This window comes from Phodopus roborovskii, unplaced genomic scaffold (assembly GCF_943737965.1).
Source record: "Phodopus roborovskii unplaced genomic scaffold, PHOROB, whole genome shotgun sequence".
Classification (NCBI taxonomy): Eukaryota; Metazoa; Chordata; class Mammalia; order Rodentia; family Cricetidae; genus Phodopus; species Phodopus roborovskii.
In genome coordinates, this window is record NW_026125052.1 from 10,227,398 (window position 1) to 10,288,446 (window position 61,049).

At 47.9% G+C, this 61,049-nt stretch overlaps 2 protein-coding genes across 2 annotated transcripts in view; one reads left to right on the plus strand and one right to left on the minus strand.

Moving 5' to 3' along the window:
* Positions 1–1,883, plus strand: part of Ankrd40 (ankyrin repeat domain 40) — a 12,126-nt gene extending 10,243 nt beyond the window's left edge. The window contains exons 4-5 of the mRNA XM_051199998.1: positions 1–74; positions 1,512–1,883. The exon at positions 1–74 is cut by the window's left edge and continues 108 nt beyond it. Coding sequence (XP_051055955.1) covers positions 1–74; positions 1,512–1,658 — 221 coding nt within the window. The 3' untranslated portion in view covers positions 1,659–1,883. The remainder of the gene's footprint in view (positions 75–1,511) is intronic.
* Positions 1,884–5,198: 3,315 nt separating this feature from the next.
* Positions 5,199–52,777, minus strand: Abcc3 (ATP binding cassette subfamily C member 3). Its single transcript, XM_051200112.1, has 31 exons — positions 52,672–52,777; positions 37,793–37,969; positions 37,205–37,330; positions 36,862–36,999; positions 36,132–36,257; positions 35,877–35,938; positions 35,146–35,277; positions 33,885–34,073; positions 30,461–30,638; positions 30,203–30,364; positions 29,375–29,467; positions 27,420–27,623; positions 27,161–27,307; positions 26,755–26,842; positions 26,444–26,510; positions 26,111–26,237; positions 25,851–26,027; positions 23,249–23,416; positions 22,805–22,982; positions 21,724–21,835; positions 21,442–21,589; positions 21,156–21,363; positions 20,656–20,966; positions 18,924–19,123; positions 18,706–18,832; positions 17,018–17,119; positions 13,474–13,620; positions 13,192–13,350; positions 12,481–12,647; positions 7,903–8,097; positions 5,199–5,747 (listed from the first exon to the last, which is right to left on the minus strand). Exons 1-31 carry the CDS (start codon positions 52,705–52,707, stop codon positions 5,639–5,641), a joined length of 4,560 nt encoding a protein of 1,519 aa, XP_051056069.1. The 5' UTR covers positions 52,708–52,777; the 3' UTR covers positions 5,199–5,638.
* Positions 52,778–61,049: the final 8,272 nt, after the last annotated feature.

Consider the following 61,049-nt stretch of genomic DNA (forward strand, 5'->3'; position numbering starts at 1 on the left):
GTTGCTGTGAGCTGGGTGTTAATCCAGACCAAGTGGAAAAGATCAGGAAGTTACCTAATACTCTGCTGAGAAAGGTAAGAAGTCTGCTTGGCATGAGTGAGTAGCTTCTGTCTGCATTTGGAACACACCAAACTTCTTCCTTGGTTTTTGAGTCTAAGGGAAAGCCAGTAGCAAAGGGAGAGCGGAGGCCATAGCTCAGTGGTCAAGTGTATGCTTGTCATGTGCAAGGCCTTGAGTTCAAGTTCCAACCTAAACACAGTCCAGAAGCTTTCTTTCCCTTCATCTGAGTCCACCGAGACCCTGGCTTACTTGTTCATTTATTTATTTTGACACAGGGTCTTGATGTGTATGTAGCTCTAGCTGCCTTGGAATTTATTGTTTGTTCCAGGCCAGCAGTGGATTTATGGCAGTCCTCCTGCCTCAGCCACTTGAGTGCTGGCATTAAAGGTGTTGTTCTTTTGCTGCGCAGCTAATGCCTAAGAAACACAAACACGAGACTCAGCGCCCACGTGGAGTTTATTGAGAGAAGGGAGAGAAAGAGGGGGTAGCTGGTGGCCAACCGAAAGCAGGAGAGAGAGAGAGAGCAGGGTGGGCAGAGAGAGAGCAAGAGGGGGCAAGAGGGGGAGCAACAGAGAAACCAGAGAGAGAGGCGTGCTTGGCGCACTTGCTTTAAAAGGGGGCCTTGCGCATGTGTAACTGAGTCCTCTGGCAGCCAGGTAAAGCTTGAGCTGCCAGGTAAGGCTGATGTAGTGATGACACGGCCATGAACGTCCTGCCCATGCCCATCGTCGGGGGTGGGGGTCAGCTAGCTGCTAGTTCCTAACAAAAAATGTAAGCTACTACATTGTAATACACTGGCATTTTTGAAGGTTGGAAGATAGCAGAATGTTATAGGGGCCTGTTTCAGTTGTTTCCATAGTGACCTGTGGGGTTTGCCTTGGTGCTCTATTAGGGTTTATTCTGTATATGATGAGATGAGGTCCACTTGGGCATCTGTGTGATCCTCTAGTCATCAATAGGTTAATCTCTAGCATCAACCTTCTGGGTTCCTGAGGAAAACTGATGGCCACCTCCCTGTCCATCCAGGGTATTCAAATCCTCAATCAGATACTATTAGGACCTTCTTCATCGTGTCCAGGTTACACCTGGGGACTGATCATTACTTAGCTGCCCCAGGGATTTCATTTTTCTTTTATATTGAAGATGGACCAAGATACTAGCATCAGTACAACCCACTAAACACAGACACAAGCACAAGCTGCTTCTATTAATCTGTTGCCCTGGGCTGATAACAATGGCTTAGTGGGTAAAGGCATTTGCTGCTAAGCCTGATGATCTGAGTTTTATCCCAGGGCCCCACATGGTAATATGAGAGAGCCAATTCCCACAGGTTGTCCTCTGACCTCTGCATGTGTATCATACATGACACAAATGTGTGCATACAAAATAAAGAAATGTAATAAAAAAGTAAATAGAAAGAGATTTTAACCCATTGCCCTATTTTGTTTTAGGACAAAGATGTTGCCCGACTCCAGGATTTCCAAGAGTTAGAGCTGGTTCTGATGATCAGTGAGAATAATTTTCTATTCAGAAACGCTGCATCCACACTGACTGAGAGGCCTTGCTACAACCGGAGAGCTTCAAAACTGACATACTAATGCAGCAGGGTCTTTATCAATGAGTATTGTGACAGTATGTGTCACCTCTGGGCCAAAGGACAAGCCATTGATCCCAAAGCCTCGGATGCCCACCAGGGCCCCTGGTGTCACTTCGTAGTGTACACTAATATCCTGCCTCAGCAGGAGGCAACCCTGACCCCCAGCAGCGGTGCCACTCTTCCAAGCCTCTTGGTGCACAATAAAACCTATTGCTGAATCTTTGAACAGCTGAAAAGTCATCTTGAGAGGCAGAAGCCGGAGGTACGATAGCCAGTGTTTTGTGTGTAGACTCTAGAGAGTTGAAGCAGAAACTAGAGAGCGGACCTGTTTCCAGCCACTTGTGTTGATGGTGTACCTGAAGGGCCAGGCTCATTTCTCTTGGTGTTGCATGATCATGATGCTCCTGAGATTTTGAACTGATTGATGAGGGAGGAGGACTCAGGAAAGAAAACACAGGTACTGGACAAAGGGATTCTGGTGTAACCTGTGGCTGTGAGGTTTCATATAGCATATTTATAAATGTTACTCAGGTTTAAAGTATTAAAAAATATAGTTACCTAACTATAAATAGGCTGTTAACCAAAAGAGCTTCCCCTCCCCCACTTTTCCTTTGTGATCACTCATGACTGCCGCTGTCTCAGGACAGTCATCTTTGCATCTCCTCCCCTCCACAGTCACTAGAGGGCTCTCTAATGCTTTCTAAAGGAACCACTCTATTTTTACTCCTGAGCAGTTCCTGCCATCCTTGTTGAATTGCACCATTCAAGAAGAGCACAAACACTGCTGGTCCACGTCCACACTCACTTCCCACCAGAAACAAAAAGCAGTTTTCGAGCCTGAGTTTGTTGCTGTTTTAACGGTCATTGTGGGAAACTGAACTAAAGGAGTTAGCATCTTTATTTTTGTATCAAAGATAAAGGTTATTTTGGAAATTATTAGGATTTTTACATAACTCTGAAATCTGTTGCTTTTTTTGTAAACAAATTGTTGGATCTTAGGAATCCCCGTCACCACCTCCAATCCATGGGAAAGTCAGTTGTGAGCACCTGATCAGATTCTGGAGCACGGCGTAAAAATCTTTCCCAAGAGTGCTTTCAGAGAGTCCTCCCCTTCTCAGCATCACTCAAGTGGAAAAGCTGAAACAACTTAACTTTAGAATAGGACCTGGCCCATGCAGACAAACAGGAGAGCAGGGGCTGGAGCAGCTGTTGACGAGGATCCCTGCTGTCTTAAGCTTTCTCCCCATAGTGCCTATAGTTTCCAAAGAAACTTAACTTCCTGACTATTAACTTAATTTTATTAGAGCGCTGCAGTTGAGTGAAAACACGCAGATGTCAGTGGAAGGGAATGTTGTGCCGAGGTAATGGCCTCCCACTGCCTCCTAAATGCTGGAATGAGGTTCAAGGGTTCTTCAAGGCCAGCTTCGTGGGGTCACTGTGTGTAGTGACTTAATCATACCCACACTGGTAGAGCTAGTGACTTCCCCCTTGTAGAGTGTTTGCATAGCGCAGTGGCGGTTGCTTATCACCCCTTCTCCCAAGTGCTTTAATGAAGAAACCTCCCTGGTGTTTCAACTAATCACAAACTACTTTATCCAGATGTACTAACTCCCCCTCCCCCCAATCTGCTTTGGAAAAACTTAGTTTACTGATACAGTTGTGATTCGATCTTGGAAGAAATAAATTCAGTATTAATTCATGTCTAAACGACTGGGGTTCAAACTCCTTTAGCCACCCCAACTGATTAGTGATTCTCAGAGACAGCAGAGACCTGGCTGGGAGGTGGGCTACAGGAGAGTGCTACAGAGCTCAGAAGCAGAGTGACCAAGGCTCTCGGTGTCCCAAATGGGGGGACAGGTCCCACATGACTCTGCCCGGTACCCTGCCCTTTGCTGGTCCTCTGTGGTGGGATGAAGATGCATGGTTGTTCTTAGGTGAGTCTAAAGTCTTAATCTATGCATTCAGAGAAATATTTTTATATGCTTTGTGTAATTTATAACACGGGATTTTCTTTTCAGCTTTGTTAACTGAATGCACTTCTCCTCCATGGCATATTTAAAGCATGTGTTCACACTGTGTAAACATTCACGGGGACTTTTCCTCGTGTGTTGTTGACTGTTCAAACATAACAGGTATTATAAAATTAAACGTTAACTGACCAAGTCCATTTCCTCTCATTTTGCCCTCCTAAACAGCTCTGTATTCTAATCACAGAGGGTTCAAATTGCTGTAAAGCCCCATGGGGCTAGCACTGTGGAGGGAAAAGAGAAGGACCAGCTCCCAGGCTAGCCTCCTCCACCCCACTGCCACTGCCACTCCAGCAGCACTCAGGCCCTGTCGGGAGCATCTGGAGACAGATTCTGTGTGGCGTCTTCCCTCCCAGTTCACGGCAGTTACTTCTTTTCCCTGGAGTCACTGAGCCAGCCAGATAGAGGTCATCCCCTATTAACCACATTTTTTGATTATTCGATTTACTTGACACAACTGAGCCTCCCCTTTGGGCTGTCAGCGCCTGTCATGGCCTCAGTGAGTTCAGAAGCAGACTCCCAAGGCAGGAGAGGAAACAGCCTCACACCTTCAGACCCTTAGCTGAGAAACATGCCGAATGAATCTCCTGTTGGTTTAGGCCAGCTAGCGCCTCACAAAGCAGACGTCATGCCAAATTGGCCTAATAAATCAGAGCATAGCAGAGACCTTAGCACCAAGGAGAGGCAGAGTAATTTGGGCATTCGTGCTTTCATACTTGCACTATCACAAGGATGGAAGCTGCCTTCCACATACTCATAAACATCCTGGCCAGAAACAGCCTGCCAAAAAATGTGATTAACCTTTAACAAATGGTCCTGCAGCATGGGCCAACCCAGGGCATTCAGAAAAAGCAGATCAAAGGAGCCATCTCCTCAATGACTGCCAAGCACTTAGGGAGGGGAAAGGAAAGCGGCCACCACCTGCAGCCAGTCACTTTTCCCCAAGAGTAAGGGTCCCAATGAGGGGGAGAAGGCAGGGAGGTGACAAAAGCCATCCATTTCAAATGCAGCCCTGCTACCAGGTGAACTCTGCAGAAAATGAGCCTTTGTTGGCTCATTCAAAATGGCTTCAGGGGCAGAGGAGGTGAGAACCTGGGACACTTCCGACCTTCCTGTTCACCCAGCTGACCCGCCGAGAAGAAATGACCAGTGGCCTTCCTGGTGAACAGGCTTCTAAAGGAGCCAGGAGCGGAGAGCTCACACATTTTAGCCCCTGGAGAACAGACTTGGAAGACAGCAATGACCCAGAAGGTTCTCAACCGCTAGCTCTTCCAAGAACCTAAAGCCTCAGGTCAGATTTCAGGACCTTTATTTTTTTTACCTTTCCTAACCTCTGCCCAGCAGAGTGGGAGGTACTGTAAATTCACTGTGAAGATTTCGCAGCCAATAATTTCGGATCTGAAGGTTTCCGATAACTGAGCCACACTGAAGTGTAGGAGGGCCTCTGCCTGTTTTGGTTCTTCACAAAAGTTCTAACTCCAGACTTTGTAAGCAGGCAGAAGGCAACACGTGTGTATGCTGTTGAACACACAGCTTTATTTCATCAGTATCCTGTCTGAAGTGGATTCAGACAGCACAATACAGGCACTCGGTTCCTGGGACAGCCTGACCTAGCAGTCCCTGGCCCAGAAGGAGGAAGATTTGTTTAAAAAAAAAAAAAAAAGTGGAAAATATGAAACTGTAGCGAGGGCTGAGGTCTCTTAAAAACTGCAGTATGGAAATAATGGTATAGTAGGACCAGGAGACACAGGCACTGGTCTGAACTTGTCTTTGAACTCGACTTCAACTCACTTCCTCATTCTGGTATTAAGTATGGTTAGTCTGTGAGGCAATTTGCCGAATAATAATAATAAAATAATAATAATCTCACAAATGCCCCCACTCTTTGCCATCAAGTCCATTCTGCAGATACTTGCTGTCAATTCAGACAAGGAAGAAACCCTTGGAATGCATCCTACACGAGTCCTGCATCTTTGGCCATCCCATAGAAGATGCCTCCAGCTGCGATGAGGTTGCTTGGAGAGTCAAATTCAGCTACTACCCCTTTGTCCAAGACCAGGACCCTAGCCAAGAAAGAAAAAGTAGTTAGGTCTTCATCAGCCCTAGAGGCCAGCCCTGCCTTTTGGGTACTGCTCAGGTTTCCCAGTGACATGCCAGTCCACTCACCTCAGTCAACCCACTCAGCCCAACTGATAGGCCACAAGCGCACACTAGCAAGGCTGGTTATTTTTTGCTATTTTGTTAGCTCTCCCAGTGCTCGGTGTGGGATCAAACACAAAGTCCTATTCATCTCTGCTAGTCTGGACTTGGAAAGCTTTCCCTAATGAGCCCTTCGTCTTGCTGGGGTCGCAGGGCTTCAGCAGGCTGTATGCAGGGAGCCACTGGCCTGCTAGGCCCAGTGTTCATCCATCTGCTTTGTGTCAGCTCACACGGCAGGAAACCAGGCTGCAGTGAGGCCAACCTGCAATCTGGGACTTGGGCTGCCACTGCGGCGGCGGCTGTGGCTGCTGCATGGATCAACTGCCCCACCCCAGGCAAGCCTGAGCCTGGAGTTAGAGCCTCCTATCATTCAACCACACACAGGAAGCACCTGGCACAAGACAGCTGCACCAGGGAGTGCAGAGGCCCCAAGCCTGGAGACAGACTCCTTTGTGAGAAGGGCAGGCTGCTTTCTGATCCCCACCTGCTGGGCTTCTCCATCTGTGTGCTGGGAAGGAGTGAACATTACCACCTGGCCACTGTCCAGACCTGGGCCAAGAAGCTGTCTTATCTGGACTCAGTCTCCAGTGGTTTCTCCTGGCCCCTAACATGAACGCCAACTGAATCTGCATGCTCTTCAAGAGCAGCTTTTGGGGCCAGTTCCTCTCCGACCCCGCCCTCCAGCCTCAGTGCTCCCTGACTTGGGGCTGTGCTGCCTCTATTTGTGAGCCATTTAGCCCCTCCCGTCTTCACCCCTCCCCCCACACACACCCTTTCCCCATCCTTTGGGTCCAGCTGGCACTATCCTTAGAAGAGAAGGCCCTGCCACCCTGTGTAGACTGACTTCTCTGTTCACACACAGGGATCCCTGCTTCCTTCCTGTGGGCTCTATTACAGGCTCTGTAACCTGGCTCTTTGGTTAATTTCTGCCTGCCCTTTTAGCAGGAGTGAACTCCCACCCCCATGATGCCCCCCCCCAGCCTCCCACCCTAGAGCTGCTAGGGGATGAATCTGGAAGGATCCTCTGAGCCCTGCCTCTCTCCTCAGAGGCAGAGCCCAGCACTAGCAGTCCACCTGCATGCTCCTCCCAGTGGGGTCTTGAATGGGAGTGGAGGACAGAAAGGGGGTAGTGATGGAACAGACACAGGTTAGCTAGCATCGGACATGCTCACGGTCCCCCACCCACCCAAGGTTCTGCTGGCTGCATGCAGACACTTCCAAGAGAAAGCCTCGGTTGACCCATCCCCCAACCCAAGGAAGCCAGGAGGAGAATCTGAGGGCAACACCAAGGCTAGGGAGAATCAGGATAAGTGGGTTTTAAGGGGACTGGGGAGCAAAATGACATTTCTAGATGTTACCTTCAGTTTAACCTCACCAACTCCTTAAATCAGTTCTGAGCAGCCCCAGAGAAGCTTTGCAAGTTGCCCATAGTCACAGCAACAGGAACCCAGGGCTCTGGCTCAGACACAATACCTTCCCCACAAGTGTCTTTCAGGCACTGTTAGGGTCTAGTCACCAAGGATGGGACCCAGGAATCTGTCATGTACTTCCCAAGCAGCTTTATCACAACCCCCGTGGCCTGTTGGGCTTCCCTGACACAGGTGGTAGTGAGATGCAGAGGAAGTATTGGGCATGCCAACACTCCACCAACAAGCTTGGAAGTGGCTTGAGGGGCCATCCTCCTCCCCTTACCCATTCACAGTCAGGAGCACAGAGGTGGTCCATGCAGTTTCCAATGTCTAAGGAGCCTGGTATACCTTTCCCCACATGTTGGTAATTCCAAAAAGACCCTGTGTCTTTGCAGATGTCATTGTACTCAGGAAACCCTGTCCTATTCTGCTTCTTAAGCATAACTTGGGACCACTGTTCTGTACTCCCATGCCATAGCCAATTCCAAGAGTCTCATGCCCAGCTATTTTCACTTGCCCTGCCTCTTCCTGACTCCCAGGTGACAGCCACAGATCACCTCCATCTCCATGGCTTTCCATTCCCTCACCCCTTTGGGTTTCCATGGCCCACCTGTTGTAATCCATGATTGTGTTGAGCCGGTGGGCAATGGTTAGAACAGTGCACTCTTCAAACTGGGTACGGATGGTGCCCTGGATCAGGTCATCGGTCTCCAAGTCAATGGCAGCAGTGGCCTCGTCTAAAACCAGGACTCGGCTCTTGCGGAGCAGGGCTCGGGCCAGGCACACCAGCTGCCTCTGGCCAACACTGAGAAGGAAGGCAGGTGTTTCCAGCTAGGTGCCCAAGTACCTTCCCAATCTCGTTTCCAATGTGTTTATCTCTACTTCTCAGCAGCCCAGGACTAGCTGTCTATCTGTCCTGGTCCTGCTACACCTCATCAGGAATAGGGACAAAGCTTTGTAGCACAATGAGGGCCTGGAGGACTAGACCCAGAGCCAAACATCCCTGTGAGAGCTCTGCTGTAGGATTTCTCAGGTCTCCTCTTCCTGTGCTTCCTTCTGGACCACATTCTGCAACTAGTGCCCACAGTGTGTCTTTACTGCACATTGCCAGGCGTTCATACTTTATAGTAAGAATATACTGGGATTGCTCTTCCTGGATATTTGCATATAAGCCACTCGTGCCATCCTGCTAAACTATGATAATACCATTCTGGCAGCCATCTCCTACCCACACAGGGAATAGAGAGCATGGCTCTATTTGGGAAACATGAAAGGGAGGGACCTGGGGACTCCCCATCTTTGTTCACTGGAAATCAGGAGGGCGGATCTTCAACCTCTGGCCTTGAAAGCCAGAGCCAGTAAACAAAGCAAGGCTGTATTCCCAACCACAGAGGCCACAGCACCGTCGTTCCCCCCTACACCCCCCCACACCCAAGGACAAATACCTCAACCCTTCCCAGAGGGGTGAGTCACAGCCAAACTAAAGACCGGCCTCCCTCCCTGGCCTCTTCCCGCAACTAATGAACGTTCTGGCAGCAGAATGAACTACCAGATAGAACTCAGGGCTGATTAATGGTGGGTCTGGCACAGGATACAGGTTATACTTAAAGTGACCACAAGCTCACTGAGGGAGGAGGAGGGACTGTTTCTGTCTCTGGTCCTGGTGTGAAGGGCTACAGATGCTCTGGGGAAAATGCTGGGGACAAGCAGACAGCTAGGAGCTCTGGAGACAGAGGCTGGAGAGCCCATACTGCCACACCCCGTATGGTTATGTAAGTAAAGTCAATTTAAGATACACATTTACCTTTACAGGGTTTGGGGGGGGGTGTTCTTGGTGGGGAAGGGTGTTGTACTGGTAATTGAACCCAGACCTCACATTCACTAATCAAGGACTCTTATCTCCATCCAGCCAAGGCTAGTCTTGAACTTTCAATTTTCTTGCCTCAGGTAGTTGGGATTACAGGTATGTGTCACTAGGCCTGCAACACCCGGATTCCATTTGAGGAAGCCTTGTGATGAAGTAGGGAATGCCATAGGAACAAAATCTCACATCTCCCTAAGTCCCTTGCCCTGGCTCTGGCTGGCCAGGAAGTTTTGGGCAAGTAATTCCGTTTCTATTTCCAGCCCACAGGGCAGCAGAAAAGATTAAATGAGAAGGTGGAGGCCAAAGTACTTTGAATACTGCAAAACATTAAGCACTGGGCAGATGTGACCTTTTGTTTGTTTGTTTCAAGTTTTAAAACATGAGTGTGTACATAATACAAGAATGAAAATAAAGGGTTGGGAATGTAGGTCACAGTGGAGTGTTTCTGAAGCATATACAGGGTCTTGGGTTCGACCCCAGCACCAAAAGGAAAAAGTAAGAAAAAAAGAGAGGGCAGAAAGGGGAGAGAACTCGTTGACAGTTCACACACAGGAGTACATGTGGGCTAAGTGCTTCTCAGCAGAGCTGACCCAAGACTGCTCCCTTCAAAGTGTAACTACTGACTGGCCACATCTGGCTCTTTCAAACTTGAGCTGTAGCTGTTCTGGACAGAGCTGTGTTTCAAGTAGAAAATACAGCCAGGTGTGGTATCTTACCTCAGGAAAGAGATCTCTGTGAGTTCTAGTCCAGCCTGGTCTACATAGCAAGTTCTAGGACAGGTGGAGCTACTACATAGAGATACCCTACCTCAAAAAATAAACACCCACTGGTAGCACATGCCTTTAATCCCAGCACTCAGGAGGCAGAGGCAGGTAGTTCTCTGTGAGTTCAAGGCCAGCCTGGTCTACAAAATGAATTTCAGGACAGCCAAGGCTGTTACACAGAGAAATTCTGTCTCAAAAAAACAAAACAAAACAAAAGCCCCAAAAGAATAAAAAAGAAAAGAAAAATCAAACAAAAAGAAAGTGGAAATACATACAGGATTTAAACTTCTGTTAAAAAAAATGCAAAATAGTCATAATAACTTCCCTTATTTTTTAAGACAAGGAATCATTATATAGCCTAGATTGGTCTTAAACTTAAGCTAACCCTCCAGTTTCAAGCCTCCCAAGGTCTGGGATGAAAGGCATATATCACCTAATAGCTTTTATATTGATGACACATTGAATATTAGGTATGTTGGGCTGGATAAAATATGATTTTAGAATTTATTCCAGGGCATTTTCAGTCAGATGGTTTAGTGGCTAGACACTTGCCATCAAACCTGATGGCCCGAACTTGATCCCTGTAACCCACTTCTCAGAAAGAGAAAACTGACTCCTGTAAATTGTCCTGTACATGAGTGCCACTAAACAAAAACATATTTAAAAAATAGTTGTTATACTACTGGGTAGTGTAGTGTACACTTATACTTCTAGTACTCAGGAAGCTGAAACAGGAGGATTACCCTGAGTTCCAGAGTAATCTAAACTACATTGTGAGCCTGCCTCAAAAAATTATTTTTTAAATATTTCATTTATTTATTATATTTACAGTGTCTCCCTGCATACCAGAAGAGGGCACCAGATCTCATTACAAATGGTTGTGAGCCACCAAGTGGTTGCTGAGAATTGAACTCAGGACTCCTAGAAGAGCAGTCAGTACTCTTCTGAGTCATCTCTGCAGCCCAGTAAATTAAATTTTTAAAGATACCTTTTTATTTATGTGTATGCTTGTGTGTCTGTGTAGTTATAAGCTGTGTGTGTGTGTGTGTGTGTGTGTGTGTGTGTGTGTGTTCATGCACGAGTGCATGCCTGTGGGGGCCAGGAGAGGGCATTGGGTCCCTTGGACCTGGATTCACAGGTAGTCATGAACCATCTATTGTGAGTGCTGAGAACCAGATGCTGGTCCTTTGGAAAAGCAGCCAGTGCTCTTAATCACTGAGCTATTCTTGTTTATTTGCCTCTCTTGTTATCATCAATAGTATTATTATGTGTGCCGATGTTTTTGTGTGTCTATGTAGTGTGTGTGTGTGTGTGTGTGTGTTGTGCGTGCGCGCATGTACACGCGCACAAATGTGGAGGTCAGAGAACAATTCTGTAGAGCTGATCCTCTACTTCTACCTTTACATGGGTTCCAAGGATTGAGGTCAGGTCATCAGGTTTGTGTGACAAGCACCCTTCCATACTAAGACATCTCAATGGGCATGCCTCTCTTGAGAAGGGGTAACACTATGCTGCCCATTAATGCATCTACTAGAAAAAATATATATAATTATATATATACAGTTTGCATTATAATGTTCATTTTATTTATTAAGATATATATATATGTATTTTGCCTGCACATGTGTCTGTGTACCACATGTGTGCAGTGCCTACCAAGGCCAGAAGAAGAGGTTAAATTCTCTGGAACTGGAGTTACAGTCAATGGTGAGCTGCCATGTGGGTTCTGGGAATTGAACCTGGGTCCTCTGGAAGAGCATCCAGTGCTCTTAACCACTGAGCCATCTCTCCAGCCCCTCATATTATAGTATTATCAGGGACTGCAATGCAAGCAGATATAGATTATTATTATTCCTATTTATTCAGTGAATGTAAAAGAGACACAGAATGGTCAAACAGCTTGCCCTAATCACACAGCTAGGACTAGGGCGATGGCTTAGCAGTAAAGAGCTTGCCTAGCATTGGTGAATCTAGCACAAGAAATAAACTCCAACAAAATACAAAAGAAAGTCTAGGTATCTTGAGGCTTTTGACTCAATAAGAACAGACTGCTGATATCTGGAACACACAGCCCAGAGGCCTGGGATGAACAGGGAACACAGAGAGTTCCGACTGTATATTCCTGAGCTGACTGCCTCTGTGCTGGCAGACATCTTAACTTTCCAGAACACCATGGGCTACCTCTCACTTGTGGCAAGGGTACATGACCCTAGAATCCAGAAGACTCTAACAAGGGTGGTTCTGCTTCATTTGAATGTCACTGGGGTCGAATTATTTGAGAACCAAAGCTAGTTCAAATCCCAGGCATGTCTCTTCTTTGGCTAATCCCTCCCTGCTCTGAGTTTGTTTCCTAAACTGCAAAGTGAGGCTTTTGTGAAGAGTCCGAGGAAGTGCTTCGTGCCTTCTGAAAATACACTCCACAGGAAATAACATCCCTGTGCAGCTCTGGCTAGGGGCATGCCTGAGTGGTTTAGGGGTTCATCTGGATTCTGTGCCACACCCACAGGGCCCCCAGTTGGGGGCCAGCATTCCTGCCTGGTGTGTCCACTTCCACTCCTACCTGAGATTTTCCCCGCCCTCCGAGCACAGGAAGTCCAGGCCTGCTGGCTGACTGCTCACAAAGGTGTGCAGGTGGGACAGCTCCAGGGCCCTCCAGATGTCCTCCTCTGAATATCGGCCAAAGGGGTCCAGGTTCATGCGCAGGGTCCCCGAGAACAGGACGGGGTCCTGGTGACATAATATCAGACAGAAATAGCTTACACCCTGTAAGGAGTCTCAAGAGGGTGAGGGAGGAAAGTGATCTAGCAGCAGCTCTCTGCTCTGTCCCCAGTCCTCCAGAAGGGGGACATTAGCAGGGAGATAAAAAAGTCTGTGGGGGAGTGAAAAAGCTCAGCTTGGCCAGTTGCTAAGCCCCCTGCTGAGGCAGGAAGCAATTCCACAAATCTACCTCTGAAGTGTCTACTCAGCATAAACACCCTAAGGAGCCAGAAAAGGCTGTGCCATTAGGAGCTGTACAACCAGGAAAGAAAGAGGACACCTCAACATTGCTTTGCTGGTCCTTCCCATTTGCTAGTCCCGGAGCCCAGGGGCAGCCCTGACTGGCCGACGTGTCTGCCCTTCCGGATCTGTGCCTAGGTTTCTCTTGTGTGGATTCTGCTCCCCTCTGTGGAGTTGTCACTCCAACCAGGCCCCAAGGCTCAGTTCTTAAGTTCTTCAAGTTTCAGGGTTTGGGAGTGGGGTCGGGGAAGCAGCAGGGTCAGCAGGGTCCTACCTGAGGGATGATGGTGAGCTGAGAACGCAGGTCATGGAGGCCAATGTGCGCCACATTGAGCCCATCAATGTAGATCTCACCCTCCGCAGCCTCCAGGATTCGGAATAGGCAGAGTGTCATGGAAGACTTGCCTGCCCCAGTGCGGCCCACAATGCCAACCTGTGGGCATGGGAAGAGATGTCAGGGGGTAGCTCTAGGTTTCTATCAGCACCCTAATAGACAGCCAGTTAGAGCACCCATGTTCCCCCACAAGGCCGTGGCAAGATCCCCGGACACAAGTACCTTCTCTCCACCCTGCACATGCAGAGTCAGGTTCTTCAGCACTAACTCAAGGCCTGGGCGGTACCTCACTGAATAGTTCCGGAACTCCACTGCTCCACGAGTGGGCCAGCCTTCCGGAGCACGGGAGCCCTCCACCACCCAGGGGGCCTGGCAGGAGACAGTTGGGTTCTCAGCAGGGAGATACCTGTTCAGCCCCACCTCTTTCCAGACACCTCAATCCTCACCCACCATGGTCCCTGATGAGGAGGCCTGGTACCCTGTGGTTCAGTGAATCCTTAAATCCTTTGACTCTTTTCTTTGATGTAACCCCGGGTTTCACACATGCCGGGGCAAGCATGCTGCCCCCAGCCTTTTCTCTTTGATTTCATCCCCCCAAATGCTACTCCAAAACTTCACTGTCATGCCCCTGTTACATATCTGAGTGTCTCCAATGACACAAAGCTCTCATTCTGGTTGGCTTGCGTTCCAGCACACACAGGACAGGGGCATATGATTTATACATAAGCAAGTCTATAGTAAAACAAGTGATGAATGGTTGGGACCAGAAGAGTTTGGGTGCTGTTTGTTCTATGCACTATTTAAGAAGGCTTCCTGGAGGCGGTGACCGTAGTAACTTGAAGCAGGTGAGGGCGGTAAGAAGGCAAGGGCTATCTAGAGCAGAGGCACAACAGACAAGGGAATGATATTTGTTCTTTGTGTTCTATGTACAGGGGCAGGCGCTCTGAATTACCTCCCAAGTGCTGGGATTAGAGGTACAAGCCACCACATGAGGTTTATTTGGGGTTATCGACAGAACCCAGGGCTCTGTGAATGTTAGTTATGCACATTACCAAAAGAACTATCGCAGTAGACCAGGCTGATCTTGAACTCACAGAGATCCTCCTGCCTTTTGCCTTCTTAGTGCTGGGATTAAAAGGCATGTACCACCATGCTCAGTTTCCGGTGGACTTTTAAAGGGCCTCACTGGCCACTGGAAGGAGGACTGGACTGGCTGGAGGGAAGATGGTGGGAGCTTTGAGAAAGAACCATCTACATCATTTGAGAGTCCCAGTGTAAACAAACAAAAAACGCAGGGCCTACTGTCAAAAAAAAAAAAAAAAAAAAAAAAAAAAATATATATATATATTAAGAATCAAGTGACTGGCTGGGTAGTGGTAGCAAAGTCCCTTATCCCAGCACTTAGGAGACAGAGGCAGTTGTATCTCAATGAGTTTCAGGCTACCCTGGTCTACAAAGTGAGTTCAAGGATAGCCAGGCTGTTACACAGAGAAACCCTGTCTTTAAAAACAAAAACAACTATAAAAAGAATGCCAAGTAACAATAACAGAACTGTGTGACATTTCAGGCTGCACGCCCATGAAGCCAACCTTGCTTCTGGGTAGGGGAACCAGACCGACAGCAATGCGATCAGCAGACAAAGCTGAGCATAGTGGTACAGACCTGGAATGACAACCCTCAGGGGGCAGAAGTAGGACTATGGGTTTGAGGCCAGCTTGCGATAAATAGCAAGACCGTATCTCAGTGGCAGACTGCTTGCCTAGCATATATGGAGTCCTGGGTTCCAGACCCAGCACTGGGAAAAGAAGAAAAGGAGAAAGAGGAGGAGGAAGAGGGAGGGAGAAAGGGGAGAAGGGAGAGAGATGAGAAAAGGAAGGGGGAGGGGAAACAGGGAGGAAAGGGACCAACAACAGCATCTTAAGAAGATAACTCTCTCTAGGAGATGCTAAAGGCAGAAATGGACATCAGGGCTTAGAGCACCATCATTTGGGATAAAGCGACTGTGTGCATCCACAGGACATGTTGGATGTAGAGAGACTTGGAGACACAGATATCTCAGGAATCAGGTGTATGCTGGGGGAAGCATGGAGGCCATGTTGGCTTGGGATGGGGAACAAGTAAGTGGGTGGGGGTTCAGTGAAGGTCCACCAGCAGACCTAGGGCTTTTGTCACAGAAGTCCCAAGCGGAAGAGAGGAAGGATGTTGGCTCTTACACTGGAGCCAGGTAGGCCATGAGTGAGCTATTTTTGTGGGAAGCAGGCTGCAGCTGGCAAGGGCCAGGGTAAGGAGGAGATGGAACCTGTATAGATCACAGCTTAAAACTGATTTCTCGACAAAGGAGAACTGAACCCCGAGGCAGTATGAGGCAGGGCAAAGTGGGGGTGGCAGTTGTTTGTGTCTAGAATGGACCCTGATCATGGTCCCTTCTAGAAGCAGCTAGACAGGAGGCCTAGCCTAGGAAGCCACAGTGTCTAGCAGGCATCTGGTCTTGTAGAAGCAGAGGGGCTGGACTTTGAAAAGATGAAGGGAAACATCAGCTCAAAGAGAAAGGAAGGAGGCAGAGGATGCCCACAGTGGCACTCAAGAGCTGAAGGCGAAGGGAATTCACATCTTTAACCTAGTTCTCATGGAAGGAAGGGTCAGGCGGGGTGGAGGGCTGAGCACAGAGAACAGAGGACAGAGAATGGTCCAAAGGGGTATTTTTGAAAGTGGGAGCACATAGTTCTTAGGTAAGTGAAGCAGGGAGGGTGGTTATGAACATGAAGGAACATTAGCGACACACATCCAGCTGCACATCAGCTGCTCTGTGCAAGTACCATGTGGACAAGTAGGCTCATTTGGGGTGGGGTTTTGTAGGCAAGGGCAGGGACAGGTTGAGAGCATCGAGCATCGCCACATGGAGCACAGATAGAGTCTAAGCAACAAAGGGAAGGTGAAAAAGACAGGAACTGATGGCTGCGGGAACAAAGGCAGGTCATGGCACCGGCGTCCCATAGAGGGCAAAGGGCTGTGACTGTGGAACACAGTCGGAGGTCAAAAATTGGGGGGCTTGATACTAAGAGCTCAGGGATGGTGTAGCCTCTGGGCATGAAGAGGTCTGAAATGTGCCACCCAGGAGACAACACATTCTTTTTCTCTAAAAATGGTCACATTGCCTGGTGGTGTTGGCACATGCCTTTAATCCCAGCACGTGTGTGTGTGTGTGTGTGTGTGTGTGTGTGTGTGTGTGTGTGTGTGTGTAGGGGGAGGACAAGGTCAGATGGCTCTCTGAGTTCAAGACCGCCTGGTCTACAGAGTGAGTTCCAGGACAGCCAGGGCTACACAGAGAAACCTTGACTTGAAAAACAAAAAAAGGAAGGAAGGATGGAAGGAAGGAAAGAAGGAAAGAGGGAGGGAGGGAAGGAGGGAGGGAGGGGAAGGAGGGGAGGAAGAAAGGAAGGAAGGAAGGAAAGAGGGAGGGAGGGAAGAAAGGAAGGAAGGAAGGAAGGAAAAGCACACTGTCTCACTTCTGTTCCTTTGGCTGGAATACTCATCTTTTTCCTACTTCACCTCATCTGTCAAAACTTGCCCATTCATTCTCTGAATCTCACTTACTCCAGGATCACCCCAGCTGAACTACCTCCTCTCTCTGCTCTCTGTGTGGATGGATGGATGGATGGAAGCCACTTAAACAGCTCGCCTTGAAACACAGTGATGACAGGCCACCAAGCATGCTTTCTCAGGTCATCCAGGCATCCTCTGCTGCAGGGCTTGTCCTGGAACTCACCTCAGTCTCAGTCTTGGAGTATTCCTTGACTCTCTCCACGGCTATGATATTAGATTCCAAGTCTGACATCATTCGTATCATCCAGTTCAAACCCAAGGTTATCTGAGCAAAGGAATTGTGTTATGAGAGGGGCCCGGCAGTGGCTTTATTTCTTGATCAGTGGAACCCATTCCTACAGGCGTGGGCTCACTAGGCCTCTAATCATAGCTGTGCCTCAGGCGGAGACAATGCAGAGTTAGTGGGGGACAGCCTCACTCAGTGCTTCTCAATCTTTAATATGTATTAGACTTCTCAGAGCACCCTGTCAAAAACACAGCGTGTGAAGTCAGTAGGTCGAAGACTGTCCACTCCTAACATACTAATATGCTAATATGGCAGTGTGGCCAGTCCAGGGACTGTACTGTGTTACCAAGAAGCCTTGACAGCAATGCAGAATCCGAGCTCTGGCTGAGCACTGAAGCTTGTGAATGAGAATGAACATTTTAACAAGGTTTCCAGATGAGACACACGCACATTAAGGTTCGAGCAGACCGGCCTTCGGCATTGCTCTTTGTTTACCAATACATTCAGATCTGAGCCACCTGAGGCCTCGACAATGTGATCTGCTTTACAAAAATCCCATCTGCAGGTTGTCTCTAACCATACGGGCTTGGTGTCAGGGTGACCCCCAATCCTAGGCTGCAGTCACCTGATCTGTTTACTCCTCCACATCCACAGGGGATTGGTTCTGGGACTTTGGAATATAACTAAATCCACAGATGTTCAAGTCCTTCACATAAGATAAAAAAAAAATTGCCTATTATTCACATGAAACCCACCCACCCCTCCTTTATGCTGTAAATGGTCTCTGCATTACTTAAGGTACCTAGCACAATGCTTATATGTCACTTCATTTACATTCGTTCAGAGACTCAGTGAAGTTGGCTTGTTTGTCTTCTGCTTTTTTTTTTTTTGCTAGAAGTTTCTATAATTTTTTCCAGGTTGTTTTGGGGGGAGGTTTTTATTTGAGGAAGGGTCTCACTATGTAGGTCAGGCTGGTACTGATTCACAGCAATCCTCCTGCCTCAGCTTCCCCCTAAGTGCTAGGATTCCAGGCATGCACTGTCATTTTGAGCCCTTTCGAACGTTTCCTATCTGTAGTTGGTTGGTTCTTCAGTGATAAAGTCAAGCACACACAGGGCTAGCTGTAGCTTTCCTGAAGGCGTGTACCATACCATGTAGTCTGGCACCACATGGCCCATGTTCAGACCACAGTCAGGTTGACCTACATCCCAGACATGGCAGTTCTGTATGGGCCAAGCTCCAAGGTCATTTCTCCAAGATCTCAGAGCAGTGAAACTCCTCCAAGCTCTTAGCACCTCCTTCCCTCTCTTCCTCCCTTCTTCCCTTCTTCCCTTCTTCCCTCCTTCCCTCCTCCTGCACTAGGGTTTGAACTTAGAGCCTTGCACATACTAGGCAAGTGCTCTACCAATGAATTACATCCCCATGTCTCTTGTCACATCTTTTTGCTGCCAGGAAAACCTCTCCAGCCTACATCAGGTTCTCCCTGAGCCTGGCTGACAGATCTTGGGCTTTGGGAGCCCAGCCAGGACTGATGGGCATGTGGAAGAGAGGTGTACACACTCAGCAGATGCTTGTGAGCCCTGTGTGTCCTCTGCCCCTGCCTAGAGTCCCAGGCCCCACCTTACCTGCAGGGCATAGGACACAGAAAGACCCACGATCCCTGGATTCAAGCTGTTTTTCTCGATCACCGCAAACAGTGCAGCAAAGAGCACCACGCAGTTCCCCACGAACTCCACATGGACACCCAGCCATCTGTAGGGATCAATAGGGCAGGAAGTGCTGGAACCCATTGAGAACCACAGAGAGCCTGTGGGCACCTGTAGGGGAAAGGCGGGCTCCTAACCGGTTGGAGGCAATGTACGGGTAGGAGCTCTTCTGGTTGTTGTCCACATTCTTATCACTAAGGACCTTGAAGTCTTCAAGTCGGCCATAGGCCCGGATGACACTGGTGCCTGTTACTGTCTCCGAAAAGTGGGAGAAGATGGGTGAACGGCTGATGGATTCCAGCCGCTTCAGCTGCCGGGATGTGGCCACATAGAAGCGCTGATCGTGGGCAGGAAGAGAACTTTAGTCAGGGAAGTCGAAACACCCACTCAGTCCTGCATTTCCTTCAAAAAATTCCCACTGGCTCTACTCTTCCCACAAGACCTCGATGGCTTTTCCTATGTTCCCGTGGGGAACAGATTCCAGATATATATATTATACACTTCCCCTTTGATCAGCTTTGCTCAGACAGCCCACCTCGTCCATGAAGCTTTCCCTGATTCCCTATGCCCTCCTATCTCATCTTTTATAGACCATGACACTGTTTTGTTTAACCTCCTAAGTGGTGAGAGTTCCTTTTTTTAAAGGTTTATTTATTATGTATACAGTGTTCTGTCTGTATGTGTGTATGCCTGTAGGCCAGAAGAAGGCATCAGATCTCATTATAGATAGTTGTGAGCCACCATGTGGTTGCTGGGAATTGAACTCAGGACCTCTGGAAGAGTAGCCAGTACTCTAAACCTCTGAGCCATCTCTCCAGCCCCAGTGAGGGTTCTTTTACCTCTTAAAGACCTTAGATACGTGCTCACAGTCAAATAATGGCAAAAATAATTTCCTATCTTTTTTTTTCTGAAAAATTTCCTCTTACCCTACCTACCTACCTAGTCATTTAAGGGCTATAACCCCACAAAACCATGGTTCTGGTTTTATTTCCCAGCCTGTATTCTATGGGTCACAGCTAGCGGGCCTGTCCAGGAGGGATACGCAGGAGGCTTCTTATGTAGGGGCTGCCCTTCCAGCCCCCTGTGGGAACTGATCACCACCTTGAAGAGGAAGATCCCCATGATCATGAGCCCTTCCAATGAGCTGCCTCTGAATGCTCAGCAACTCAGGTGACATATATGTCTAAGTATGCACACAAGGAACAGCATTTCCCAAACTGTTTATAATGACTTAAATAATACCAATAGGTGTAGGGGCTGAAGAGAAGTCTCACTCAGTAGAGTGCATGCCTCACAAGCATGAAGACCTGAATTAAGATTTCCCAGCACCCACATCAAAATGCAGGCATGGCAGTGCACGCCTATAACCCTACACCGGGGAGTCAGGGATAGGCAGACCCTTAAAGCTCACTGGGCAGTCAGCCTAGCTGGATAGGTGAACTCTGCATCCAATGAGAGACTCTGCCCCAGAAAATAAGGTGGAGAATGATTGGTGAAAACACTCAGCATTGATCTCTGGCCTCCACAAATGTACACACACAAACATGTATGTGCACAAATACCATACACACACACACACACACACACACACACACACAATACAGCCAATTGGAAAGGGGCCCACGGCTGTCAGCTTATGAACACACACTTCATCTGCACATCATCACTATAAATTAGATTCAAAGAGTCTATTTTACAGGTTAGATAAGTGAGTTGCAAGGAGGTGAAACAGTTGACTAAAGTCCCCGATCCAATCCAGTCACAGCTTAGCTTATAAAAGTGCTTGGCCAGAATCAGAACCTCCTCCTATCTCCCCCCTCCCCAGCCCACTCTAAAGCGCCACTGTGTCCCACCCATTCATGCTGGCACCTGCACAAAGCCATAGAGCACAGCCAGAGGCAAGACAACCACAATGAAGATCGGTGTGCTGGCCACGATGACCACAAGGGTGGAGATGGATGTGAAGAAGGAATTGAACAGCATGAGGATGGTGGGGGCCAGAACCTCATCGATGACGTATATGTCCTTTGAGAAACGGTTGAGGATGCGGCCTGAGGGTGTTGTGTCAAAGAAGGACTGTGGCGAACGAATCTTGTTGTGCAACAGAGCTGAGTGCAGCAGGCGGGCAGCCTGGACACTGCCAACCACCATGGTGAAGGCTGATAGCATCACCAGGATCCCTTGTTGGGAGAGGTAGAAGATGAGTCAATTATCACCAGGACGAGGCCAGAAAAGAAGGGCAGAATGAGACATGGGATGGCTAGGTGGAATTAGGGAGGCTCTCAGACAGGGATATGGTTCTGTGGTTGGGGAATAGGCAAAGGAGAGAAGGATGAGGGAGACTCTTCCAGGCACCCCAATATGTTCACCTTGTAGTATTCCTAGGGTAGCATAGACACCTAGCCTTTGGGAGGTGTTGTTCTGCCGGCCATCTACCACTGTATCATTGGCCCAGGCGCTGAGCCATATATTGGCTCCGATGGAAGCCGCACTTTGGCCAGCATACAGGAGGCAGATAGCTATCGTGGTGTGGAGTCCCACAGACTTGGCATAATCCCAGAACACGCTCATCTTCACCTGTAAAGAGTGGCCACGCAATCTCTACAAGCCCTTGGGACCTGATCATCATCTCCAGCCCATGCCCTCCCTACTCACATTGCTTGTCTCTACTGTCTCGTCTTTGATTAGTGCACCAGCCTCCTTTGCCTTTGTCACCTGCATCTTCTTCTCTGATGGATTCATGTGTCTCTTGGACACAGGCCGGTTCTGGTTTTCCCCTTCTGAAGACATGCTACTCATCTGTCTGTGGAAGCGGCTGGTCAGACCCAGGCAGGAGACCATGGACACACTCCCAGAATGTCCACTTGTATTCTACCTGCTGGGGCTTGGTGGTGCTGATGTAGACTTCTGGGGACTTGAGAACCCTTGGGAGTTTACCTCATGAACTGCTTGCGGACCTCATACATGGACGGCTCATTGTCTGTCAGGTCTGTGTGGGTGCTGAGTGTGTCTTCAAACAACAACACCTCCTCGTCTGCATCTTGAAAGGCTACAGCAGGGAAGGAAAGTCACAGAGGCTGATTGTTTCATCTACAGCCCTCCAGACCCCATCCTCTATGCCAGTGGGAGGGTTGGATGTACTAGCAAGGAGGCAAGGAGCAGGTTTGAAAAGACAGCCAGAAGGAAGCTGTGAAGTGATAGGGTTTGTCTTTAATCCCAGGACTCGGGAGGCAGAGGCAGGTGGATCTCTATGAGTTCAAGGCCAGCCTGGTCTACAGAGTGAGTTCTAGGACAGCCTGGGCTATGCTAAATCCTACTTCCTTGATGGCAGCAGGGTCTTAGGCAGGCATAGCCAAAAGGTAATAATCATGGGTAGCTCATGGCACTACCAGTCACTGTGAGGATTAAGGGAAGGATGTGTGTCCAGGGCTTCTCAAGGGCATAGCACTTAGGGAACACTCATGTAGGTTGGCCGTATACACAGCAGCAGGCAGGTGTGCCCAAGAGAAGGCCAAGAGCCAACTAAGAGTGCTGAGGTAGGGAGCTCTGTGTGAGGGGGAAAAAGTGAGGAGCAGGGCTTTTGTGAGTTCAGATACTGCCCTGGGCTTCATTGAGGACAGGGGCCTTTTGTTAGTCTACTATCTGGAACAGTTCTGGATCACAGTAATCATTTAACAACTCTCGTTGGTAAATAAATGATTTTGCCAAGTACTTGCATGCATACTAAACAATTCAATCATAAAACGGCTTCACTACACACTCTGGATCTGAGCTCATGTGTCCTTTTAACAAATGGGACAACAGACACTGAGACCCACACTGCTGATGCAGGGTCCCACAGTCAGGGGAGAGAAGGTAAGATCTGAGGGCATCACACAGGTAGCTCCAGTTTCCCAGAACTAGATCCTCAGCACCATACTAGGCCAGTCCAGAATTACTTAGAAGCCCCAGACAAAGTGGATGCCGGAAAGGATGGGAGTTGGGAAGGTCAGGGGTGGCGGGTACTAATTTTTGCCACCTTCAAGGTCCTCCTGGTCTTCATCTAGTGCATAGTTTCGGAGGAAGTTGGCAAAGCAGCCATTATGTTGCAGGAGGGCAGAGTAGTGGCCCATCTCAGACACCTGTCCATCAGCAAGCACGATGATAAAGTCCGTCTGGGACAGGAAGCTGATGCCATGGGTTACCAGCACCCGAGTCTGTGGAGAAAACAGCAGGCTCTGAGCTGCAGCATCCTTAGGCATACCTCAAGCATGCCATGTGGTAAACATGAGGAGTCCTCAGGCATATCCACAACTTATCCCATACCAGCCAGAGCCTGCTCAGCATCTCTAGGTTTTCCTAGATGACATCCTCCTTCCTTAGGTTCCTACATCCCCTGGTCTTCCCATCCCCCTCCCACCTCCCATCTGTTCTCTCCCAGGACCAAATCTCATCTTTTGCTCCCACCCTCTTGTGGCCTCACCTTGCCTGCCAGCACACCTTCTGGTCCAATCACTTGGTCAAAAATATGTTTAGCCACATGAGAGTCCACAGCTGACAGCGGGTCATCCAGCAAAAAAATGTTGGCATTGCTATAAACAGCTCGGGCCAAACTCACCCGTTGTCGCTGGCCTCCGGAGAGGTTAATGCCCTAGAGGGAGGAGAAGGTAGATGATGTGTGGTGGTAGATGGAAGGAATCAGACCGGCCCATGGGCGGGCGACAACAGCCTATTCATTGTCACTCAGTAAGACTGACCTCTGAATCTCTATTTCATAGGATACTTGGCTGTCTCCACAAAGTTGTAGGAGGAAGTAGAGTGTTGGCTCTTAGACTCCTCTGGGGCAGCCCTGCCTAGTTGGCTGCCCTGCTCAGTGCCAGTGTCATGAAAGATGAAAGGGAAAACAACAGGCGGGATATCCACAGATTGGAATATTATTTAGCCTTGAGAAGGTAGGAAATGCTGACGTGTGCTATGACATGGATGAACTCTGAGGACATTATGCCAGCTGAAACCAGCTAGACACAAACAAGCAAATATTATGCAAATCTACACTCTGGTGTCTAGCGTAGCTAGATTCTGAAGAACAAGTGGTGATTGCTAGAGGTTTGGGGAGAGAAACTGAAAGCTGTTCGATAGGGTCAGACAACAAGGTTGGAGTGACATTTGGAGTGTCCAGGCTCTAGCAATTATTGCATAACATTGTAAATGCACATAACATAATTGAACGGGGCACAGAAAAGATAGTGAAGGTGGTACATTTAATGTTAGGTGAACTTTATCACATGTAAGAAAAAGAAATACTTTAAAAATAAAAGCAAGGAATGGCAAGATAGCTCTACAGAGAAAGGTGCTTGCTACCAATTCTGAGGATCTGAGTTCAATTCCCTGTACCCAAAGGTGAAAAGATTAAAAATGGCCTCCACACACATAGTAGCAATTGTGTGTTTTCCCATGCACTTCTCACACAAATTCATGTAACAAAATGCAAACCCAACAAAGAAAAACCAAACTTCCACCAGAGAGACATGTTTTATCATTTAAAGGCCCTAATCAAACCGGGCATTGTGGTACACATCTTTACCCCAGCACTTGGGAGAAAGAGAAAGGTGGATCTGTGCAGTGATATATCATTTATGATTTATTAAAGCTTGCCCAAGGATTCAGAAATCAAAGTCAGCCACAAGCCAAAGAAGCCAGGAACATACCTTTAATCACAAGATTTAGGATTAAGAGGTAGATAGATCTCTGTTAGTTCAAGGCCATACTGAGCTACATGAAATTGATCCAGTTCTAAAGAGAAACAGCTCACACAAAGATGATTTCAAGACTTGGAATCACACGTCTTTAATCCCAGGACTCATGAGAGATATTTAAGACAGGAATAGGGTCTCAGAGCTGGCATTCATTCTCCAGCCACATTGAGGATAGGAAGACATTGAAGTCTCTAGCTACACTGAAGAGACCATTGCAGTCTAAGTGAATCTGAGGAGCAGTGAAATCAGGAGCAGTTTGAGGATGGCTCCTTTGATCTGAACTGAGGTAGAGTAAGAGCTAGTGGCTGACTACTTTGTTTTTCTGATTTTCAGCTTAAAGCCTGAACCCCAATATCAGTCTCTGGGTCTTTTATTTATCTTGTTACATATGTGAGAGTTCAAGGCCAGCCTGATCTCCTGATCTACATAATGAGTTCTAAGACAACTAGGGTGGGGGATGGGGGTCGGGAGGCAGCACTCAGGTCAAAGTGTACCAAAAGCCTATCTGTGACCACCCACTGCTGCTAGGCCACACTCCAAGGGCCTCCTGTCACTCTGGGTAAAAAACTACAATTTTCAAATGGCCTGCAGGGTTGTCTAATGACCTCCCTCGCTTCCCTTTCTTCTCCTGACTCTTGGATCACTCTACTTCAACCACATTGCTCTCCTTTTTGGGCTAATGCCCAGTCACACAGCTGCCTGAGGCTTTGAACTATCTGTTCTACCGTAAATGACTCTTGTCTAGGTCTCTAGATAGCCAGGGCTCATGGTCCTCTGCAGGGCTGTTCCTTCTGTTCAGGTCTATACTTCTCAGTGAAAAACCTCTCTAACAAAACAGCCCTGCACGAGTTCTCATATTCCTGAGCTGCTTTATCTCCCCGCTTTAGGTTTATCTAATATATATTTTGCTTATTTTGCTTATTGTCTTTCTTTCCTCTGCTAGAATGTAAGTTTTGTAAAAGCAGAAATTTTTATCATGGTGCATTCAACACCATAGAATATTCCTTGGCCTATAGTAGATGCTTAATAAAACATCTGGCGGCTAAATCAATGAAGGATGATCTTCTCTTTCTCAGTCACTGAGATTCAACTCAAAAGCGATGCTACTTCTCATACAGACCCTTCTACCCCTGCCTCCTGCTCTTTTTCTAGGCCTTTGTCATGACCCTGGGGCATTCTGTGGTCCCTATCTGTCCATGAGTCATCCTCCCTGGAATAGAGTGGGTGTGATGGGACACAAACTTGCGAGTGAGTATAGGAATCTGAGGTTGGGTTCAGGTTGGCAACCTCATGAGCTGGCTTCTCGGGGACAAAAAGGTGGCTCTGTACCTTCTCTCCAATCTCTGTCTGGTCCCCACCAGGAAGTACATCCAGGTCAGTCATCAGGGCACAGGTCTCCAGAGCCTGTTGGTAGCGCTTGGGATTCATGGGTTGACCAAATAGCACATTTTCCTGAAGTGTGCAGTTCTGGATCCACGCCTGCTGGGGTACATAGGCCACGGACCCCTGGCCAATGGAGAGGCTGCCTTAGGGTTTGCCTAAGGCCACCCAGACTTTATGCCTTCCCAGGAGCCCCCTGCACATCTCACCTTCACACACACTGTGCCTTCCAGCTTCTCCATCTCTCCCAGTAAGGCAGACACCAGGGAAGACTTCCCACAGCCCACAGGCCCCACCACAGCCACCAGTGCCCCCTTCGGAATTTGAAAGTTTAGGCTAAGAGCAAAGAGGAGTGGTCAGTGGCAAGACTTGGGTTTGGTTTAAGCCTTCCACCTGCAGACCCAAGCCCTCCTCCCTCCTTGACACCACCCTGTCAAAAGCAGGTTCTTCTTGCATTTCCTGTCAAAGACAGAGACAAGGAATGTGTTTGAGCATATCAATGTGTTGTTGCATATCAAATGAGTGAGAGAAGCTGGTGGTACCTGTGCAGGGTAGGCGGCAGGTCATGGATCCACGTGAAGGTGCCATTGTGCACAGTGATGGCATAGCCTAGGAGGACAAAGATGCATGATGTCATTTCAAGTCTAGGACATTGGAAGACCACGAGGAGGCCTGGGAGGAGTGTAGGCAAGGGAGAAGATCCCTGGAGCAAAGTCAGAGGGAGGGGCTTGAGGAGTCTGGGGAGGGGTAAAGATTAGGAGCAGGGCTGTAGAGTTCAGAAAAGAAAGGGTGTCCCAGGTGGAATCTTAGAAAGCTTGGAGCAAGATTGCACTAGAGTAAGGGTGTTGGGGACCTGGGGAGATAGTCTTTCTTTCCACACACTGGGGGTCAAGTTCATCTTGGTTCAGGAAATCCTGGATCCGTTTCAGAGACACACTGGCCTGCAGGAAGGTATAGATTAGTTTTACTGTTGCTCTACAGGTGCCCAACTTCTGGAGCTAAGTAGGACCTCCTGAGGACCCACTCACTCATGCTGGGGGCCCCTCCTATAACCAAGTCTTACACGGCTCCCACTGCCTGAAGATAAGGTCCAGATTGCTACAAGGAGGCTCCGTGACTCCAAACCACCCACTTAACCTCCATGGCTTTCCTTGGCCCCAGGAACTCTCCTGATTTGATTATCTGTGATCCGAAGTGACCCCTGCCTGGCTTTCCCACATATTCTAAGTACAACAGACACCCTGCTTGCCCTGGGGTACCTGGGTTAGGCCACTGATTAACTGAGGCAGCATATTGAGGGGGATCTTTAAGATGTTGAACAAAGACAAGGACACAAAGGCCTTCTCGGCATCCAGCACATTGTTCTCATCCACGATCACATACACTCCAAGGGTGATCACGGTCACCTGGGTAGCATGGGAATGAGCGTCATGGTGGAATCTGTTAGGCCCCAGGGAACCTCAAGACATGGGCTGGCCTAGCAACAGCCCGGAATCCCATACCAGTGGAGAGCCTCACCAGAAAAGGGGTGCAGACCCAGATGAAGGTGGAAATAGCCTGCAGGTAGGCACCCTTGCGTAGCAGCTGGAGCTCATCCATCCTGATGCTCTCAACCTGCTCCAAGAAGCTGGGCTCCCAAGCATACAGCTTCAGCACTTTGATGCCATTCAGGATCTCATTCATCAGTTTGATGCGAGAGTCCTTGAACTTCATTTGCTGTACCTGTACCGAAAAGATCAATGGTACACCCTTCCCCCTCCCCTGACCTCCTACCCAACCTCCAATACCATCTCATCTACTGTAGCCATTGCATGTCGCTCAGAGTATCTCCCCATACCACCTCAAATACCCAGACCCTTGTCCCCCAAAATCTGTGTCCTCTGACTCAGAAGTACAGCTTCATTTTGGTGTCACCATCACTGACCTCACCAGGTAGCATCCTCTGCCCTTGCCTTTCATTTCCATCCCCACCTCTTTACACAATGTCCCAGATGAATCCAACTTGGAGCCTCCCAGGGGCAGCAATTGTTTATTTTTCTGCTCACCCAGATCCTAATCTAAGGCCTGGCATACCACAGTGAGTTATCCCCTTAGCTCTTGTTTGCTGAGTGTATCAAGCCATTTGCCAAATGAAGGATATCATGATGAGCAATTCAGATGCAGCCCTGGCCATCATACAGCTGACAGTCTGATGGCAGCGGCAGACAATAAAATGTAAATGCTAGATCAGGCAAGGTGGTGCATGCCTTAAATGCCAGCCCTTGGGAGGCAGAGGCAGATGGATTTCTGTGAGTTCAAGGCCAGAGTGATCTACATAGTGAGTTCTAGGACTACATAGAGAGACCCTGTCTTGAAACAAACAAACAAACAGAAAAGTAATTACCAAAAGAGATGCTTAATTATAAATCATTGTGTATGTTCCAAAGGGAAAGAACAGGATGCAATAAGGGGAGAAACAGGTAGCCTCAGGGAAATGATCTTGGGGGAATCAAAGTGGGTCTCTGAAGGAAGTGATGTTTCTGCTGAGAGGTAAAAGAAAGAAAGGTGTTAAAGATACAAGAAGAGCGAAGAATATTCCAGGAAGAGGGAAGGGAGCATGTAATGGCCCAGAGGTGCACAGAGTTTGTTCTTAAAGAAAGGAAAAGCCAGCATGTCTGGAATGTGGTCATCCCATGAGGATTAGAAATAGAGACATGTGAAGTCCAAGGGAACCTAGAGGGTGGTTGTGCTGGTTGGAATGAGAATGGCCCCCATAGGCTCATGTATTTGAATACTTAGTCACCAGGGTGTGCATTATTTGAAGGATTAGGAAGTATGGCATTGTTGGAGAAAGTGTATCCCTTAGGGTGGGCTTTGAGGTTTCAGAAGCCTATGCCAAGTCCAGTCTCTCTCGCTGTGGATGAGAATGTAGCTCTCAACTACTTCTCCAGCACCATGTCTGCCATGCATCCTGGCATGATGCTCTCCACCATGCTGATAACAGACTAAACCTCTGCAACTGTAAGCAAGCCCCAATTAAATGTATCCTTTTATAAGAGTTGACTTGGTCATGGTGTCTCTTCACAGCAATGGAACAGTGACGAAGACAGTGGTCTCAGATGGTTTGTCATTTATTCTATGCTAAGAGCGAGCTTCTGAAGACTTCAGTGTCATTTGCAGATGAATAACTCATTGTCTGGTTATCAACCCTTTAGCACCATGAAGTGGGAACAAGTTTGAGTTCCTGCTCTACCTGTCTCTGAACTGCCACAGCTACTCTGGGCCTTGGTGTTTCTGCTGTGAAATAAGACTGTCATTACAGTGATGAGGATCGAGAAGTTAAGATTTTCACAAGGGACTGTGACCATCCTCATTCAGTACAGTGAGTGGAGAATCCCTGAGCATAGAAGGTGAACACTGGCTCTCAGTGGCACCCCCCACCCCCGACAGGGGCTGGTGTCCCATCTAAAGCAGATGCCTTTAGGAGCACCCACCTGGTAGGTCCGCATCTTCATGGACACAGCTCCATTGAGTGGTATCAGCGAGACTATGACAGCCACTCCAGCCAGGGCTGATGGACCCAGTATCTGAGGAGGCACACAAGTGGAGGATTAGGTAAGACAGAACTTTCAATAACCAAGGTATGCAGAGAGCACTCAACAGAACCTTGCTGACTTGAAGTATGATGGGCAGGAGGCAAAAGACATCATTCAGGAAGGAAACAGTAAGCCACAACTACACTAGCAGAAGCTTCCAGCTATCAGATGGTGAGCACAGATGGCCAGTGGCACACAGAGAGAGGGATGTCCAAACTGGTCGCTCTGGCACAGGTCTGGGATTCTGTTGTTTAGATGGTTTGAGGTTTTCCTGGGCTACCCAGTGATTTCAAGACCAGCCTGAGCAATTAAGCAAAGGCCCCATCTTGAAGTAAAAAATTCAAAATTCAAAGGGTAGAGGTGTTAGCAGCAGAGTGTATGCTAACATGCACAAGGCTCTGGGTTTAATCCCAGTACTGAAAAGAAGATTTAAAAAGGAAGAAAGGAGACGGCATGGTGGAAAAAGGGGCAGCGAAGGAGGAGGCTGTATGCATGCACAGGGAAGATAATACAAACAGATCAACAGTGATAGCTATAGCCACATCCACCTTGCCTCAGAGTACCAATTGCCCCTGGCTTTTGAGGGATGGAACGCAGCCTAGGAAAGGAAGAGTGAATGACCAAGTTCCCTAGGGGTGGTTTCATGGGCATGACACAACTCATCATCTATCAGCACCAATAGATGCAGTCAGAGGAAGGGAACAGAGGACAAGGTTCAAGAGTTACCTGCCAGAGGAAGTAGATAGCCAAGACGACCTGCAAGGGTGCTGACCACAGGAGGTTGATGAAGGGGGAAACATCCATGAAGCGCTGAGCATCCACTGACATGAGGTTGACCATTTCTCCCACAGTGGATTCACGTTTGACTGAGTTGGTGATGACCAGAGCCTGCAGATGAATAGCAAAGGGTGGGACCAAGCCCACAAGCTTCTCCCAAGCAGCCCAGAATGGATCTCTCCCAGTGGGTGTCTCACTCTGGCTGACCTTCCTGTAGATGACACCTATGATCGCAGTCCGCAGTCTCAAGGCCATCAAAAAGTTGCAGTGATAATACTGGTGTAAAATCAGTGTCTGCATCATGGAGCTCACAAACATCAGCCCGGCCAGCAGGAAGCCCCACCAGGTGGGAGCCATGGGGTCAGAAACAAACCTGATGAGTATGCTGCCAGGGGGAGATGGGGCATGAGGCCTGTGTGCTCTTCAGCCTGTCTGCCATGCAACAGCTCTTATCACCAGCCTTGTCTGCTTGTCCTCACCTCCGTGAATGCCATGGCAGGCAGAAGAGGCACATTTTGACAGACTACAGCTGTGGCTCCCAACCTTTGCCAAACTTCTATCTCCAAAAAATATTTACATTACGATTCATAATAGTAGCAAAAGCACAGTTGCAAAGCAGCAATGAAGATGATTTTATGGTTGGAGGTCACCACAACAAGAGGAACTGTATTAGAGAGTCATAGCATTAGGACGGTTGAGAACCACTGGGTTAGACCTTCCTACTCATTCTTCTGGGTTACTGGGGGTTCTAGAACCCACCATAGGCCACAAGGACTTTCATTCCACAAATCCTTCCCAACACTTGGCCCCCAGTGCTACTTGCTGTCCTTATTGGGGTCCTTGTCCACCTGTCCTATATGACTCCATTCATCTTTCTCCTCTTATCTCCTGGTCTGTTGCCACTCCTTGCCGCTCTCAGCAGCCCCCTATCTTTCCAATGAACTGCCAATTGATAATTCCCTGACACCCCACTTCCAAGCTTCCTCAAGCGCATCCTTTGTTTTTGTCCTATAAAAGGAGTGATTCTGGCTTTCCAAGCCCTATCTTGTCTTCCTGAGCCCAGGATCAAATCTTCCTGTCGAATCTTCCACAACAGGAAGATTGGATCCCATTTTTGTATGGTGTTCATTATTGTCACCTCTTCTGGAAGCACTGTGCCTTCACTAATGAACATGATCAACACTCATCGTGTCATAGAACAAACCTCCTCTAGACCTCATCAGCCACCATCAGAGTCAAGCTTGCTGTTCTCCTGGGGACTGAATTGTGTCTTGACCCTGTGGTACCCATGAATGTGACTCCATGTGGACATAGAGTCTCTGTATCAGTTAAGATGAAGTCCTGCTGGAGTAGGGTTGGTCCTAATTCAGGGACTGTTGTCTTTAGAGAAGAATAGGAGATCTGCACACTCAAGTGCGCATGTGCACTCTCTCTCTCTCTCTCTCTCTCTCTCACACACACACACACACACACACACACATGGGGGGGGATGTGATAGATGCAGAGATCTGAGTGATGAATTTTCATGTCAGGAACACCAAGGACTGCTGACAACCACCAAAGCTAAGACAGGCTCAGAGGAAATGCTCATTTAGAGTCTTCAGAAAAAAAAACTGAGATTTTTTTTTTTCTGAGTTCCAGTCCCTAAAAGGCTGAAGCAGGAGAACCATCAGTTAATGCAAGTCTGAGCCCCAAAGCAAGACTCAATCTCAAAAACATACATGAACTGATCCATGTGTAGTGGTGCATATTTTTAATCCCAGCACTCAGGAGGCAGGGCAGGCTGATCTCTATGAATTTAAGGCCAGTTCCATAATGGTCAGTGATACATGCCAAAAAAGAAAAGAAAAAACAAAAAACAAATAAACCAAAACACCCCACCAATCCCAGCCAGTCTAGGTAGCCAATGCCTTTGATCCTAGCACTTGGGAGGCAGAGGCAGGCAGATCTCTGTGAGCTTGAGGCCAGCTTAGTCTACAGAGCTAGTTTCAGGACAGCCAGGGCCTACACAGAGAAACCTCATCTGAAATAACCAAAACAACAGCAACAACAACAACAACAAGAACAACAAAAAACCTCACCAATCCTGTCAACACACCTTGATTTTGGACAGTGGGGCAGGACTAAAGGAATAATTTCTATTGTGTCAAGTTGCCCCGCACAATGATAACTTGTCAGAACATTTTGTCTGACAGGTGTCTTTGCAGCACATTTTGAGACTTTGATTTCATTGTGGACACTCTCCAGTGCTCTGGGGCCTTCCCCTCTGGCCCAGACCCCAGTCATGGTAAAGTTGCTAACCAACTTCATGTAGTCCTCCTGGGATGGAGTTTGTGGGTTATTTTTATGTACTTGGAAGCCTCTCTTTCTCCCAGAAGCTCTCTCTCTGTGTTCATCTTGTGTCTCCAGCTCTGGACCTCTAATCAAGCCAGTCTCTGTCCTTGTCAGGACAGCTGTGGCTCTTCTGACAGACAAGGACAGACCACTGGCTGAATTGGAGGCTCAGGCCCCTCCCTCACACAGACTGAGGACAATTGAGCCCCATGTATGGGGCTCTGGACCCCCACTGAGAGGAATCCTCTTGGAGGACCCACCTGGCCATCACCTAGCCCTGTGCCTCAGCCTCTTTCTCCTCTGAAATCACCAATCAGGGAAAGGTCCATGGCCCCTCAGTGGCACAGGCAAGAACTCAGCTGATTTGACAGTGTAGCTCCTAGATCCTTGCCTCACTCCTGGCTTGTGCTGCCCTCTGACTTACTTGGCCTACCTGCATCTTGCTACTCTGCCTTACCTATCCCACACTGGGGCAGGGACAGCCTTTGGAAATGTAAACAAGATGCCCTTCCCTGGCTTCCTCTTCTCCTCACCCTTGCCCCACCTGTGGGTAGATTTCTCCAGTCATGCTGCCTCAACCTTTGTGACTCAGCTGGCTGCACTTTCTTCTCCTCGTTACTTGCTTATTTCTTCAGTGATAACCTTCTGACCTGACACATGTTCTTTGACCTGGCAGGCTGACTTCCTAGAATCCCCAGGCTCTTCCAGGCCCTGTGACCCATTATACTCTTCCTGAATTACCTTTGGCATCTCCTACAGTGGCCCGAGACTACCGTAATTAATTTGCAAATCTAGGGGACGGCTATGGTAGTGCTTCATGAATGTTTGTTGAATTGATGAATGTGACCAAAGAGCAGAATCCATGCAGGGCTCAACTCCGTATCTCACCCTGTCATCTGGGAGCTCCCTCCAGTCCAAACCTCTCCTGTGACAGATGGCAGAGTCTGGCAGAACTGGAAAGAACTCTATAGGTGGACTTCAGAGCCCTGAACTCACATCTGCCATGTCCTATCATCTGTGTGCTTCACCTGAGTGTCTACCCTCATGCTTGTAAGAAAGGAAATCTGGGTACTTTCCCGGCGGACTCCTGAACAAGGTTAAAGGGAGACACATGATTGACAGGCACATGATATGTGCAGATGTATGTGGACTTGGAATGAGAAAGTGAGATACAGAAGCAATGTCATTGACCAAGGGTCACCCAGAAAGCAGAGAAAGTTCTTCAGTTCCTGGTCTGAGGCAGCCAGCCATCCCACCACCCAGGAGTGGGCTACAGCAAGAGGGAATGTGGTGAGACCTGAGTAGCTGCGGGTTGATGAAGGAGAGCAGGTCCTCGATCAGCTTGAAGCAGGCACCCAGGAGCAAGCTGGAAGTGAAGGTTCTCACCAAAGCCCACAGAAAGGAAGGCTTCTGGGACTTGGGTCTGGCCCTCAGTAGGACTTCATCCTCTCCTGAGGTCTTTTGCTCAAATGCTGCAGCCTGGGGCCTGTTTGGGAAATAAACAACAGTGGGTGGGAATGGGCACCTGGTTCCAGGAGGCTAAGGGCCAGTCTAGGCTGGGCAGGTAAGAGGGAGAAGAAGAGGAGGAAGAGGTGGTAGCTTTTCTCTTGGCTTTCCGAACTGGAAGGAGGACAGACAACACCATTCTCCAGATGGCTGTCTTCAGGTACCAGGCGGTGCTTTCTGAAAGGAGAGCTATGTACCCAGCTCAGAAGGTCTGTGGCCCTCTTCCTGCCTCCCAGAGCTTGCTTCAGCAAGGACCCTGAGACATGAGAGAGCCAAGCAGGTGCAGCAGGGGGCTTAGGCTTAGAGCATCGGAACAGGGAGGGGATAGAGACAGTGATGGGGACACTGGGAAGCCACTATGTAAGCCTTTTCCTTGTCCCACCAACACCTAATGCTCACCAGTGGCTCTGGACTGACCAAGCATTGACTTCTAAATCCTGGGTTGTGAGCAAGAGGGAAAAGGGCTTGGCCGTGGGTCCTAGATAGGAGGCTGCCATCTCAAAGGCTCACGGCCTCAGGCTCTCTCATCCAGGCCCCCAGACAAGAGAGGCAGTATTGAGAGGGCTTTTCCTGCCCTCCCTAGGAAAACCCCTGAATTTCCGATTCAAATCAGACACAGCAGAACAGAGATCCGATTAGGGCCTCTGGGCTAGGGTGTGGATTATTGCTCTGTCAGCAGGGAGAGGCTGTTGGCTGTATCTTTAAACCTCTAAGCTTCAGTGCCCCTGTCAGAGTCAAGGGAACCATAGAATGAACTCTGTTTGGCTGCTGAGAAAGTGAATGAGGTGCTCTGTATGCTAATAGCTGTGCCTAGGATACACTGAATGGTACACAGGCATCAGCATCCCCCTATCCTCAGCCAAACCAGGGAGGACAGGCCCCACCCAGGCCTTGCTCCTACCTGCAGCATTCTGAAACGGCTGAGACATCCCCAGTGCTTGGTGTTTTCCCCACTCCTGCCTGCGCACCCCGGGTGTTCCAGTTGTGCCACGGGTGACTGGGGAGTGGAGGGGCCAGGGCCCTGAGAAGTTAGGATTGGCAATGCATCTCACCCTGATGTTTGCTTCTGCTGCTTTTGCCATTCTTCCAGTAGCCGCTGGACCAACTTGTGAGAGCAGTCCTCCTCACCCAGAGTCCAGAGGTCCTGCTCCTCCAGGGGACGTCGGTAGCCAAGGATGGCCAGCCTGGAGGAAGGAGGAGGAGTCCCCACACAGGGTCAGAATTTAGAAGCCTAGAACAGGACCTGGTATATCTAGTGCCTAAGGTATCTTTGTTGCCTTAATTGCAGCCCTCATAGTCATCATCACGGTGAACATGCTGCAGATAGTTAGCTGCCTCTCTCCTATATGTCCCCAGATGCTCTGTCTAAGGCCCTGTGATGAAATCCATTCTGGTTAAGCCTGAGCACATGTGTGCAAGGCAGGAGGGATTCAGGTCAGCCTCAGGTGTGTATGGTTAATAAGCTGTCACCCAGGTCACAGACACAATTATCCCCCTCAAGTCACTCTGAGGGGCAGTCAAGGAGATGACAAGCTGGAAGCTCATCCCAAACGGAAGAGCTCAGAGCTAATTATGGTCTCCTTGCAGCCTTCTGCGCCTGTCCCTGTGGCCTGCCAGATGCAGGGATGGCCAGCAGCCTGGGAGCTAGACTGGTCCAGGCTCAGCCTCCACACTCAACTCCCCACCCAAATAGCCACTTTTGCCCACCCTGGTCTGCCCATCCAGTTATTGGGGTGGCAGCGTGGAGAAAGGGGTAAGTAAGCTAGGGCAAAAGTCAACTCACTTTGTGAACCACCAGAAAGTCAGGCGGGAGAGAAAGCCAGCACTGGCTTCTGGGCAAGGATTCTGGAAGGAGACAAAGGGATCAGGTGTGTCCCCCAGGATCTCAACACTCAGGAGGGGCAGGGAGACCATTCTTACCATCAGCCTGTTCACAAGCTGTGGAAGTGGCATCCCCCATTTTGGGTGAGATTGAAGGGATGGGGCTGCTGATACAAATGCTGATGTCCCTGTACCCCCCCCTCCACGGCAAACTCACAGGGTCGACATTCTTTGGAGAGAACAAAGGCAGCTTCTCCTTGAAGCAGGACAGGATGAGGGAACAGAGCACCAGTGCGAAGTACATGTAGAAAGTAGTGAAGCGGAAGGGATCTGAGATCTTGCCCTGGGGGAGAGTGGACAGGGACCTCAGAAGCTCGTGGGAAGGCTGGCCTGCAGCTTGGCGCCCTGGCTGTCAGGCTCCTCTGGCACACTCAGAGAATGCTGAGAGGCTGGCAGGGAAGTGTTGTGACGTTGGGGGTGGGTACGTGGCATTGTGATGATACAGAAATCAGCAGCTGGCTCCTTGCCTGTGTCCTCCCGAGAGAGGGAGATGGGGACCACCTGTCTGTCAGTGCTCCACCCCACCCACCACCGAAGAGCAAAGCCTCACTGAAGCGTGTGGGAAGAAAAAACAAACAAATGGGACTTCATGCACACCTGCATAGATGCTCACGACAGACACTGGCATCCCCATTAGATACTGAACTTGGGCATGGTAGTTGCAGAATTGTTCTCCCCTTCCTCCAACCCAGTAGCACTCCCAGGAGCACATAGCCACGGTGGGATCTTTAACCTACTTCCAGGCATTGCTCAGACCTCCTTCAGCATAGAAGGTGCTGAAGAGAGGAAATCCTGGGATTGAGGAGAAACCTAGAACCAGCAGTGACTTTGATCCTTGAAGTCATGCTCCTGAATAGGGCCAGACCTAGGAGGTCTGACCCTCTTACCTGCGCTATGGCAGAGAGGATCTTGGAACGGAAGGGGATGATGGCACAGATCACACACAGCAGCCAGAAGATAATGAGCACCCCTGAAGACTGCACCCCACGAAGCCGCTCATACTGGATCAGCAATGTGGCCAGCAGCTGTGCAGGAAGGGCAGGGAAGGCTTGGCCAAAGCACACACATCTAGGTCTGCTCTCACCCTCTCCAGTGTGGTCAAATGTTTTGGGAGTCACCTTATCCTCTGACAAATGCCATGTGTCCACCTTCTTCCTCGGAGCCCATGATCTTAGCATACTCCACACCCCACTGGGGACCTCCCCACGGTCTCCTGGGCCCCACACTAACCATCGTGATTCCCACCACCAAGGGTGTGACAAAGTAGACAGGAGCAGGGGCTGAGCCGTAGATCAGGCCATGGAAGGAGTAGAAGAGGTCCACCCATGAGACACACCACAGCAGAACACCTAGGGCCTGCGGATAATGCACAGGTTGGAATCTCCACTACTAATGACAGTGCCAGTCCCTGCTGGGGAGAGAGGCCCCTATTCATGCAGCATTATAAAGTTATCAGACCTGCCTGGGCCTACAGAAGCATCTAGGGTAGGTGATGGGAGGTTCTGTTGTTTGAACATTCTACAACTTTCAAAGTGAAAGGGCTGCACACACAGTCAGTAGGCTTCACTGGCCCAGAACTATGGCAGGGGCAGGTTTCTATGGTGGGTTATGGGAAGTTCTGTTGTTTGGTTGTTGAACATTCTACAACTTTCAAAATGGGGAAATGTTACAGACAAAGTCAGTAGGCCTCTATGACCCAGAACTATGGGGTAGGGGCAGGCTGGGAACACTGGGTTAGCTGCCATTGAGGGCAAGGAGTTCATTAGAAGCAGAATCCTTTGGGTCCCCCCACTCAGAGGGCAACCCTGGGTCTCTGACCGTCTTGAGCCTGGACAAGTGGGTGAGGACGATGTAGCCATGCTGTTGGCGCCGAAGGTAGAAAAGGTAGCAGGGCAAGACAGCCCACAGATAGATGCAGGGAGTCCAGGCCAGCAGGGAGTTCTGGAAACAGGGTGTGAGGTCCGGAGTATTGGTATACACAGAGAGGTTCGAGTCCTGGGAACAGAAACAGAACAGTTTAGCCTTGTGATAACCTCCTGCAGGCAGAATTGTCCCTCAGGGAGATAGCTGGACTAGAGAGCTGCTTCATCCGCCCAGGATGGAGGTGGGCATGGGGTGGAGGATAGGTGAGGGCAAGAGACTGAGCATGTTTGGGAATAGGTGAGCAGGGATGGCCCAGTGTGAACTCCTAGAGAGCCTGAGGCTGCCTCATTTCCCCTTCTAACCCAGGGGTAATTTAAGTGCAATATATACCGCACCCATTTAAAGTGTACAATTCAGTGAGTTTGACAGTTGCATAACCTCTCAAAACCATTGCCACAATAAAGACACGATATTTCCATTATCCTTCAAGGTCATTTATGTCTCTTTGCATTCCACCCCTCGCAGGCTAACAATACTCTTAATCGTTCTCCCTATTTTTTCTAAAATGAATACAAGGAAAGAGCTTCCCAGGCCCTTAGGTGCCTTTAAGATGAGGAGGCAAGGGCTAAGTAGATGGCTTTTTTTAGCATAAACACAGGGACCTGAGTTTGGATCTCAGGCATCCAAGCAGCTTCTTTATTTCTTTTTTAAAACCAACCCAGCATGGTGGTCCACATTTGTAAGCCCACATGGCAATGGCAGTGTGGGTGTGGTGGTGAGGTGCAGGGAGACATGGGGATGCCTGAAGCCCACTGGCTAGCCAGCCTAAAGGAACTGATGATGCTCAGCTTCATTGAGAGACTATCTCAAAAGATAAAGGTGGGGGACCAGGAAGATGGCTCAGCAAAGGCACCATCCACCAACCAAGACTTACAAACTGAGTTCCATCCCCAGAACCACAGGGGAAGGAGAGAACCAGCTTCCTGAAAGTTGTTCTCTGACCTCCACACGTACTGTGATATTTGCACATACACCTCAAAATAGATAAATAAATGTAATAAAAATATAATAAGTAAAGATAACAGTCAACCTTGGCTCTGTGAATGAACACGCCCCTGTGTGAATACACACGCTAACAAATATACACACCACAGAGAAAAAGATGGGGTGGCCATCCTCTGCTCCTATCTTCCTTAATGAGTGATGTGAAATTCATAGGTACAAAGGGATGGGCAGAGATCTTTGCAAATTACGAAGTGAAAGGTAAGTCTCTATTCAGTGAAAGTGCCCTGAGTCTAGAAGTCTATGTTTTAAGTACCACAGGCAACTCAGGGTGGTTGGTCACTCTCTTGTCACAGCTCTTCCTTGGAATGTTCTTATACCTCCATACTTTTTGGAATGAGATGAGGTAATAAATTCATTCACAAATACTTTGCATTTAATCATTTCCTCCAAGGTTGCTAATATACTCATCTTTTCCCCTTCTCACATAGCATTAGATGTTCTTTACAAAAAGCCCCAAAATACAAACAAATAGCTAGAAAACCGCCTACCTTCCCATCCACCTAGAGACAAGTGTTGCCTGAGGATACACCGCCTACCTTCAAACTATCATTTACTTTTTATGCAAGTCACAGATGCACATAAGCCCACTTTTCCTGAAGCAGATTTGTTTTCTGTTACTGGAATTGGAAGTCTCTCCCAGACATGTGGGACTCTGAAGGCTTGGGCTGCTTCGGTACTTTCAAATGAGACAAGAAAGCACTAATGGATGCCCTATGGATCCGGGTGGAGCTTTGATGGGTCAGGAAAAAGCTCACTGGTTTTTGTTTTTCTTTTTTGTTGTTGTTTGTTTTTGAGACAGGTTTTCTCTGGGTTGCCCGGGCTGTCCTGGAACGCATTCTGTAAACCAGGCTGGCCTTGAACTCACAGAGATCTGCCTGCCTCTGCCTCCCAAGTGCCGGGATTAAAGGTGTGCCACCACCACCACCACCCAGCTTTGTTTTTCTTTTTAAAACCAAGAATGGGGGCCTGCATTTATGATGCCAAAGCTCAGGGGTGAAGAAAGGCCTACTTGGTTAACTTTAGACCACTAAGGTGAATGGTACTAAAGGCATGGCGATGTAGGAGCAATGCCTGAGGTTGTCCCCAGGCTTTCATGCACATGTGTGTGGACCTGCCCACTCATGAACATGTACATATGAACACACATGCAAAAGAAGAAAAGACAAAGAGGAAGAAGGGGAGAAGGGGGAGGAGGAGGGTCTCTGTAGGGGTGACTGGCATTGGCCTGGCTTTGAAAGGAGATGGAGAAGCAAGTTGGATGTCTCAGTTCTCACAGTCTCTCCTCTAGCCCTGCCCCTCCCCCAGTCTCCTGCAGCCACTCCCTGAGCTTTGCCAGACTCTGCATGGGAAATGGATTCAGCCCTTCTCGTGCTCGCTTTATGCTCACCTCTTGGAAATGGCTCTTTCCTGCTCTCCCTGCTTCCTGGCAAGCATTTCTTACCAGCCCTTTCTTTCTCCCAGTGAACTCTGTCCCTGGGTTGTTGCCTCATTGCTCATAGATTACACTCAGAAGCTCCGAAGATGAGTCAATAGTTTCAGCCTCCTAGGCTTATGTGGCCACTTCCCCTTGCATCTCAGATGATGTTCCCATCTGTCCTCAGCCACCTCAGTGTCAACATCCTGTACACCAAACTTGTTTACTTTCTGAAAGGAACAGCTATCCCCCGGTGCTGCTTGTCTCTGTCAAAACTACCACCACGCTTCTACGCTTCTGTGACCCCCAGATGCACTGGGATGCTGCACTCTTGCAGGGAAGAGTGCTTACAGGCAGGCAGGTAGGTGTCTGACTCTGGCTTTCACCTCTTTTAAGCTGTGCCGTCTCAGGCAAGGAGATTTGCCTCTCACCTCTCTGGGCCTTGGCTTCCTCGGGGTTGGGACTACTTTCACCTGGTCCCTCACCTGCCCTCTGGCCATCACACCACCTCTACCTCTTCCAGAGTGCCTGCCAACGGGTTCTGCTCTCTTCCCTTCTGGTAGCTCAAGGATATGGATGCTGGCCTTCCCCTTCCTCCATGGCCATGGAGTCTCTTCACTGACTCCTTCTCTTGGTGTGAGGGTGTCCAGGGCTCAGTCTTTTCTCTATCTGGCTCACCCTCTGCCCATCTCTTTTTGATCTCACAGTTGCAGGCCATGTAGGTACCAATTACTTTTGGGCTTACCTCTCTAGCCTATTGCACCTCAGTCACCAGTACAAATCCAGCTCTTAACTAGGAACCTCCATTCTACATACCCTGTAGCCTATACAGTATCCCGCCCCTGTGACCTGATTTCTAGTATTGTTTCTCCGGCCTAAAGGTGGCCAGTGGCCCTTTTGCACATGCTAGGCTCATTCTTGCCTCGGGGTCTTTGCACATACCACCCTCTCTTTCCAGAGGGTTCTTCCCTTACATGGTTAAATCTCTCTTTGTCAATGAGGCCCGTCATGCCCCCCTTATATAATATTACCCCCTTCACCAGACTCCAAGCACTCTCCGTCTTCCTCCTCCTTTTCTGCAGCACCTACCGTCCACCATAGTATATAATTTATTCATGCATCACAGTATCCCTTTTTGTTAACATATAATAGCATTGAAGTAAACCATTTTTATTTAACACATAGCAGATGCCTGGAAAAAGTAGTTCAAATAACTTAGATGAGGAGCTTGGAGAGATGACTCAGGTTAAGAGCACTTGTTCTGGTAGAGGACTCGGGTTTGGTTCCCAGGACCCACATGGTGGTTCACAACCTTCTCTAACTCTGCTGCCAGTTCTTCTAACTCCCAGGATAGTGGGCACACACGCACATGGTACCCATACATAGATGCAGTCAAAATACAAATACATGTAAAAGTAAAATTAATAAATCTTGAACATTTTAAGGTAAATTATTTTCAGTGTTTATTGAAGAATTGAAGCTAGACATAGTAATGCATGCCTGTAATTCTATCACTCAGAATGGTCTCTTGTAACCCAGGCTGGCCTTAAATTCTTGATCATTCTGTCTCCACCTCCTAAGTGCTGGGATTACTGGTATACGGCACCATTCCTGCCAACCCTATTTTAAAAGCATTTTTAAAAACTCAAGTGTGACAGGGTTATAGAAAAGCACACGTATCTCTGAAATAGATTTTTTCCACACACAAGTGCATTCAGCTATGTAAATAGCACCCACACCCAGCTATAACACGGGTGGCAGGAAGAGGCCCTGGGGACCCTTCCCACCACAGAGAACCAACCCATCTCAGCCTCTCATGCAATGGATTATTCTGCCCAGCTTGGATCTTCCCATAAATGGAACAGTCTGGTTTTTTTCAGCCAACACAGTGTTGTGGTATATTATTCTGGAGGGTCCACCTTCGATTCTGTGTGTTCCACTGTGCGAACATTTGATTGAGAACATGTCCCACCTGTCTCCAGGGAGCTCCTAACCGAGAAAAGCACATCTCTGAACCACACATTCTAACTAACCCTCTAGGCATCCCAACTGTGACTTTTGTCTTTGTTTCTGGACCTGGGGATTGAGCCAAACATGCTAAGCAAAGTCCCCTGACACCAATCCAGGTTATGAGTTTTAAAAAGGTATCTACTGGGGATTACAGAGATGGCTCAATTGATGAAGCACTTGCTCATGGGTGTGAGGATCAGAGTTCAAATCCCAGAAGCCACATAAGGGGGTGGGCACAGATGTCACATCTGTAACCCTGGTGTTCTTATAGCCAGATGGGAAGTGGAGACAGAATTTTTCAAAGCTTGTGAGCCAACTAGCCTGGCACACATTGCTACAAACAAGAGACCCAGTCTCATATGCTCTGTGATACACATGTGGACACATAAGCACTCACACATACACAGACATCCATGCACACAGACCAATGTTTTGCAGTATTACTTTAATCAGGCAGAGAGGTGTTACGTTTGTTTATGCTGCATTTGTTTAACTATGTAAAGGTGGGCTGCATTTGTTTATGTTGTATTTGTTTAATTATGTAAATATGTGTTGCTGATTCACCTTGCCTGCTTAAGGTACCAGATTGGTGTAATAAAAAGCTGAATGGCTAATAGCAAGGCAGTAGAGAGATAGGTGGGGCTGCCATGCAGAGAGTAAATAGGAGGAGAAATCTAGGTTCTGAGAGAGAAAATGAGAGAACAGAGGAGAAAGTGAGGGAGGGAAGACCCGGGTCCCGGCAGCCAGGCTGCTGCCAGCCAGATAGACATGGAGCAGGATATACAGAATGAAAGTTTAAAATCCCTGAGGCAAAACATAGATGAAGAGAAATAGGTTAAATTAAGTTATAACAGCTAGTGGGACAAGCATAAGATAAGTCCAAGCTAACCATAACTAACTAACAATACATCTATCTCTGTGTCATGATTTGGGAGCTGGTCGGTGGCCCGGAAGAAAGCCTGCTACACGGGCTATCTCTGTGGCTCCAAGCAAGCAAATGCTCTTCCTCTGACAATTGTGTGTAAAATGAAAACAGGCCCTGTCTTCCAGTTCGATATATATGAAGCTTTCAAAGCGACATGTTGAAGGGGTGAAGTGTTAACTCAGCAGGTAAGAGTACTTGCCACCAAGCCTGACAACCTAAGTTTAATTTCTCAAAACACACATGGTGGAAGAAGAGAACCAACTTCTCAGAGTTGTCCTCCAACCCTCACACAGGCGCCAAAGCATGCTTCCCACCCCTCACCAAAAACACAAAACAAACAAACAAACCAAAACCCTGCATGTTGAATAAGTCTTTCCTGTGTTTGTGGCTGGATCTCACCCAAACAAACCAAGCACTCTACACCAGGCTATATCCTCATGTACATTTTACATCTTATCTTGAGGCTTGCTAATTTCTCCAGGTCAGTCTTGAACTTTGGACCATCCTACTCTACTTCTAGGATACCTAAAGTCCAGGCATATATCACCACACCAGTGCTCTGACCAGCACTAAGTCATCTGTTACCTCCAAACCAGCTGAGAGAGGCAACAAAGTTCCTAGCATTTTTAAATTTATTTTTGCTTTTGTTGTTGTTGTTGTTGTTTTGAGACAGGGTTTCTCTGTGGCTTTGGAGCCTGTCCTGGAACTAGCTCTTGTAAATCAGGCTGGTCTTGAACTCACAGAAGTTCGCCTGCCTGCCTCTGCCTCCCAAGTGCTGGGATTAAAGGCGTGCACCACTACCACCTGGCCTTTCCTAGAATTTTATGACTGTTCTCACAGGGTCATTAGCCTGTGGCTAGCTCAAAACAAGTTTTTGAAATATATAACAGGAGTGTTGCTGGGTTCAGTTTACAGAGGAGAAAGTGAACACGACTGGCTTTGGAAACAGCTTCAGGGTCAGTTAACACAGTGGAGCCAGGACAAATATCCTGGCTTTGCAGGGTGCCATGTGACAATTTCTCCCTGGATCTATGTACCAGAAGATGCCTTTTCCCCTGAGCCTTGCGGACATTAAGGGGGTACCTCAAGCCTTCCTCTTGTTCTGTTCCTACGCTGCACCACCCCCATCCAATTTCCAGCTCAGGGCCAGGAGCTGTTAAATAAGTGACAAGGGAGTGTGGGGTTCAGAGCCTATGTATGGGTCCACAGTGCACTTGGCAGGTCACTGGCTTGGCTTTTTAAGGCCACAGAGGACCCAAACCTGGTGCTGTAGATCTAGTACAGCTCCATCAATTTGCTTGTCTGAGGCAATTTCTTGTGTAACTCTTGAACTCACTATGTAGCCCAGGTTGGCTTTGAATTCTTAGTAGTGCTGCCTTCACCTCCCAAATGTCATCATTACAGGTATGGACCGCTATGCTCGGTTCTTCCACTTTTGAGTCATGTACTGGTAGCCACTTCCTGTAACCCTCTGAACTCCAGTTTTCAAGTGCAAGTAATGACAGACCCACAGCCACCTTCCCTGCAGGATTGATGAATGGTAATGTAAATGCCTAGCTGTTACCCAGTCACACTTCAGGACATCAAGCTATTAGGGACATGTTATATGACATAAACTCTGACATGACCAACTACCCTTGGGGAGTAAGGATTGGGTGATTGCTCTAGACTCACAAAAGTTCTATCTGGGTGCCTCCTCCTTGTGGAAGGTGTGTTCTGATTGGGCACAGTCTTGTTGGAGACAGCCGGTACCTGTTTATCCCTGCATCCCAGATGATTCCCCCAGAGCTATTGTTAGGACATCAGATACCACAGGTCTGGAACTGAGACACCCCTTCTGCTGCCTGACAACTGGCAATGCCATCTTTCCTCCCTCCCTCCCGACCTCTTCATCTCCCTTCCTCCCTTCAGGACAGAATCTTCTGGGCAGCCCATCCAGCTTCCTCTCTTTGTCTCACTTCTGACATCCTACCCATCAGCAAATCCTGTCTACTCTGTCCAAAAGATCAGATGGGATTCAGGCATAGTGATACATACCTACTATCCTAACTCCATAACAACCCATCCCTAGCTACTACCCTGTCTCAAACAAAAACAGTCGCTTCACGCACACACAAAGATTAAGCACAACTCTGTGGTCATACAATATTTCATCATCCTTGTCCATTGACAGGAAACCTCATCTTCTTGACCCCAATTGCTCTAGAAGCCGGCTCTTCTCCATTCTCTACTGTCCTGCCTGAATTATTTTCAGAGCCCTCCCTCTGGTTGGCTGCTTCTGGCTCAGCCATTTGTCCTTACATTATCTTTCTGAGTACAACAGGGAAAAACCTACTGGAAGCCTAAGCCTGATCACACGCTTTTTTGTTTGTTTGTTTTTGTTTTTTATAACCAGCATCCAAGGAAAAAATCAGGAAAGTCACACAGCCCTCAGAACCATTACCAGCTTCGTACTTGTCTTACCTTCTTGCCTCAGTCTGACTTAGGACCCTGGCCTGGGACCTGGCCATCTTCAGCTGCTCTGTCTCCACTTGCCTCTGAGCCCTCACTGTCTGCAGGCTTTGCTTAGAGTACACTGTCTCATGAAAGTTCAACTTGGTTTCCTAATTAGAACTGCAATCCACCCAAGCTCCCTCCTTTACCCTGCGCCCATCTGCTATCCATTCTATCGTCTCCGTAGCCCATTATCATTCTCTCTCATTTGACAAAAGTGAATTGTTTTCAGTTATGGCTTTTCTACCATCTTCTACCAGAGAGTATGTGATCCCCGAGGGCAGGTTTGCTATAGGAGGGCTTTTGTTGACCATGATGCTCCTCCCTGCCTAGAGTTATACCTGTAACTCCACCTCCAGGGATCCAACTTCTGGCCTCTTCCAGAAACTGCACTTACAAGTACAGATGTATACACTACACAGACACACCGATACATAACTAAAAATTATAAAAACAAAACCTAAAACAGTAGCAGAAAACAGGCTTTGGAGTGCAAATGACCTACCTTGGAGGCAGGGACGGAAAGTCTGTGACTACCTACCCCCCACCCCCACCCCATGTTATCTCCAGTCAGGACACCAGCTAGGCTGTGTTCTTGTCCAGGGGGCTATGTTGTGTGTGTAGAGTGTGGTTGAGAACAGGGTCTTGAGCCTTGATTGGATTTCTCCTCCATCTCACTTTAACCAAGAGGCTTTGGTCCTTCTCTCAAGGAAAAACACTCAGGCAGGACCTCCAGAGCTCAGAACACTTGCCTGCCTGTCACTTTTGGGCACTCAGCCAGTGTAGACATTGGCTGAACAAAATGTATGAATGAACGAACTAGCATGATCTCCCAAGCCCTGGCTTCAGGAACTAAAGACGACATCATGCAGTTTCTCTATCACCAAGCACCATCTTAACAACCAAAGGGGCTTCGAGCCTAGGATACTAAAGTGTAAGTGACACCGAGGACAGGGACAGTAGAAGCCATTTCCTGGACTCCCTCAGGCAGAATGGAGGGGGGCTCCTTAAGACTCCTCTTCTACTCCTGGTCTGAGGAGCACCAGCTGGGAGGCAGCCCAGCCCCACAGTCCTGCTGTAGTTCAGCCTGCTGTAGTCATCCACTTGGTTTCCACAGCAACAACAGCTTCCTTAATACTGTGATTAGACAGCTGGATGGAGCTGATAAGGCAGAAGTTCCGGCACCCAGAATGGACCACAGGGCAGGTGCCCCTTAATGGGAACCGAGGCTGAGATCCCTGTGGACTCAAACCAGTAGCAAGGGAGGGGAATGAGGGCTCCAGAGTTATGTGCCCCAGTTCTGCCAGCAATCTCTCAGGCCTCAGGCTGCTGACAGGCTCTGTCCAAAGAAGATTCATTACTTCCTCAATCCTGTATGGTGGGGTGGGGGGCCATCTGTGCTAGACAGCTCCTGAGGTCACTGGGAAATGACTGATTGGCAAGATCACATGTCTCATCAGAAACTGGGGGGGGGAGGGGGAGGGCATATTCTAATTCCTTTTTTCCCTGCCTGAGCTGTTTAGACCAAAACAGGATGCCTAGGAGACCCAAGAGGGCTCTGCTGAGCCAGCCTGTAGCTTGAAGGCCTAACATATCTCTTGTTCCTGTCTGGCATCCCAGAGGGCTTTGGTTTTTGAGTCACTGTGCGCCAGGATGCATAGGACCCCATGGTTAACGTGGAACTTGAGCCTAGGCAGTGTAACCCCATGCTCGGGGTCGAGTCTGCCTCCTAGGTGCCCTGTCAGCATTAGTGTGACATCCACCAGCATTAACTCCCTCAAATCACTGGTCATTCTTGACCCACGCTGCCTGCCTTCCCTCCTACAGCTCATCCATGGAGCTGAGGGGTAAGGGCTGTCAATATCTGTCAACGGACCAGCTGAGTTCTGGGAGTAAACTGAACTAGAAACTGGAATGTCCTGTTTGGAAGAGAACTCCAATCCAGATCTTTTTTGGGGGGGTAGGGTGAGGGAGGAAAACCAGTAGATTTCACAAAGCTTCCTCCTCTAGGCTACACTGGATTCTCTTCCTTTCCTAAATTTCTCTCTGGGACCACAAGGCACTGTACCCCCCATCCAGAAACCAAGAACTCAGAGGTCAAAGCTAATAAGCCTGAGGTTCAGGATCTCCAGTTTTAATGAAAAGGGTTTCCCAGGGCCCTAGCCTGGCAGGGGAGATTAGATCCTTGGAAGGACATGGCAAGCTTCAGTGCCCAGCAGGCTAAGAAATGGGCATCTTCCAGCCACCTGTCCATTCAGACTGTCCCTCTACTTCCAGTTTCCTTGCATGTCACTGTCTTCATTTGGGAGCCCAAACACATTAAAACTTGAACCTTGTCCATAACTAGTGTCCTCTTGATGGTTGTCTGCTTGGGTTGGGCAATCATTCAAGAGGAAGCCTTGGATTCCCTAATACCTAGAGCCCTAAGGTTTAGAGCACCTGAATTATGGCACTGGACCACAAGCCTGATGCTCAGTCTCCCAGAATCATCACCAGGTAGCTCCAGAGCTGAAGGGGGCGCCAGAACCACTTAAGCTCAGCTAGCCCCAGAGGGTGAGTGACTTTCCCATAGTGACAGACCTTGTAGCCATGGAGACATAAGAGTCGGTCTTCAAGGTACTAGAGCGCAACCCCTCCTTAGGGTGAATGAGTAGCTGAGGAAGCAGTGGGAATACTTATGTTTTCCAAGTGGCCTGACCCTTGTGGGACCCATGGGACCAGGAGCTGCTGCTAAGTAGACTTACATTCAGAACAATGAGAAATCAGGCAAAGAAGAGTCCAGAAATCGGGGGGGGGGGGGGAACACAGGACAATCTCCATGGGTGGAAATTTCCCTTTTCCTAGTTGCTCACAGGATCAGAAGTTAGGATCACCTCCTTTTCTTGCTTGAGTTCTCTTCCCACAAGGTGGCTAAAAATCAGGTACTTACTCATACACCCGTGGTGACAGGGAACCCACTACTTTCCAGGCAGTCTTGATCATTTTGTATACATGCAAAGTTAGCCTTTGGATTTCTATGCTTCCAGAGGGCATGGGGTCAGGGTTAATTATGCAAACAGATTAACTTTTTGAAAGCAAACAGTCTAGGCCTCTCTATGTACTCCCATCACCCTAGTGTGTGCTGTCTAACCCATTTTAAAACAAACTAACCCCTCTAGGCGCAGGGCAGCAAGTCCCAGACAAAATAATCTACAATCTTCTCTGTCCTGGAGACACCCTTGGTCTCTTGCATCTGAATTCACTCTTCAGATTTTTTTGTTTGTTTGTTTGGTTTGTTTTGTTTTTTGAGATAGGGTTTCTCTGTGTAACAACAGCCTTGGCCATCCTGGAACTCACTCTGTAGACCAGGCTGGCCTCGAACTCATCAATCCTCTGCCTCTGCCTCCTGAATGCTGGGATTACAAGCCTGAGCCACTGCCACCACCCAACTGGGTTTTGTTTTTGAGGACCTCATACATGAAGCTGATCTCAAATTTGCTGCACAGCTATCCTGTAACTCCTGATCAAACTGTTTCCACCTCCTAAGTACTGGCATTATAAGCAGGTGCCACTATGTCCTATTCTGGTTTTTTGAGACCTAGTCTTCCCCTGGCCTGGTATTATTTGGAACCTATTTCCATGTAAATTTAAGGTATACTCTGAGATGTTGATAACACAGACGAGGATGTAGAGAGTGAAGGAGCAGTGTCATGCCACCTAGCAAGTGGTGTGTGTGTGTCCACCTGATCACGGGTCCCCTGATTCCTACCCTTCTGAGGAATGGAGCTGAATCTGTCACAGGCATTAGCTCCCTGCTCCTCAGGAAATAGCTGGGACCAGAACCTCTGTCCCAATAGTCTGCCAGCCCTTTTCTCACAGGACCAGGGCTCCAACACCCATTCTGACCTCATTCTTCTCTGTTCTCCCTGCCCTCCCCTCCACCCCCAGCAGATAGGATTACAGGGGCCTGCCAACAGAGCTTCTTGCTTCTTAAGTTTATTTCACATTCTCTATTTTCCTTTGATCTCCACAAAAATCTCACAAGGTAAGCAGCAGGTGGCTCATTTCCTCATTTTGTAGGTGGAGAAAGAAAGGCCATGAGAAGCTAGGGCAAGTCTGGGTGAACAAATGGCACAGAATGGCCTGACCATCACACCCTGTGTTCCCTTTTCTTCAATGTTCAGGTTTCCCTGGCTACCCCCAGTCACTTCTCACCACAGCTCCTAAGGTTCAAGGGAGTGGCTGAATTATAGACAATGCAAATGAAATGCAAGATAGCATTAAAATCCGAGTAGCCCAGAATGTCAGGCTTTTGGTAACTGAGCTACAACTTAGGCTCCAGCCTCCTAGCCTGAGCCCCTTCCACATCCTAGCTCTGCAAACTCCCAGGGCTGAACTAAGGAAAGCTTTCTGCTCTCTCATACCCCAACATGAAGCCACTGATAAGTGCATCCAGGAATGGCTTTCAGAAGCCAAGATACTGTGGAAACTGGAGGAATGTTTCCAGTCTGGGGTGGACAGTCTGTGGGGTCAGTTCCCTGTTACTGAAGATATCTAAGCAGAGATCCCTCAAAAGGTCACAATAGAGATGAGCTCCTACCCACATGGCCTCATGACCAGTGTTAAGTTCCAGTCCCAGGGTGCTTGAAACTCAAAAGTACAGCCAGGCATCTTGCCTCTTACCTAGTCCAGTGCTCTATAACAACATTATGATCCTGCCATGGCCATACCAGCCATGTGTCCTTTTCTCCCTAAGACTCTATGTTGAAGGGTTGGCTTAGCTAAGCCCTGAAGTTGGGACAGGGGAATCCCGAGTTTTCTAGCTCCATGCTCTGGGAGCATTGCCTTGGGCAATTATAATTACTCAGGACCATGCTAGGAACAAGAAAGGTTACACCCAAGGCTCAGCATAGCTGCCCTCCTGATTTTCAAACTTTTTGCCTAGTCACTGTGACCATGCCCATGCCTGTGTCATGCCTGCCAAGCCCAAGTGAGCAGAGCAAGGAAGTGCACTGATGAGCCCGTGATCACCTCTGGACCTTAGAGAAGATTTGGTCACTCCAGTGTGGATGATGGGGTGGGGGTGGGGACTCCTTGAGGTTTAAGCTAGAACCAGTTAGTGATCCAAAGAAAAATAATGGTCCCCAAAGACCCAAAGACTTTGTTTTCTTTTCTTTTCTTTCTTTTTTCTTTTCTTTTTTTTTTTTTGAGATAAGAGCTCCTGTATCCCAGGCTGACCTCAAACTTGTCATGTAGCCAAGAATGACCTTGAACTTCTGGTTCTCCTACTGCCATCTCCCAAATCCAGGATGACAGATTGCTCTGCCACGTCGTGAGTGGGGGAAGTACTCTATTGCTCTTACCTCTCTCAAATCCACATAGTGCCCAGACTAGTCCAAGATCCTTTAAATGACAACCTGACTTCTACACACATACCTGTGAACACATATAGCACATGTCTGTGCATAACACCTCACCTTCACCCCTGCACACACATATCTGGATCTACTAGTTACATATGCACAAATATGTATAAAAAATATGTTATAATGGGAAGAGACTTACTGACTAAGGTTCTGAGTCTAGATTTGGAACCAGCCTACTCAGGGTGGGCAGCCCCTGAGTAACCAGAAAGTAGCCCCCTATTCGGTCTGCCTGTGAAACAAGATTGTACCTTCGGTTGCCTTGCCTGGTAGAGGAGTGCTGAGGCTGCACACACTTCAGATCCCCAAGATGCCCTATGAAAGGATTTGATGAGAGCCACAGAAGGTTGCTTGTGTGTGTGTACAGTACTGGTGTTTGAACCCAGGGCCTCCTGCATGTGAGGCAAGTGCCCATCCCTGAGCATCACCCCAATAGCCCGCTTACTTTATTACTATCCTTTTTTTTTTCCCCCAAGACAGTGTTTCTCTGGCTTTGGAGGCTGCCCTAGAGCTAGCTCTGTAGACCAGGCTGAGGCTGGCCTCGAACTCACAGAGATCTGCATGCCTCTGCCTCCCAAGTGCTGGGATTAAAGGTGGATCCTACCACCGCCTAGCAGTTTACTACTATCTTTAATTCAGCTCTGGTTTCATGGAATTGGGTGCTTGGAGCGAGTCTCTTCCTCTCTGGACCTCCATTTTCCCATCTATCAAAGGAGATAGTTGTGCTAGGAGACTTCAGTCTCTCTCTCTCTCTCTCTGCTTTTCCAGACATGGTTCCTCTGTGTATCTTTGGAGCCTATCCTGGAACTCGATCTGTAAACCAGGCTGGCCCTGAGTTCATAGAGATTCACTTGCCTCTGCCTCCCAGAGTGCCAGGATTAAAGGTGTGTGCCACCAGCACCGGGCCTCAACCTCCCTCTCATGTCCTGGGTATAAATTGGACCTCCTCACAGTCCTGCAAGCAGGTAGATCTTGTCCACAGAAACAGTGGCTCCCCCAAAAACGGGACCTGGAAGGTATAGCTGTACCAAATACCCGACTGTATGTCCTAGGGTGTAGGGCAGGAAGACCAGGTGGATAACCAAGCCATTGTTAGTGGATCAGGTTTTGGGAGTTTCACTCACTAGGGATGCAGGCAAAAGGCAATACTGCTTCTGTACCCTGGGATCAACTGACAGGGGGGCAGAGACCAACAGGCAAGTGCCAGAGCTTTTCCAATCCCCAGCATTCTGCACTACCATGGCAGGAGCCTGCCTCTTACCTAGCTCCTCCACCAGGCATGGCAGCAAATGTCCTGACCAGGAGACACTTTGACATCGTGGCCATACGCCTTTTTGGCACCCATTGTTCCCCCTCTGGTGCCTAGATCCTCTCAGGCCTGGCTATGCATACCCTTCCCCGGGATCAGCTGCCGCACCCCAACCCCCGTGCCTCCCCCAGAAAGTCGTGGTGGGGAGGGAGACCAGACTTCCGCGGTTAAAAACTACTCCTCCCATAGCCACGGATCCCGAGAGAAGGGCCTTACCCAGAACTTGGAACCGGAGCCGCACAGGCGGTCCATGTGGCTCAGGTGCACGGCAGGACTGAGATCTCGGTTCAGTGCAGCCCCCGAGCCACCTCGGACTCCCAGCTCGATCGATCTGCACTCCTCCCGGCCCCGCCCTTGGGTCCTCCAGTCAAGTTCTCCCAGTCTGTCTCAGCGATTGCAACACAGCTCGGCTCTCCGCCTCAGTAAAAACTGCAGTTACCTAAAATCACAACGCTGGAAAGGACTATAGATTGCCGAAGGGTAGTTGACAATACTAGTCCCCTCCGGCGGTCCCTGAGCTTCTAGACCCCAGAGCTGATAGGCCTGAGAATGAATCTTCATTGGTTTTCTAGTGGGATCTAAAACGCATGTATTTTCAACCCAGTCAGAAAGACTGGATTGGAGAGGCATTTTGCAATCTTCTCACTGTAAAAGAAGTCCTCTATAAAGGCAGGGTCACTTCCGACTTTGTAAACACAGGATGATCTCGTTTCATTATCTAATATGTGGAGTGCTTGTGAAGCCAGTTTCCCTCTTCCCCACAAGTTGTCAGAGACAACTGTCAGACACCAGCACCTATGTGTGATATGTGTATGTCCATATATATCGCAGCAGAGTGAGGCATAAAGTTGGTCCCAGGATCAAATAGATGGGTGTGTGGCTTCCTTGTGGTCTTCTTAAGTTGCTGCCTTCTGAAGCTCTGTGGCTCCTTAGTCTTGCCCAGGACACTTCTGCACCCTACTTTTGGACTGGTAAAGTATGGTTAATAAAATCCTCCTCATTGGCTTTTCTGGAGATCCAACAGAAAAGTATATAAAGCATATGTATTGCAGATAACATGTTAATTCTCTTTCAGCCTGGCCAGGGATGGGCAGTGAGACCCCAGGAAGAGCCCCATACTAGCACACTTACCTTAACAAGGAGCCTCCACATTGTCAGTCTTCAAAACAGCCTTCCCAGCTTGGCTGTGCTGGGATCCCCTCCATCTCTCTCTTTCCTAATAGGATCCCAAATCACTGATCCTCCCTGGAGTTGAACAGAAATCTTGGTCTAATTTACCTGTCTTTACCTGCTCCTGGGGTTGGTGTGTGTGTGTGTGTGTGTGTGTGTGTGTGTGTGTGTGTGTGTGTGTGTGTGTGTGTGTGTTGCTTGGCCTCCCTTAGTGCTTGTTTCCCAGACAGGACAGGGTATTTCTAGCCTCCTGGGGTTCAGTGTAGATGCTGAAGGGATCCAATAAGACTGTGCTGAAGCATTCATTTCCTACCCCTCTGGGCAGGCAGGAAGTCCTGAAAGCCAGAATAGAGTTGAATGGGTAGAGTGAGGTGGGTATCGGGGGATGAGGTGGGTCCCACTTCCTGGGTGGGATTCTCTCAGCCCTCTGTCCTTTTCTCCTCCTCCTTCCCACCCTGCCTTCCCCACCCTTCTGTACAGAAGGCTTTAGGAGCTTTCATATCTTGTCAGTGTGATTTTGGTTGCATTTACTTGTGAAAGGACCTCAGGGCAGCCGCCAACTGAGTCACCACTACTTTCCCTCCAAGCCTCAGGTAGTAACTTTTGTGCACTACATAACATTAACAGGCCTCTCATGTCTCTGGGACCAGTTGCAAAGTGAGCAAAGCACCATGGAAGCTCTCTTTCTACCTTGTGATCCAGGCCCAGAGCATCTTGGAATGAGCCTCGAAGCCTTCCGTTAACCTTGAACATGACTTTCCCAGCAGCACCCTTGCCTGGCATTTTGCTACTGGCTCTCTCTTAGAGCCTGGCCTTCTGGTACCCTTTAGGAGGTGAGTTCCTCCAGGTGACCCTTCTGGTACCTTGGGACCTTCCAGCTCAAGGTCAGTGTGGAGTCCACTGGTTAGCGCTCAGATTTGAGGACAGGAGTCTGGCTTCAGTACTGGAACAAAAGACCTGCTCTGTGACATCAGCCTTTCCTTCCCAAGTCTCCCCATACAGGTGGAAGGCTTCAAAGGCAACATGCAGTCCCTGGCTATCCTTGCCTTCCCCCCACCACTGGCCTCTTATGGAATGTGGCCTCTTTCACACAGTCCTTGAAGAACAAACATAGCGTTTGTATGACATCATTGTTTTGGTTGATTGGCTCACCAGAGCAAGAGATCTTAGACTTTGGGGCATCCCATGGTTTGCCCAGATCCTCAGAGCTTCATTTGACACAGCCCTCTTCTCCTGTAAACAGCTTCTGCATATGGCTACTCCAGGCAGCTCCCTGGACCAGATGTATTTCCTAGCCCTTGGCTATTGTATCCCAGCCCCTAGCCCACCTTCCGAGCTACTCTGCAAGACTCCACCAAACTCTGTTTATTCTTCAAGATATCTGTCAATACTGGACATGGTATCACAAACCTGTAAATTTGGGAGATGGAGAAAAAAGATCACAGGTTCAAGGCCTGCCTCAGCTATGTGGTGTGGGACTAGTTAGTCTATGCTATATGAGAACCTGCCTATTACAATAACAAAGTCCCCTATATCACAACCACTGCCTCTCAGAGGACTGTGAGCATCTAGTATTGAGACCGAATCTTGTTGATCGTAGCATTGTTCAGCACCCAGGGCATGAGTGCTTGGCTGAGTCCTCTGGGAGTTTGTCATCTGACTAAACATAAAAGAAGAAAGACTTACTCTTGGAGCATTCTTCAGTGAAGACAGGAACAGCATTTCAAGGAGGAGGCAAGAGAGCATGACCACAATCAGATTGAAATCCAGTAGAGTTTGTTGTTGTCTTTCGGTGCCAGCTTGAATGGTCTGACTTTCGCAGTCATGCTGGGGTCCAAAGAGGTCCTGAAGGAGAATGCGCGGATACAGAGCCTGGGAACTGATCAATGGGGCAGCGGGAGAGGAGCAACCAGCTAGCGGATGGGTTCTTGGGGGAGTTTATATGAAACCATTAGTTTTTGTAAAATCTCTTCCTTCTTAAGATGTTTTCCCACAGTTTTAGGGAGGGAAATTGAAAAGAATGATTTAAAATTTTTTAAAGTTTAAGTTACTTTGGCAAGTGCCTCTTGAGCAGCCAATCCCTTATCCCTGCCTTTCTGTTTATGCATTTGATTTAAAAAAAAAAAAAAAAGCAATAATGAGATTGCTTAGTTATGGTGGGGGTGGGGAAGCAAAAAAAAAAAAAAAAGAAGAAGAAGAAGAAATGAAAAGAAAAGTTTTACATCTATATGCAGGACTATTGTTTGTTTCAGTTTGTTTTGGGATTCCCAAACAGGGAGAGAGTTGATAAGTGTCTGCAAACAGCTCAAGCAGACTCATGTCTTTGAGAGGTAGTAAAGACATAGCCTGAAAAAGTATTGATGCAAACGTGAACAATTTTTAAAAGATCAAAGAAATTTGTGTGAATTACACTCAGTTGTCAAAGATCATTAGGACAAAGATCCCAGGGATTGATTGCTCTCGGGCTGGTGATGGAGGGACCCAACAAATGACAGTCATGGCAGGACCAGACAGTTTGCTGAGTTTGTATCTGTGATACTGAATTGTTTCTGCGAAGCTCTGGCTACTTGATGAGAGGCAATGGGGGGAAGCAGCTTGTAGAAAGAGACACGACAAAGTGGTCAGCACTGTGATTTTCTTTCACAAGGGCCATCCTGCACGGCATTGAGTGTGTTGAATAAAAATAGGATGAATTCATCTGTGAAGGAAGATTTGGATAGAGTTAAATGCTGATATCAAAAAGTTTGAGGTGTGAGCCAAGGTGGCCTCGTGATAGCTAAAGAAACTCCATTTCATGCTGGGCATCCATCTTGGTACCCACCAGCCATTTGGCACGCAAGCCCCTGGAAGATAAGTTCCCAGTGACCCTGAATAGGTGACCCTGACCCAGAAATATATAGCCATGACCATCTACTTGTTACGATATGACTAATTGCCTTTTGGCTTTTGTAATTTGCTTATGCAGACACCCAGAGATTATTGTGGGTAGCCTTGACCACTTAACTTGGCAGAGCAGACCAGTTTTTGCTTGCTTGTGTAAATACCGAAGGTCTTGTGTTTTTTGCCTTTAAAAAACCTTGTCCTGCTGGGTGGTAGTGGTACACACCTTTAATCCCAGCACTCAAGAGGCAGGGACAGGTGGATCTCTGTGAGTTTGAGGCCAGCCTGATCTACAACGTGAGTTCCAGGACAGCCAGGGCTACACAGAGAAACCCTGTCTCAAAACAAACAAATCATCAAACACACAAAATAAATAAATAAAGTAAAAATCCCTTCCCATACCCTTTCTTCATGACAAGCCTGAGATTTGGCTTTAAGGCTGTTGTCCTGCTAGTAGCTAATCAATAACTCCTTTAATTATAATTGAATTAAGTCCATGGTATTTTCCCAGGGGCAACAACCTTCATAACAGCTTGAAATAAAAGTGGGATGCCTTGAGCCACATAGTGAGAAGCAGTTTGTAAATTGAAAGGCTGAGCAAGGATTTGTTTGAAGGCAGTGAAAGTTCTGCCCGCTGGGTGGGGATTGTTTGGGTGGGGGTGAGGTAACAAAAGAGTGCCATATTCCGGCATCATCACACCATGGGATGGCCTCTTTGGCTCTGTCTGAGAAATGATAATGCACCAGAGACAGGATGTGTACTTGTGGGAGAACAGGCCCATAAGGGAAGTAATAAAATTCCGCAGATTTTTATAAGGGGAAGATGAAGGAGAGTCCCTCCCCCCATCCCCCCAACACCTCCCCCATCAAGAAAACCAGTAAAAGTTATTTGCTATTCTTCTGAGGTCTGTGAGAGAAAGTTGAGATTGTCTTGAGACACAAAAGGGTAAGATTGTCAGGGTTTGTCCAGTGAGTTAAGCAGTTCTGCTTCTGCCTTGAGTAAGAGTGATTGTTAAGTAAACACTTTTTGAGTAAAAATGTTTTTTGCTTAGGTATACCAGGAAGAAACAAATGTTTTCAAATGCCAACAGGGGAAGGTAATTGCCCAGGGGCTACCCTAAAATCTAAGGGCCTATGAAAAAGTTTGTTGAAGACATGGAGTGATAAATTGTGATTGTTGCAATGCAAGGAGGTGGAGTATGAGGTGAGGTTAAGCCAGGGTCTCCTTTAAGAGAATCAAACAGGTGAGAAAATACAGTGGGGAATTCCTAAGTAAGACAGGCACCCATTGATACTGCTTGAGAGCTGTTGAAGAGAATTTAGCATTGTCTTTCTTCGAATAGACAATTGTAATCAGTAAAATTTAATAAAAGGATGAGTAAAAGTATGTCCACAATAGCTGTGTGTAATATTTGTTCTAGTAGGATATAACCTTATTAACCCACCATTGGTAGAAAGGCTTATACTTGGTGAAGAATATTCCAATGAAAGCAAGACATAGATTATAAAGAGTAGGTACTGAAAAGGCAAATCTTTAGCATCAGGGTGTAAAGGAACAGTAAAAAAAAAAAAAAAAAAAAAAAAATCTTAAAATCACAATACGGATCCGGGGGGTGGTGCATGCCTTTAATTTTAGTACTTGAGAGGTAGAGGCGGGTAGATCTCTGAGTTTGAGGCAAGCCTGGTCTGCAGAGTAAGTTCCAGGACAGCCAGGGAGACACAGAAAAACCCTATCTTGAAAACAGCCAAAATAATGATAATGCTGTAGCTTGAGGTACTGTGGTAGGCCAGGGAACACCTGGGCAAAGGACATCACAGGGGTGACAATGAGCATTAACAGCACAGAGATCATATAAAAGCTTCCATTTACCAGATTACTTGGGGATATAGAAAGTAGGAGTGATCCAGGCCCTAAAAGATGAGCTGTAAGTGCTCTTGAACTAGCTGATGTAAATGTTTAATTTTGTTGTGTCCTTTAATGGCTAGTTGACTTACCCAAATGGGGGGATCTTTTATCCAAGAAAGCTTGGGTAGATGTCTTTTTAGTGGCCCTTAGGAAAAAGGATGTTCATGTATAGAGTTGCTACAACCCCAGTGGAACAGGAGGTCTTGTCCCCAAAGGGAACAAGGTTAAGGATAACACAAAGGGTTGTGGTATGCACTTTGATTCTGGATAATAGCACATAAGGCTACTACACTTGGTAGGGAATGTTTTTTGCCTCCATGCCCTTGGATATCTAAAACTGAAAATCTAAGCATAATTAGAGGGACAGGATTGTTCAGCTATAATAGAAACATGAGCTTCTGTGTTGATAATGCCAGTTATGGGGATCTGGTTGACTAAATCTGTAATTAAGGTTTACCAAGAGACAACGGAGTCCAGTATGCCTCTGAGCAATCAAATCCTTTGTTTTTGCCAATGACCATCAGAAGTTTGTGGTGTCAGATAAACTATAATAACCAATTGCTTCAATTGAGTTAATTATGGAATTTCTTGGAGTATCTGGGAATGAACCATAATGTAAATTTGACCTGTGAAATTTGAAGCAGTAATACCTGGGCAAATAATAACTCTATAATCCAATTTGATTTACCTAAAATTTAGTCAAAACATTTATTTTATAGGAAAGAATCCCCATATGCCTGTGACCAGTCCCATTACTTTTCCTATTACACCTGTATCTAATGTTGAATTATTTTTAATAATATTGATCTTGTTGTCTTAGGGTTAGGGGAAGAGCCAGATGGAATGTTTCAAAAGACCTAAAGCAACTAGACCAGCTGTGGCTACAGCTGGCTGTGCTCCTGGCAGGTGGGAGACAGTACAGGGGAGGGGACTGTGGATTTTCGAGCTGGGGTGTAAAGGGGATGGTTTATGTCTTCTACAGTGCCCTGTGGACTCATTTCCCCATTCCCCAAATTGGATCACCTTCTTTATCAAGTTTAGAATGACACTGACTGGGCATATTTTAGAGGTGGGTTTACCAAGATGAGGTTTATCTGTATCTGTTTGTCTGCATTGTTTCTGCAAGTGGCCTCTTTTTTCATGTTTAAAGCATGCAGGGGGTTGCAGGGCTGCTTTTAGAATTTGGGGTTTGTGCTCCTTGGTACCAACATTCTGGCATGTGTTGACCATATCAGCAATAGTAAGGATGGCATGCTGTCTTAGTTAGGTTACTATTCCTGTGATGAAACACCCATGACCAAAGCAACGTAGGGAAGAAAGGGCTTATTGGGTTCCTACTTCCACATCATTATTCAACACAGAAGAAAGTCAGGATAGGAGTTCAAACAGGGTAGGAACCTGGAGGGCAGGAGCTGATGCAGAGGCTACAGAGAGGTGCTTCTTACTGACTTGCTCCCCATGGCTTGCTCAGTCTGCTTTCTTATAGAATCTGGTATCACCAGCCCAGGGGGAGGCCCCACCCACAATGGCTGTGCCCTCCCCCATCCAACACTAATTAAGAAACAGGCTGGCTACAGCCCAATCTTACATCTTACGGAGGCATTTTCTCAGTTGATGACTCTAGCTTGTGTCAAGCTGACATAAATCTAGCCAGCACAAACACTGACTGCAAGTACTGTGGCATGCAGAATCTTCTTTGCGGTCAAAATTTGCATTTTCATAAACTAATGAGAGGGATAAGGTGTGAAGAGCCACTTTATTGTTTGTCGCTCTATAATTTGTAGCTGTATAGACAATTAAGCTTCATCCATACAGGACTCTGTAGGTTTTTGCCTGGTAGTGAAAGAAGATGCTGAAAGAGTGTTATGTACAGTTAAGGATCTTATTCCAAGCCCTTACAGTGGTTCTACTGATTTGTTTATTATTTTTCTTGTATGATTAACTGATCCTAAATAATATTTAGAGAGGGTTGCTGCCTTTAATTATGAGCAGCAATAGGAAGGTATCCATCCATCCACCCACCCACCTACCTACTCACACCTACCCACTCATCTCTGCAACTATAATCTATATTGAGCAGTGGTAAGAACTGTTTTCATAAGGTCTTGCCAGTCAAAGGGTATCATGTCACATATTTGCTATAACATCTATTATTCCCTGGTAAAAATGGCCTTGGCCTCCATTCTCTATAATGCTCTTTTTTTTCTTTTATATTATCTGGTTTTTGTTTTTTGTTGTTGTTGTTTTTTTTTTTTTTTTCTGTGACAGGGTTTCACTTTGTAGCCCTGGCTGTCCTAGAATCACTCTGTAGACCAGGCTGGCCTCAAACTCACAGAGATTTGCCTGCCTCTAGCTCTCGAGTGCTGGGATTAAAGGCATGAGCCACCAGTGCTTGGCTCTATAATGCTCCTTTTAAAATCTTTAAGCAGGAAAACAAGAGCCCTTCATGCTAGGAATTGTCTTCTCTATAGATAGGGCATGCAATTAAAAATTCTCCTATTTGAGATGCCTCTTCAAGGCATTTTTGGAGGGTGCTTTGTGTATATGGATTACTAATTGGCAGAAGATTAGGCTGAGGGGGTACACACATTTTAGTAGGTGGTGGTTTTTTCAGAAGTTCCCCCTTTTTCGGTTGATA

Excerpts from the sequence above, each read along its gene's own strand:
- Abcc3 (XM_051200112.1), bottom strand. The coding sequence starts at position 52,707 with ATGGACCGCCTGTGCGGCTCCGGTTCCAAGTTCTGG. Across the intron at positions 26,238-26,443 it reads CTGCCGCCTACCCTGCACAG|CCTAAACTTTCAAATTCCGA; the intron begins GTACCACCAGCT and ends CTTTGCTCTTAG. Across the intron at positions 13,621-17,017 it reads ACTCCAAGACTGAGACTGAG|GCCCCCTGGGTGGTGGAGGG; the intron begins GTGAGTTCCAGG and ends GTCTCCTGCCAG.